This window comes from Anopheles cruzii, chromosome 2, assembly GCF_943734635.1.
Source record: "Anopheles cruzii chromosome 2, idAnoCruzAS_RS32_06, whole genome shotgun sequence".
Classification (NCBI taxonomy): Eukaryota; Metazoa; Arthropoda; class Insecta; order Diptera; family Culicidae; genus Anopheles; species Anopheles cruzii.
Genome location: NC_069144.1, coordinates 57,313,911 through 57,384,300, shown reverse-complemented (window position 1 = coordinate 57,384,300; position 70,390 = coordinate 57,313,911). Strand labels below are relative to the sequence as shown.

Here is a 70,390-nt window from a genome sequence, read left to right as displayed (position 1 = left end):
CTCTCGCTGAGGCTCTCACTTTCGAAACCATCGAAGGGCCAAGGGGACCACAACGAGGTGAGGTCCACCCCCGTCCGAGTGATGCGCCCGCGGTGATTGAAGTTCCCCGATCGGCCCCCGATATCGATTGCGGTCCGACGTCGCGGGTCATATTTGGACTCCTCTTAAAGACTCGACTTGACTCGCGTTGGTGAAAGGGGACGCATCTCGACCCGCGGCCACCGTCGGGTCAGCAAGAATTAACTTCGGGGTCAGCGTAATGAGACGCTGCCGAAGGGGGTTACCCGTGGCTGATCGGTGGCCGATCTGGCACGTACCGACCCGGACCGGGATCGAGACCGAGACCGAGGCTACGGGCAGTAGGAAGCTGCTGCTGGTCGCTGGCCCGGTCCCGGTGTTCTTAAAAATGTTTAATTACATCATTAAAGGATCGCCGGGGCTCGGGCCCGGGGTTCCCTCGGAGAGAAAGTCCGAGCTCATCTTCCGCCGCTGGGGCCGGTGTGAACGAATTTCCGATTCAATTTCAGATAACAACCCTCGGCGGCGGGACACGGCGGCGGGACACGGTGGTGGTATGCAAAAAGTACCGGTACAGAGGCGGAGTCGGTGGCCAATCGGTGGTCATGATCGGCAATGATTTATGATCCGCGGGCATCCTGGGCGCACGGGCGCGCGAAAGCATAGCCGATGGTGTTATTTGTCTTCATTAGCCCGGACGAGCCCGGACGTCGGTTCGGTTCGGTTCGACGTTAGGGGAAAGGTTCACATCGGGTTCACCGGCTTATGGCTTCTTTCGCGTTGGGCATGGCCGCGAATTGGCAAGCGCTAGTACCGTCACGGGCTTAAACACGAGAAAAGGCGATAGATTTGCCGATGATGCCGATTGTTCTCAAGTCTTTGCCCTTAATCCTTAATGTTGGTGTCTTACGTTGGTCCTGTCTTTCAAACGTGTTTCTTCCCCGAACCAGAATTGGAGATGCATTTTTTTCGCACAGTAATCAGTGCGGTCTGGGTTTGGGAATAAGATTAATTGCTTCGCGTTCGTGCGCGGAACATAATAAATCACTCGTGTCACAGGCCCACACTAGCGAACGGAAAGGATACGCGATCGTGATCAGCTGACACATGTCGAGTGTCACGGTCGGCGCGGCTCACTGCACCGGACCTGGTGGCGACGGTCAACAGTTTCTGGACCTAAGGTGCATTCCGCGCCAGGCGCTGCGGTTGTGTAATGGATCGCGTGCAGTAGCCGTCCTGTGCGTGCGTGACACAAATCCGGTGCCCGACACCGGTGCACCTTGCTGGCACTTTATGGGCCACGATAAGATCATGAGTGATCTATCCTCAACCGGGTGCCGCAACCGGGTTTTTTTCGACGTGGCGGAGGCCGTCGTGACCTGGTGGACACTCGAACTCCAATTTGGGCACAAGACCTAAACGGTGTCCGTTATCTCGCCAAATGGGACTCAAATCTGACGCCATATTTGAAGCAAGATAACAAACTCCCCAATTCGGGCACCGGGGACGGGGCCACTTTTTCGAAAGTTGTCACTCGGTTAGGAGATTAAGCCCGGCCCGGAGAGTTCGAACCGGATGACATTCGTTCTGATTTCGGTCCGCTTCGAATGCAAAACATCGGCACCACCGCCAGGGTTGGAAACATTGATCCACTGACACTGTAACCCAATTTCGCCGGGTTGGCTTTCTTGGGGTCCGCGTCGGCAAGGAAGTCAAAGACCGGGCGGTGGCTGTGCGTAACGTGTATGCGACCCGCAGCAGGAAACGCGTTTATGTGCGATAAAGCACCCCGACGAATCCCGGATTGAGTCTTCCGGCGCCCCGGCGAATCATCTTGACTTCCGTCGACCAAGCCGAGTCGATGCCGAGGCGGAAGTGTCGCTTTGTGTCGTGCGCTCACACGCCCCGAACTGCAGGCATGTGCACGGCGGGCAATGCAAATACCACGTGGCCATGGACGGCCCTCTCGTCACCGCCACGGGTCTGTCTGTCAGACCGGGTGACACACTGGGGGAGTCTTGGGCCACTTGTTGGGTTGTGTGGGCACTTGTTTTACGAGCGGCGCTCATCAGTATGCTAATGTGTGGCCCGGGCCCCGAGCATGCCATTTTTGCGCATGGGAAACATTTTTCAAACCGTTTAATATTAATCTTTGTTTGGCATAAGTGAGTTACGGTACGGTTGTGAATGGTACGATGTTGATGCTGCACCGTTCGCTGCTTGGCAGGCGTAACCTTCGAGCGGACAATCTTTTCGAAAGTGCACGAAACACGTTCCCGGTGCCGGTAGGAAACAGAGACAAGACATTCGCTTCCCAGCCCAAACATGATGCAGTATGATGCTTTGCCAACGATACGAAGCACTTTGCAGTAGCTACAAGAAGGAGTTGGATTTATCAGAAATAGGTCCCTAATTTTATTCAAAACCGACGAGCGTTGCTGAAGATGTGGTTTGGTCCTTCGATTTTTCGTTTTGACATAGCTCGCGCTGGCAACAGATTGGATTTTTTTATGAAGAGAGAGAGAGGAGTAAACCAACCTTCAAGTGTCGATCGATCGAGTGATCGAAAAGGTCAGACCGAAAGCGATCGTTTACCTCAATCAAGATTGCGATCCCGAGCGGCTATTGCGCCGTTGATCGCTGGTTTCTTTTAATAATTTGACCAGTCTCATCTCTTGTATGCCGTCACATTTGCCTCATTTTCATCTGGGTCACTGCGAACCAGGCGCCGTTTCTTTGTAACGTGTTACGTGCCATAACACGTAAACGATACTCGGGTGCCGTGTTTTTATTCTGCAAACTTTTCGGCTGACTTTGTAGCGTCCACCCTTTGTGTGTCGCTAATCCGACACTCCGACATTCGTTGCATTCGACGCATTCGATACGAACCTGATGCCGCGATTGCGTTCGACTTCCGGAGTCGCAATAAGACTGTCTCGCCCGCCATCTTCGACTTCTTCGCCTACTGTGTTGGCAAATCGGTGTCGGTGACGGCACATGTCGTCATCATTCTCCGATGCCCCGGAGAAGATCGGTTTCCAAGCGGAATGACTGGAGGCTAAAAAATGGGTATTTTTTCTGCGGTACGCGTCGTCTGCACGGTGAAGGGCCGAGCGCCGAGTGAATCATCGTCCTGGAGCGATGCAACCGGAAGTGCATGTGTTTCCAAACATTCTAAACAATCCCCTTCCGAACGCCACCGCGAGTGGAACGATATTTTTAGAACCTTTGGTGACATTTTTCCCGTTGGTATTTTCAAACGCTTTGTAATCTCCATTAATATGCCCGACGATGTTCGGATAGCCTGCGCCCCTTGGGGTGGTGTTCCGAAAATAAGTCCGACATCTGTTCAACTTCTGCTTCGCGGCAGGCGTGGTATTTGGGGTGTGCGTTCAAGCCGTTAAAGTTCAAGATCAGTTAGGGACGGAAATTTAAGACACACCACACTGGACGGGGCCTGGGGCCACCGAAACCACAAAAACATAATCCGGAGACGGAGGTGCGCGGATTATAGAACCCAACGCGCGACTTAAAGACGTCAATCGGTCGAAGGCGTTACGTAACCGAGTCTCCCCGTGCGTCGTTTATCATCCACTTGTCAATGGGGAGCGATAGCGGCCCATCGAAACCCGAATCCCGGGGCAGCCAGTTGTCACCTGGGACCGGGCTATTCGATTAATAAAACTGGCCGTGGGACACTCGAATTTGCACTCCACGCGAACGCGGAAGAAACATGAACCCGCGGAACCCGCGCCGGCACGTATAAAACAATCGTCCCCGATAGGAGGCACCAGGACTGTGTCCAAGTGTCCAACGGGCTGCCTGTTAATCCGGGCGCTGTATTTTTTTCCCAAAGCCGTGTTTTAGCCTCAAGCGGCCACTGGGAGGACTTCTGGGCGGGGGGCGGTGATGAATGAAGCACACGTTGCCGGCCGTAACATGCGCGCGTCGAGCAGGTTTCGTGTGGCCAGATTGATGGTCATAAATTATACGACTTTATGTTGTGTGTGTTAGGCGACACCAGGTGGCGCTCGGATCGGTCACCAATTTTCACCACCCGCTCTCTGGGCGCAAAAAGTGAGAGTTCTTCCCCGGGCCGGGTGTTTATTTTCGGTCCCGCGGAGGGCTCTCGGGTCGGGCAGCATAATTAAGCATACACGAGCGTCCAGAGCGGCTCGGTGATGATGATGATGCTGCCCGGGGTTATGTTTTGGGCCCCCTTTTGGGGGGTTTTTATGGTCGAACGGAACCAAAAATCGAAAGTCAACCGATGGCCACATTTCCCCTTCCTTTCGGTCCGGCACACCCGGCGGCTCCCTAATGAAGGCGTGTATTGATTCCCTTCGGCGCGGCCACGGAGCGAACCGCGGCGGCGCTTCCCAATTGCGCTGACGGTGAAGCGTCAAAACAGAGCGTCAAAATGGCGGGTGGCCCTGCCCTCCCGGCACGGGGCACCAGGGCGATAGGATCTTCGTTCGTTGCTAGCGTAACGGCACGCAGCGCCGCGCCGCGCGTCAATCAGTGCTTAGCGCATCATCTTCCGCGCGGGCTCATCATCGTGAGCATAAAGAGCCTGCGAGCCGTGGCCACGCGGCGGAAGGAAGCAGAAAATCAAACGCCCCGCCGTCCGCCCCGGCGTGATCTTTCAAACACTTCCCACTTTCGCACACCACACGCCACGCGTATTGTGTAATTTCGGTGCCCGCCGGCGGCACCGAACGGGGCCTAACGATTCTCATCAAACTTTATCGATTCTGATTAATGTTTTCGGCGTCGGCGACGCAAACAATCATCGTCTGCGGACGGAAAGGTCTGCCCCCCGCCGAAAAAAACGGGACATGAAGGGCCGTCGGTTGCATAATCAAGCGATCGCGATCGAATGTGGCAGCCGTTTGATCGGCAGGCTGATGATTGATCGTGCGATCCGGTGCGTTGGGTCGTTTACGGGCCGGGGAGAACAATGGAGGCAGGATTTCGGCCGTTCGCAAATCGTCCGAGAGAGCCAGATCGATCGCCGATCGAGCCCCACAAAGATGGCCCCTGGGGTCCTCCCCTTGGGGGTTTCGGATCCGTTGCGCTCCGTGGCTTCCGGTGCCGGTTCCGGACCGAACCGAACCGAACCGAAACCGTAGTGTCGCCCGGGCACGCTTCCGGTTTTGCGGCGTTCCGATTTTCCGTCAATTAGACCGAATGTGTGTTACTTTTCGCCGCCGTCGCCGATCGCGGCCTCGATCGCGGGCCGGCCGGGATTAATAGATTGCATGACAAATTACTTCCCGCCGGGACGGGTCAAGCGCAGATCGTCGGGCAGATCGTCCCGCGGCGCTGGGTCGGGCGCCGCCGCCTTTTCTGGCGGGTTTGGAAGATGGAGATATTTGGTTACATCCGCCGTGCCGTGCCGGTGATTCCGTGGCATTCGCGTGCACCCCGGGAAAGGGCTCCCGGGTCGGGTTACGGTTGCTTTGCAATTGGAGCCCCCCCGGAGGGGCCGTGGAGTGAAATCCAATGCGTGGCCGCGATGGCGTCACCCGTTCGCGGGGTGCACCGGTTGCGCTCGTGCGAACGATCACGTGGCACCGCACCGCGTGTGTGTGTGCTCTGGTTCAACCCGACTCCTTCGAACCGGTTGTGAAGCATAATTGAAGCGAAACATAAATTCCCGTTTACGCTTACCTGGTGGCAGTTGGTGGCTGGAGCTCAAACAGATCTTCGTCTAATGTTGGTCGTCGGGGTGGGTGGGTACCATGCGAAAGGTGGGTTCCTCCTGTAACGAAACAATGACCACAGTAAGAAAAATGAGCACCCAAATTAATAGGAGAGCCGTGCCAACCGATCGAGCCGTTAACGAGCCACGCGACTTAAACCGAACGTCGCCCCGGAGTCCAATTCTGCGCGATTCTGCGCACAGCCTCCCCCCCTCGGAAGCCGGAAAATGGTAGTGAGGTAAGCCTACCACCCAACGGGCGGGGGTAGTGAAATGGAAACCCACGCACGCACGGCGAGCCAAACGCGGGGAACGGTGAGAAAATTGTGACACGGCGAAAACGCTGCCTCGCATTAGCCGGCGTGCAGTGTGGTGGGCGAAGTGGAACAATAGGAAACAATCACCCGCCGTTTTTCCGCCCGCAGGGATGCTGGTGGCCGGCGGGTGGTGATGTAAACACTTCCCTCGAAATCACATTTTCTGATTACTTCATTTGCTGGTATCTCGGCGGGACGGGGCTGGTAAATTGCCCGCCGGAAAACCCAGCGGGGGGGTAAGTGGGGGCCGGTCAGTTGCGGGTGGTTTTACCGTGTACGAGCGGAAAGGAAGTGGAGCGGGGGCTGGACCAGCCAAACCGAACCGAACCGAACCTTCACTTTCATCTTTCTTCGCCCAATTTCGATCGCACGGCGAGCGAGTGAGCGAGAAACCGGTGGGAAAGAGATGGGGAGAGAGAGAGAGGGCGGAAAAGCGGAGCAGAAGCCCGAGGACGGTGGCCAAATTATAGTGATACACTTGAAACCCCTAGGTTTTTTCCCACCGACTAATCTACACGGAGGCTGCGGCCAGCCCAAAATCGCGCTTTGTGGCGTGGTGCTACGTTACATGCCGTTGCAGGTTACAAACAATCGCTCGGTGGGTCGACGACGCTGATAAGCTGCAATTTGCTTTCGTAAACGTAAAAGCGACGGCGAACATCGCGGCGTATCCCGGCGATGAATTAACCCATTGAATGGGGAGCGTTGCGCGACTCCAGAGCGCCCCAGACCGGGAACCGGGAAGTCCTGGAAGTCGATCGATCTTGGGGCACACTTTGGTCGACGCTAAAGAGCTACTGACAGCTCGCCAGGTCCAAGGGGGCCGACGGGCGATAAGTACGGATCATCAGAGCCCACCACCCATAAACCCCCGCTGAAAACACCGAAAGCGATCGTCACTCCGGCCGGGGTTGGGTGGGCCGATTTAGAAAGGTCTTTCACAAACCCCCACCCCGTGTGGCCCGGCATAACCTGGTTCGGAGCGCTTGCCGGGCGGTCCCGGGAGGGTTTTGTTGCTCCATTTCGGTGCCTAAATGATTGTTTAGCCTTCCATTTAAATGTGGTGTGTCAGCTGAGGACGATGGCCGAACTCCCGCACTGGCGGCGGCTAGTGCTGGTCACCGCAATTACTTACCGGCTCCCGATGGGCCGTTTATACGCCAACTAGCAACCTAATTTCGGTCGTTTCGGGAAGGAGGCAACGGTAACTTATAGGCAATTCCATGATTTATTCTTTTGGTTTGTTAGGGAACCTTCATTTTCGTAATGCCAATCAAAGCAACCACCCGATATTGTTTATCCGTGGAGACTTTTTTGGAGACTTTCGGGGAGAAAACGCCATGAGAAGCGGAACGGTCCAGTATCATGACTACAGTACATTTCGTTAGAAAGGCATGGCAAATGATAGTCTGTGCCCTATTTTGCTACCATCTTTCGAAATTAATGTCATTGGCCGGTAATTAATCAACATCTAAATTGATATAGGAGGCCTTGAGACTATTGTCACGTTGAATTGTTTGAGAAATGCTGGCAACGTTTGTGCAATCTCTCTGACAATTTGTGGAGCCCACGTCAAAGGAATTGATCCTCTGGTGAAGAACCCAAGCAGATGAAGAAAACAGTTACTGAAATGATGAACATCAACGGTGGTGAACTGTGTCCGTTTATCCTTCCTTCCAAAGGGTCACTCGCTTTTGATTGTGTTGCCTTCTGACCAAGTGTGAGTAGGTCATAGTAGATCAAACCCTTCCGATTCCATCAAATACAAAGCATTGATTTCTGTTTGGAAGCGACAAGCCAGCGTTTGCAATGAAAAAAATTGACTAAATTGATAGCAAGAGTCATCGGTTAGCAAATTCCTCTGTCATACTTGCAAACTTGTATCGAGTATAAGGTCTCTACCTTAGTTTATCGTCGACCTGCCAGTATGCTTTATTATTCTACTTCCAAACGATGGGCTAGTTCTTAAATGCTCGTAAAAAAGCTATCAATTATTGAGCATGTTTTGTTTCCAAAATTTGATGGACCAATCGAATTAAGTCTGTTGTGTTAGAAGCTACGAGTATTTGTCGTTCTGATGAGAATGAGTCGCGCGGCTTCATAAGGTTTACAGATTTAATTGACAGCCCGGCACAGATGTTGCTGTTGTCCGACGTCGTCATTGTTGGGCTTAAAAACAATCAACCCGCGGCCGGTTCAGGAAGCCGGCGACCGAGGATCGAGGGATTTCGATCGGACTGGCTTCCGCCTTTTTTGGTGGCTCGCGAACTTTGCCCACATCCGGGAGCGACTCATCAGCCGAGCCAGGATTTTTTTTATCTCCCATGTTGGACCAGGTCCGACCGCGAACCAGGTAGCAGTAAATTCGCGCTTAATGCCATCAGCGAAGCGTGCCCCGTGTCGAAATGCTGATCTGGTTGAAATTAATTCCCCAATCGGCCCAAAAAATCACGAGCCCGAGGTGTCCGCTAGGTCCGAGAGCTCGGCTCAGAATTCGCCACGCACCGCACCGGAGCCCTCAAGAAAACGCACGGCGCAACAGCAGCCGGCGGCGGACGAAACGCAGAAAGAAAGATTCGCCGCGAAAGAAATTAGATTTCCAGAAACATGAAAAACCCCGAACCTCACTGGCGGGCGATCCGGGTGGCGCACGGGATGCTTATGGCCGTGCCAAAAAGGAGGCCCACGCCGTGGGGTGAAACGCTCGATCGGATCGCACGATAAACAAAGTTGTCACGACTTTGCGCCACTCGTGGCCGCGGGCCGCACCACTCCCGGAAATGGGTTCCCTCCGTTGTGAGGCTTCCCCACGGGACAGAAAGCGTGTGTGTGTGTGTGTCGCCAACCGCATCCGTTCCAGTCGCGGTCTCGGGCGCCGTGACATGCTCGCGGGGCCCCCCAGTTCCGGCGCGGGAATCGTGAATCAGAGCGCGCGAGCGGGAGGTTTACTATGTGCCGAGCCTGCCTAATGGTTGTCGTGGTGGTGATACCGGAAAACAGTTTGGTGGTCAGTGGCTCTCGCGCTTATTTTCGCGAAAATGTGTGCCGGAAGGTGGCATTTCCTTGGCCCACGCGAGGCCCGGACCTGGGCGGGCGGGCTGCTAGAATTCATTACCTCAACTCCGGGTGAGAGCGAAGAAAGTCTCCCCTTGCGCGGTCGAATCCATAAGTTCGGTTCGATTAATATTCGAACATGATTTAATTATGCACCCCCGTTTAGCGTCGTGACTGGTGGAAACGGAAAGTGGGACCTCCCGACACGCCTAGGATTGCTCCCCGCCATCGCTGCACAAGGATTGTCACACGATCCGTAGCGTCGTTCGAGTTGAAACGTTGCCGATGGCTGTGCTGTGGACCCTTTAATGGCCGTTCCGGACAATAAACATTGTACCGAGAGAGAGAGAACCGTTGGCCTCAGGAATTTGAATAGCGGCGCAGTGCAGCGCAGCGAGCGGACGGAGGTTAGGCTTAGGACCTCGGCATCTCCTAACTTCGAACGGTGCGATGCGTGGGGCACTGGGACGATGGTCTGGAGGTTCCCGGGTTGACCACCGGGGTCCGATGGGTCCGGAGATAATGGAGCCCGGCGATGGGCTCGTTTTAGATGTCGTTTTGGACCCGACCCCAGAGACGACGGTCTCCGGGGAGGGTGCGCTATTAAACGGGAGGTTTCGCTTGCGACTTCCGAACGGGAGTGCCGCCGCGTGCCGTTCGGAACTCTGCCTAACATTGGAAAGTCCGCCAGTTTCACACCGACCGTCGCCCGCGTCTCGTCGTGGCGGAGGCTGACTGGAACGTGCCACTGGCGCTGGCGCTGGATCTAATAAGGCCGGGGAATCAAGTACCATTAAGGCGAAGGCACTCCACCTTCGCGCGCGGGTCGCAATTTACGCCGCCGGGCTGCCATCGCCGGGGTCGTTATGGGACCGAGTCTGTCCGAAGGGGTCCAGTCTCGGGCCCGTCTTGGCCCGAGGGCGAGCGCGTATGGAGATGATGAGTCGACCACCTTCGATGCGTTACTTTCTACGCTTCAATTTACGGTCGTCTCGGCGCAAAACACGCCCGACCGTCTGGCGACCGGTCGCACTTTCTTCGCAAGGGATGCGCAAAACCCGGCCCAGGAAGATTGCGGTGCGCTTGGCCGGCAAAATCGTTTACGTTGAAATGGCCACGGCGCAAGGTTGGGCACGTCGGCATGATGATTGTTATTACGCGGCTACCGAAGTTCGCCGAAGTCATCTGACATTTGGTGATCGTCGAAGCGTGGTCATCCCCGGTAATGACCGCGAATGATCGACTGCGTGGCGCATGTGCCGCTCACCAAATAATGTCCAATTTTAATGTCATGTTGCAAGTCTTCAAGGGACCCCAGGTCAAGCGACACGCTGCAGCAGCGTGTCCCGTGGATAGGACGATCGCAGTGCGTGGTAACATGAGCTTGAGCCTTGCTGGGCATAAAGATCACCGCACAAACGCTTCGACAACTGGAGCTGGCCAGTCTGGGTGATTTAACGGCAAGCGTATCAGTTTCCGGTGCCGTGTTGTGCTGCACAAAAACATGGCATCGGTTTCGACATGGCACTCGGGCGCCTAGAAAGTTCGCGGATCGGAGCCGAGCGGCCTGGAAGAAAATCAGGGCCCGTTGGCGGTCGTTCCCTTGGGAGCTTTCGATGGCTGCGGTGAGATAGGTCGCTCGGCGATCGTTGCCGCGGCCTATCGAAATATGACACCCACTGCGCGTCCCCCGACACTCCAACGCGACGGTTCCTTATTTTCCCTTTTGCTCCATTCGCGGTGCCACACTCAAGGATCCGGAAACTTTTACTCCGGAAACTGGCGCTGGCGAGCGGGCTGGCGGTCAACAGTGACCGCGGGCGGTGAAGATCACTTGAAGCCGGCGGCGGGAAGATGCTCACGCGGTGCTTCGGTTCAAGCGGTTTTCGGTCAACCCGGGCCACGGCCCCGGGGTCGTGATATCAATTTCTGCACGCGCAACGCGATGGAAAGCGCTTCGAATTTATATTCAATCAACCGCTTTTGGGCCGCCATCTCCCGGGCCGGGCTGTGGGAAAATGGAGGTTTTGTTCCCACAATCCGATGGCCGATGGGGACATTGTACCGACGACGTTGCCGATGATGATGATACTGCTCGGTACACTCCGTTGGACTATTTTGGCGTGAAAGTGACGATTATTTTTGACATTCGTCAACTGACATTTGGGCGTAGCGAAAAGGGTATCATCTTCCGGCCGATCCGGGGGGCTTGTGGACACAAAAATGGCAGGAATTCACGATCGCGATTAGGCGGTGGGTGCAGCGGAGAATCGAAAATTGGCGGCCCCCAAATGACCTACTGAACCGCTTTCGGTCACGGAACCGGCACCTTGCGGAAAGTAAAATGTCACGTTGGCCGCCATCGGCGTCCATCTTCGGATTAAGCTGATCTGAGGCCGATGAGGCCGAACCATCGTTGGGCGGAAGCGGCCGGTTCAAGGCTTCGGCAAGTTAATCCGTGCTTCAATCCGTGGTTCCACCCAAACGGAGTTGTCAAGGCTTGGCCCGACTGCCACATTGGCAGCAAGGTTTGCATTTTCGACGTTATTGGTTATTGCCCAATCCGTTTATAGATTCGCACGGCCATCTGCGCGGTCCCGTGGGTGTTGCCCGATCGCCGCGGATCACCGCGGTTTGGAGCGATCATATTTGGAAAGCCGCACCTTGAAGTGGGTCTCGAATTGGGATTAAGCACAACGTGCGAATTATGGCAAATTGATCGGATTAGTTGCGATCGTCGAGGCGATGATCTCATGTACTTGAAAAGGATAAGCTGCCCAACGCGTGGACCTCAACCTGACGAGCGTTCACCACGAAATCTCAGCGATGTCTGAATTAGCAGCACCCGGAAAGAGAAGCAGAAACAAAAACCCACCCGAATCCGTTTTCGGTGAAGGTAATAAGGTTGTTACTGTCACATCCGCTACCCCATTCGGCGTCATGATGGCTTCAAGCCGCCACGCGCTTCACTCGCTTCCTGGCTTTACTTTCTTCACACACTCGAGTTTGCTCACGGGAAAAAATGGGTTTAATTTATCTATTCACAGCGCAATTCACGATCCGCCGACTAAACGCGCCGTAATCGCGTTCCGTGGACCAGTGCAACCAGTGCGGGCCCACAACAATGTTTCCTTCCCCGGGCATAGTTTATGGCCGCTCTTTTATAGGAATTATTGGATAATTAATATTGATCACTATCATCGGTTTGCTAACACCGAGCCGCTCCGATCCGATCCGTACCTCGATCTCGCGGCTCGGCTTGTGGCTCGCGGCACGGCACGGCTGGCGCGCGTTAAGCCGTTAATGGCCCCCGCCCGGCAGAAACAAACAGCCAGGCCATAAAGGAGAAGCAAACCCCGCGAAGCAAACGGCGGCCCGATCGAACGGCGGCCACTCTTGATTAGGCCTTGTTTTTGTGTCCTTGGGCCGCGTATTAGGTAACGGAAGGACTCCTACTTCTTTTTCGCGTGTGTTGGATTGATTAACCCCAAATTTCTTGCCGGTCGAATATCTAATTTCCAAACGTTTGAGGTTTTTTCCCGATGCCCGGCCACACTAATGAAATTAAGCTCTCCAGGGCCTCGGAAATTTTCTCAGTCCTGCTTTTTGTCCTTCCGCTCATTAGGATCCCGGTGTGAGCCCGGATTGGGAGCATCGCATTGGGTGCACCGTATATTCATAGCGCACCCGCAAAGCCAGCGCTGTGTGCGCCGCATAACCTTTTCACCGTCCGGTCGATTGTTCTCGACCAACAACCGTTTTGAGGTTGAGCCATGTGAGCCGCGCCATGTGGCGCTCGGTTCGCACGCACGCACGCACGCACGGCGCTGTGCGCGCTTTCGTAATGATGATTATGAGGAAGATTATGATCGATTTACGGCTTTCTTCCCAACTTTCGTACCACTCGCTGCCACCGCCACGCGCTTCTTCCGTCCCCGGGGTCCGCGACGACGATGATGATGGTGCGCTACAATTGGTTGGTGGCGAATAGGAAACGAAACAACAAACTTGCAACGGGGGGGGCCACCGTTGTTGGCTTTTTGTGTTTGTGCTCCCTCCAAAGGGGTCACCGTGGCTTAATTCACCGGCTCGGAAAGGTCGGGAGGCTCTCCGCTGCACCGGTCACTTCGGGGGGGTTGGGTAAGTGCACTTTAGCGCACTAGTGAGTGCTCTAGATGGAGGGTGCGCGGATGCGTGGAAATGCAACCTCCAACCCAGCTCGTTAGTCGCATCACGTCGCGTCTCCAATGGCGTGGACGTGGGCGGACATTCTGCGGTGGGATAAACATGAAACCCTCCGTTTTACTGCGCGCGCTTAGTGCGCACCGCGTTGCGCAAGCACGGCCACTCGAAGGAAGTCCACCCCGTGGGCCCGTGTGGGGTGCCCATTCGAAACCGATTAAACGCTGCGGCGCGCCTGCAATTTCGCGCCGTTGATTTGGTCCGCGCTAATCGAGAGCTTACGCGAGACACATTTCGTCCGTGTGCGTGCGTGTGTCGCCCGAAGAGAGAAATTGGCAAAGAAAATGGGCGTTTGGCGGAAAAGCGGATGGTTGGCCGAAAACATTTCGTCTCCGTTTGGCGGTCCGGGCCCGGGCTCGGTTGTGTAACGTTGCGTGCCATCATGCCGCAGGTTTGCGTGGCGCAGCCTTTACTTTGGGGCTTATTAAACACACCGCTCGCTATCACCGGATGCAATCGGGAAAGGATGTTCGGCGATCGATATCTTCAAAAGTGATGAGGTGAGGTGGATCCTGAGAAACTGCGGAACATTCTCACGCTCGCAACGTCGCAATGCAATCGATGGATATCCTCTGTCCTCTGGCGAGCAACTTGCGGATTCGGATTGCAGTTGGTAGCGGGTTCGGGACACGAAACGCAGCATAAGTTGACCCCGGATATTGTGCCAGCTCAACGGACACGCTACCTTTCTTTTATGTTACTCATTTCTGGACTGGTTATTTTTGGATTTGGTGAGAATTTTAATCCATCTTCTACCCTACTTTGCTTTAAAGCAAAATAAAATCCACAAATAATTTAAAAAAATCCTTGAACGAGGTATGATTGGAAACGATAATAATGAAGATTATCTTAAACGACAGTTATGACCATGTGACCGGCGTAGATAGCGATCGTCCCGTAAAGGTCTTTTTGCGCATACTTTTCAGCAGGATTTCGGCAGCAACGCATTGAATGTTGGCTTTACATTTTCGCAACTGAAAAAAATCCCAAAATCTCGCGAAACATCACCGAGCGCTCGCGAAACGAGCGTACATTAATGACGGCCTATTGAGCCACTAATAAGGTCTTTATGCGGGTCAACATTGGGCCGTTTATTGGGCCATTGGATCATGGCGTGTAAAGGTCCAGGAAAATGGAGCCCCATTCAACGGGCATTATGTTACGGTGTTACGGCAAATTCATTTTGGGATAAATAGAAGCGAGCGAAGACACGCAAAATCGCAAGACTGTCCGCGTGTCAAATTGTGATACCCTTTGCGGCCGCGCGACGGAATGCGGTAAAGCACTCACCACCACCACAACCACCGCTTCATATGCTTCTTTATGCTGACCTATGCTGGCTGCCAAAATTTCATAACCATGTCAAGGAACTGCTCGGCCGTTTCGGCGGCGAAAGACGTGAGCGTCGTGAGTGAGAGGCCGACACGCACTTGGCCACTTGTGCGAGCCTCAGCTCAGAAGCCCGCTGCCCTGGACGGATCGAAAGGCGCATTGTTTAACAGCTTTCAATCAGCCGGGCTCGACGTCGACGACAAAAGCCGAAGAGTGATCAGGCGGCTACCGAGGCTGCTACGAGACACACTTCACTCCACGCCACAGATTATAGGCTGTCTGCGAGCCTTGGCCGCGAACCGGCACCTCCCAGGGGCAGCTCGAGTTGAGGCTGTTAATTTTGCACGATCTGCACGGTACTGTCGTGTAGCGAGGTGGCTCGAAATGAAGCGTGAACTATAGGATTAGAAACTCATTTTGAAAACCCCTTACGAAAACAAAGGCCGACCGAGGCCGTGCCCTGATCGCCAGATCCCATATTCGGCCGTGTGATAGGCCGTGCGTCCCGTATTATGCAAACGGGAGGCCAAATGGTAAAGTCGATGGCCTAAAGTGGCGCACTTCCGGCCCAGTTTGGTGCGCCCACCTCGTGGCCGGGGGTGGGCGATAAATCTCTCCACAAGTGGAGTTTTCCAACGACCCACCGAAACCCGCGGCCTAATTTGTTTGCCCACCAGAGTCGACGAAGATTTACGGTGCGTTCTGCGGTCCCCCAAAGGGAGCCTCGAAGGGTCCCGAGCTTTCACCGTTTCGGGTGGCTCCAACCCTAATCGCCCTCCTAATCGTCAGCTTCTGCCGGCTGCGAAACAATTTTAATGACCCCACTGGACATCGCACCGCACATGATGGACCTTCTGCGGAGGATGCTGCGCAAGTGCTAATAAGGTCCAATAAACAATACCGACGGCGGTGGAGCGCATGGGCGCGTGCGACTTTCATCCGGTCCGATGTTAAGTGATGTGTTCCATTAGCCAACAGAAAGCGGCGCACACAATCTCCGAAAAACCCAATAACTCACCACCTTCCCGGGGGGTCTCTGGGTGAACGCACCAACTCGAACTCTTGATGGCGGGGACAACGTGATTAATTGGGCGTTTGTTTCTGAATTTCAAATTTATTTGGAGTGGTGCCGGTGATTGGTGTCACCACGAGGCCAGGAGCAGCGTTTTGGACCGCACGGCACATTAATGGCAAGCTATCGCTCAGATTACGGTGCTGTTTTCATCATTATCGCATTACATTGACGAAACTGCTCGAAACTGCTCGAAACTGCTCGAAACTGCTCAAATGACTGATTTCAACCGATTCCAGCGGGTGAGAAGGCGAGTAATTAAGCTGGCCCGTGTGCCTGCCGGGGTTCGGGGCCCCGTTGCGAACCATGTTCTACTCTGGACGCCGTTAAATCGCGCAGAACGGTTAAGGCGTACCTTGCCCACCGGCGAAACAATGTCAATGACACATGTTCGGTGCCGGACTTTTCGCCACGGCACGCTGTTTCTTATGCCGTGGTAGTTGCCAGCTCGTTACTTGGGTCCAATTTTGAATTGATTTATCGCACTTTGCGATGTTTTATGCGCACCGGCCGGCCGCAGGGCTGGTTTCTTGTTGTGCACCGCAGGGAGCCGATGAGCCACCGGCGATAAGAGAGCGCGCAGTGCAACAAGCCAGTGCACCACCGCCGTGAGGTCCCTGGAGAGGGCGTCGTGGAGAGTGGGAAAGAGAAAGAGAGAGAGAGGGAGAGAAGAAAGCAAAGAGGTGCAAAACCGAGTGAAAACCATCGGGCTCACCAAGGGGCCGATAAGACCGATGACAGTTTCTCATGCTGCGCCGCAGGTTGAGACATAAAACTCGGGGAATGTGAGTGAGCATCGCCCGTCGGTCGGCCAACCAATTATGCGGGGCGGTGGGAGCCCGCCAATTGTGGTGCCTTGGCTTTACCATAATCATCCGCGGGGGGCTTTCGGTGCCAAAGTGACGTCTAAACCCGACGCCGATGGGTGTCCTCGGTGATAGTGTCCCCCACGGGTTTTTTTCACTACCATTTGTTTTCTACACACGTGTGTGTGTGCGTGTGCAATTAAACATCCTTCAATGGATGGACGTCGGCGGGGACGTCTGCGTACTCTCACTATCGTTTGAACTATTGCCGCCGACCATGTTTCGGGGTGCGTGCGGGGCAAACAAGAAATATCCGGCAAGATGGCACGGTGCGCGGTAAGGTCACGTTTGCGCCATTTCGTGCCGTTGCCGTGCCGCAGTTGTACGCAGTTTTCCGCGCCGGTTCCTACTTGCGAACGAGTGAAAGAAAATCATCATCATAAACTTGTCGGAGCGGCTCTTGAGCGGTACATCGTTAGGCGCTTGAGCACCGCGTGTCGTGAGCATTGCAGGGGCGGGCAAGGATACTGTCAGCGCCCCCCCCGAGACGTAGACCATTCAACCAGTGATAGTGTTACAATTTTGTAACCTAAAACCCCGTTTGAATACATGCAGCCAGAAATTTAGAAGTAATCACCGTTTGGCTCTCTGGCAAATTGTGGATGCCTTTCCAATAAAACTTGTTCATATTCGGCAAAGTGCATGTCCAATTGAAGCAAAAAGCCAATAATCTGACGTGGTCAGGTTTGGAGAATACAGCTGGGGTGATAAAGTTTCGCAATTAAGGGGTTTTAGTGCGTCTTTTACGGTTTTAAGCGTGTGCGTCGATGCGATGCTGTAATGTGGCTACATCGTGTCTTCTTGGCCATTCTGGTCCTTTTTCCATCAATACAAAGTTTATATCAATGAAAGTTGTATTTTTCTGCGCTTAAGGTGTTTGAAATAAATACCTTTTTCATCGCCAGTGACAATCCGATATAAAACCGACTTCCGTTGTGTTTCGAGTTGAGTCTACATCCTACAACTTCTGCTGGTCATTACTCTTCAGATCACAAACAGAACTTTTAAAGTGACAAAATTATCTGGCATACGTTTTTTGCACTGTTGGAGCGTATTCACCATAAGCTTTCAAAAGCAAATGATGAGCTTTGACCGCTTTGTCTTCAAATAAAACAGCAAAAGTAGTGAATGACATTTATTCGGAACGAAACTCGACATTTTGAAAAGTCTGAATAACAAAGTGACTTCATTTTTCGAAGAATGATACTAGCATATTTTAAAGGAATCAAATCGGAGGAGTGCAACATCCGAAGCATCAACCGGACAATTTCACCTTGAACACCTCCTATAGACGAATCATTGCGCCTCGAAAGCGCAACCGCTCTTCGGGAACTGTTTCGTTCCACAATTACCTTCTTTGCATTGTGTTACACTTTCTTTCTTTAGAAGCGGGCTTTTCTTCCTATAAAAAGGTCAATTGCAATACAATTCGGGAGCGTTTTTTGTGTGTCTAGGGCTCATTCCTGCAACCCGATTCGGAGCGTACTGCTCTCGGGCTGTATTTCATTGATCCACTTTCTCACTTTCAGCCTTCAGCCGACTGGCTGTCACACTTCCTTGGCAGTGTGTTGGCCGCGGAGGTGACGATGCATTTGGCCTGTGCTCCACACGGCCCACCCTGGCCTTCCGCACGGGTAAGAAAAGCCGAGGAGGACGATACTTTCCGCTCTACATAGCGTGGCGCATCTGCAAGGCATCTGCATATATTGAAGGGTGGACCCCATTGTTGGTGCCCGATCTCCCGGTCGGTCGGTCTCCCCAAGGGTTATGCTTTGCTCATTAGCATGTCAGCTCTCACTCTCACTTGGCACACTTGCCGCTCGATGTGCCGCTGCCCCGCTGCTGGCGAATGGAGATGCCCCTCGGTTTCCGGGCACAGCACGAACTATCACATTCCGGGGCCCAGGCAATCAACCATCAATCACACACTACGAACGCGGCACACAATTGTTTCCAACCCCGCTAATGGTATGAGAATCGTTTGCCCGGCCCCGAAAATATGATCCCCCCCGGTGCCGGTGCCCGAGCCACGCCAGAGTTACTCAATCCGTAACTCATCCGAAGAATGGTAACAATTGCTAACGAAACGAAAGGCCGCTGCGTCGGCGAGAGACGGCGCAACTGGAGGCTGCATAACGGGTGAACAGGAAGAGGATAATGCAATTATGATTTCGGAACGATACATAATCTCTTCTCGTCCGTACTTCTGCTAACCGACGGGCCAGTCAACCAGTGCGTTTGATTGATGGCACTGGCGCTCGGAAAGCGAAACGACCATAATATTGACACAAATTATGGCCAGGCAGTAATTAAAACCCTGGTCGGCGCCTGGGATGCTTCGACTAGCATATAGTCTCAGTGTCCATCCGATTCCTGCCTGCCTTATTTGAGCATCCCGAATAAATTTGGACTTCGCTTCATTCGTTCAAACATTCATTTGAATATTTAGAAATTCTGCCCCACCGATTCGACTACCCAAAATTGGCCTGTCGTCGGCGAGTCGTTGCAGAATCGTCAACTAGGTGATGGTTATCGTAAGGAAGATGTTTAAAATGCGCCACCACCTGTGTCTAGACATCCCGCGGTACATTTAGGGTGTATCAAGCCGGTACAGAGACTTTATAAATTTAAAGCAAATCTTGATCGGAGCCGAAAAGACGTTGCCCAACGCGACTTGGAAGTGAGATTTCTTTTTCCTGCGGAGGCTTTTTATTGTTGGTCCCGTTCCAGCCCGGCATTCCCCTATCGAACCAGATGGTCTGTGACGGGCAAAAATATGAGTCACACGCCCTCTGCATGCCTAATTCGGTATGACGAGTGTAGGATGGCACGTGGCCCTCAGCGCGCGTAAAGAACCACCGATCCGAGCAGGGGAGAAAAATCGCTCGCCCTTTAATTCTTGCCTTGCGGCCGAATACAGATTACGGTACGAGAAGTCCGCCGATTCTGTGCTGTTGGTTCGCGCTCCAGGAAGTTCATAAAAAAGAAATGTTTTTATCGATTGAGCTATAAGAAGCCGCACGTGGAAATATTCAAATTAAGGCACCATTTTCTAGTTGGCAAACCGAACTCGCCAGATTACTGCCAATCGCGGCCTACAGTTGATTGACCCTTCCATACAAATCACTTCACCAATTGCAGCCCATGCAACATAAAATTTCCCCCGTGCAGGGATACAGGACCCGGCCAGCCGGCCAGCCAGCCAGCGGGCAATTTGTGGCGCCTGATCAGGCTCGGTGAAGTGATCGATTGGCTGTTTGGAAAGGCGCATTTGCATACCGACTCCGGGCGGCGATCGTCGGGCCTCTCGGATCATTGGCGCAGTGAAGTGAAGTATCATTGATAATTTATTGCCCCTAATCATGGTCCTGGCCGAGCCTGGCGGTCCGGCCCCGGGTAATGAGTATGTTAATATAACGCTTCGACACGATAAGCAGCCAGCTCAGATAATCAGGGTGGCTTTAAAACAGTGAGCAAACTCGAACTCGTAATTGTCGTCCGAAGAGGGTGGCCGAGGTGCGGTCAGTTGTCCCGAACGCCCACGGCGAGCTAGGGGAAACAATTGGTGGCCGTGCGTTACAAAGAGGCGCTATCGGTGCGTTATGCAAACGACAACACCATTCCTGACCGTTCCGTGACATTTAGTCGCAACCCCTCCCCCCCACCCCCCCCGGTAGGTGCTGATGCTGGGTGGCATTAGCACCTTCTCGCCGTTCGGTGGCCGGTGCTGACAGCGCTGACGTATTTATATGCTAATCTTCTGCCGGGTCCATTGTAGCTGCCTTGTGTTTTCGGCTTTTGCGCACTTTGATTAATTGTCACCTCGACCCCGGCTCACAGTGACGGCGGCGGCGGCCGGCCATTAATTAAAAGGCGGCGCGGAATCAAAAGCGGATTCTCGTTCGCTCACCTGCTGGCGATCCGTGGCCGTGGCGGTACTTGTAACTAAGTCTCCGTTTGGACCGCGCCGACTTTAGCGACGATTTTAAAAAGAGGTTCTTTTTCTGCCCCGAAATGGCATTGAAAGATAATCGATTTAATCGCAGGTAAATGTGCACGTGACGCACTTTCCAAAGCCCGTGCACGCCCGCGTGTGTCTGTGTGTGTGTGGTGAGAAAATTGTTCGTCCCGCTCACGGGTGGCGGTCTCCTGCTGCCAACTTTTCTGATTTATCGGACGAGGTCAACCGTCGCCGCGGTGAAGTTAATTGTTGCGCTGGCTGGCTGGCCGAGAGTGGTTAACCTTCCCGTCAGCATCGGCGAAAGAAATGCCGAAGAATCGTTGTCACCACCACCACCACTGGCAGCAGTAGCGGCAGCAGAACGTTAACCATTAACCCACTTTCTGGCCAGCCAGCGACTGGGACCTCAGAAATTGGCCAGCTTGGGAGCGAACCTTATTCGAAAGGGTGCCGATTGTGGTGCAGCGACACAAAAGGGCAATCAGTTTCCGCGCCCGATGGCATGCGATGAGTTCGCCCGGCCGAGTTTTCGCGTCCCGGAAAAGCCGGCCCCGCCGCTGTCAAAACCTGTGGGCCTGTGGAAAGAAAGGGGGAAAAGCCCGCCCGAAAGGCCCCCGTTTCACATTTATCACACTCGCTCGCTCGAGGTGACGCTTGTTTAGTATCGTCGTCGGAAAATCTCGATCCGTCGGCTCCCATCACACACGCGTGTTCCGGGGACCGAAAAACAAAAACGGCCACCATCTAATTGGATTTTCCACACTTTCACTGCTCATTTGCAAGGTGCCCGCGCGCGCGTGTGAAACGCAAGTGAGAAATTTCGGAAGAACCTGTGCGCTCGTGGGCTTCGATCGCGTGACAATCGCGATCACGCTGAGGGTTCGTCGCTTGCGGCGCCGAATCTTTCGTCTGCGAGAGATGCGACCCGTGCGCGCTCGCTGCTTTGTCAAGCCCCTGGGCTTGGGAGAATTTTCTTCGAATGAAATGGTAATTAAAAGCAGGTTTCGCACATTTCGGGTCGCCGCTCCGGGTGGTGTGTCTTACGGTACGGTTGCTCGAACCATTACGGCTACGCCGACGTGACGAATGCGCGAAAGTGAGGCGCCCGCAAAAAAGGGCCAATTGTTAGGGGGCGAACGCTGATTTGGGAGGCCTGATGAGTGTCGTGGTGGTAAACACACACACACACACACACACACAGAGATGATCATCTGTGGAACGGAACTGTGGATGATATTGTTTCGTCACCACGCACCGGTCGCGGTTTCGAGCTGGCTTTCGAAAGTGGAAATGGGAGTCTGCAAAAACCGAAAAAGAAACTGATTAAAGCACCGGGCACCGGACGGGAAGCTGCGGGCGGTTATGACTCGACTAGGAAACACGACGACGACGATGGCCGATGAATAAGCGATGCGCATTCATTATGGTTGAGCGAGCATATCAACCAATTAGCGACGTCTAACGACGTCAACTATTTCTATCGCGATCGCGACACGTTTCCTTTCGCAGCCAACCAACCGGCACTAGAGTTCTCTTTTATTGGCCTAACTTAAGCACCGGGATATGAAAAAATGAGCAGCCATGGGAAAGGTCGAACGGGGGGCTAGAATCGCCGCACTTTACTGCTCCATTCTCATCCTCATTTCTTGCGCCCGAGAACGGGATTCCGGTGGCATCCCAAAGCGCGACACACGGCCATTAACATGTGGCACGTATGCAAATGAGTGTGCGCGAAAAAGACGCGACAAAAAGCGACTTTGGCATTGGCCGCTTCCTTTCGGCGACAGGTTTCTGTGGCCGAAGACCGCAGCAACCCGCGTGCGTACGTGTGTGCGGCCAGCTAATGCCTGGCAGGAAGCAACGGCCTTCCTTTGCCGCCGACGAGTAGCGGCCATTTCTTTCTCGAGCTCGCGCTTTAAATTTGGAACTTTAGTGTGCACGTGAGTTTGGGAGGTCCACACACACACGCTGGCATTGGCATCCATTATGCGAGGCCCCCGGGAAGCCTCATTCGAACCATAAAGTTTGCTCGTTAGCCGCCGGCTCTTGTGTTTCGGGCTCTCTGGCCCCATCTTCCGGGAAGTCGTCTAAGAGTCGTCATAAATCTCGGCCTCCCATCTAACGAGAAAAAGCCTCTCATCCACCATTTCGGCTGACCTTCTGACCGGAAGTGCCGGGTCGGATTGGGATGCTAGAGAAGACCCTGGATTGGTTTGCGAAATATTTTTCCCACTTTCCGCCCGGTCTCGGAAACCGGTCCGTGGCGCATCACCGCGCCGGAATGTTGCCGTGCGGTTCTTGACCAGTGGCCCCCCACACCGAACGGACCTCGCGTTCTAGGACCTCGCGCGGTGAGAAAGCATTCCACACGACGCGGCGCTTGATGGTGACAAGCGTCCGCGGGGCGCGCGATGCTAATTTAAGCGCACAACATATTTCGCGATACCGCGGCCCAGATAAGCACGGCCTCGGCGGTAGTGGTGGTGTTGGTGGCTTCCAGCGCGACGCGAAAACGTCTTCAATTCAATAGCGTGCCGCAGTGCAGGAAGGAACCCGCGGCGAACCCGCGATTGCAAATGCGGAGTGAATGTTATCGCCGCATGCATCGTTGCATCGTTGCGGTGGCTTCGCCGGGACCAAACTGGAAATCGGGATGCTGGTTCGGTGCGAGTGCACCGAACGCGCACAAAAAACTGGATCCGTTGGCAAAATCTTACGTTTTCTTTAATGCGAAGCGCCCCTTTAAGCGCCCGGCCGATGGCTTTGCCCTTTTGCCTCACGGTCTGTCAATGTGTGTGCGAACTTATGAGCGAGTGTGTGTGTGTGTGTGCGCGATGGTCCGTTTTCTTTTCCGCCGCACCGTTTTCTGGGAGACCCACTATACTGCTGGGGCATCTTTCGGGAGTTTCGATCGCGAGAAGTCCGCAGCTCCCTGGCCGGTGCTGGACTTCTCGCCGGTCGTTGCTTCATTTTATTCATCGCCATCTCTCTCTCTCACGCGCTCTATCTCTCTCGTTCAGTTTCAGTTCTAGTTTATGCTGGTTCGTCTTCCGCGTCGTTTGGTTTCAGGTTTTTGGCCGCACAATTTTAGCGATTTATTCCCAACGAGCGCGCAGCAGCAGCGGTGGCCCCATCAGCATACACACACACACACACGCGGGAGCACAGGCTGCGACTCCGGTTTGGCAAGTTTTTCCCCATTCCCTTTCGGAACCCACCCCGCCGGCCCGGGATCGGGTTCGGATGCAGCGGAATCGAAGCCCGTCGAGGTATTTCCAGCCGATTCAATGCAGCGCACCAACCGAGAAGCCGATGAGGGGCTCTCCGGGTTTCGTGTGTGTGTGGGTTCGTTTGTTTGTTTGTTTTTTTTGGGTCCACGCCAGGCTAGTTGGGGCCCAGTGGAGAAAATTGCATCCTGCCGCCGCAGGAGCTCGTTGGCACCGCATTCGCGTCGGCTTCGCTGTTTGATGCGTTTTTAATGTCTTGCGTTTGTTTTTTTTGGGCATTGAAAAGTTGAGCGATCTGAATCTGTCCAGGACATTAATTCGCGAGACGACTTTTTGCGTCATCGACTAGGCGTGCAGCGATTGCGACCACAGTCCCTCGAAGGATGCTGCCCACTTGTTGGAAGTTACGGAACTTTTTTGGGGGGCCGAACCCCGTGACATAAATAGGTTTCGATTCACCGTTTCGGAGCCGTGAGACGCTTTGGCCACCGATAATTTGAGCTAATTACCGGGCGGGCCGGGAAACCTGTCCGAATAGCGCAAAACGCGGTGTCGTTCCCAGGCCTCCCAGGCTACACGTGACAATGGAACTTACGTTCTGGGGTGCAGGAATTCGGGCCGGTTCGAGGTGAAAAATGTTCTTCAGTTTTCCGCGCAGTCCGCACGACTCTCTTCTGGGGGGTGGCGCTTTACGTCACCGGCTGGCGATTGCGGGGCAGCAGTTCCACCAGGGTTTGTGTTTCGTTTTTATCACCACCGTTCACAGGGTCGGACGCGGCGCTCCGGACCGGGTACTTTCCGGACCCCACCGCGGCTTTCGACACAAAACACAATTTACAAACAATCCGTCATTATAGCGTCATAAAATCCACCTACCGCGCGGTGCTACGACGACGGGATGCGCTACAACTATACGGATCGGTATCACTGAAATGGTAACTCCTCCCGCGCGCGGCAGGGAGGCACTTGGCGGCACTGTGTAACTGTGTGGCTGGGAGAGGGAAAGAAAATTAGAAATAATAACAGGCGACCATCAGCCAGCCTCGGTGGGCATTGGTCCGGTCGGTTTGAGGCTGCATTTGCTTTGGAATCCCACTATTAGGGCCGCGACCGAATCGCGACCGATTGTTTCGTGAGTCGTCGACGGGGTGGATTCCGAAAGGCGGCCATCACAAACACACATACACACGCACACAATTGGTACATTCTACCCACTTCTGGGCGCTTTTACACTCCACCGAAGAAAGGAGACCCGGAGCCGGACTCCCAGCGCTGGGACGCGTCGTGAAACGAAAGACTTCAACCGAGGCGACGAACGCGAGGCTCCGGTGGGCTCCACCACCGATGTGTTGATTTAGTTAGGAATCTTGCACTTGCCGCTCCCTCGGGAGTTTCACACACTCTGGCTACGCACGACTGGCCAACGCAACAGAGAGAGAGACAGAGAGTTCACCCGTCGCAATGTGTGGCCCCCGGGGGGGGATTTTCAGAACTTGCTGAGAATTGCGCGAGTTGCCGCCAGCACCGGGCGAGGTTGAACCGCGAGGCCTTCCCGGCCACCGATTCGGTGAACTGCCTTCGCTGTCGCGACCGCGCTGGGTCAGCGTTTTCAGCGGCAGTCCGCGGCGCAACCGGACACTCTCACTCCACGCGCGCGCACCGCGATTTATGCCATTTCGGGCTCTCAGGTTCAGGCCGCACGCAAACGCTGTTGGGGGCTTCACTTTCGTTCACTTGTAAGTTATCATCGAGCCCACGCCGTGCGCGATGCGATGTGGTGTGCGTGCCCGAGCCCGAACAGCCCGATAACCGGTTACCGGGGAGGAGTGAGTCCCTCGCTTTCCTTCGCCGTCGCCGCGTCAAAACACCGACCAGCCAGGGATGAAGATAAAAAAACAGCAACCTTCGAACGGCGCACGGCGCTGCGTACCGATTTCTCGGACCTCACGAAACGAACTGTCGGAAACTGTGGGCCGCAAACGCGCGAAGCGCTGTTGCTGCGGCGCGAGCATTGGAAAATGGGAGAATAATGGCGAACGGCAGAGAGCGCGTGTGAAGCTGGTGAGTCTGCGCGGCCGGAGGGAGATGCTGAGCATCTTGGAAACCCGCGAAACGCATCAAAACAGAGCATAGCACAGAGAGAGAGATAGATAGCATAAAAAGCATAAAAGTATAAAAAGAGAGAGAGCGAAAGGCTCGCTCGCGAGAGAGCGAAATGTAGGAGAAGAGAAAAACCAGAAATGAGAGAAATACAGAGAGAAAAGAGAAAACATCGACTATCTCGCTCTAGCGTCATGCTGTCCCGTTCGGCACTTGGTCAGTTTCGGTAAAGATAGGTCAGGTTCAAAAGTCAGGTTTTTTTTTAGCGGGAGGCCGGGAACGCTTGCTTCCGTTTTGAATCTTGCGTACCGTATTTTAATTACGCCACGAGAATCACGTGTTTTCAGCCGAGTTTAACCGTTTCCTGATTCAGTTACCTTTTTTCATTTAAATTTTTTTCTTTCGTTTGGGCGTTAAATTTGAATAAAAACGAACGAATTTCAATATGAATATTTGAACACAATATTAGCAGCATATCAGTTGTTCTGAAAATAAAGTAACTGGATTGTTCGGCCTTTTCGAAATGTCGAGATTCGTTCCGCATAATGGGCATTTGAGGGATTCGCTACTCTTGGTGTTTAATTTGAAGAAAAAGTGGTCGAAACTCATCGTCAACGATAGTGGAAGCTTCTGCTGAACATGCTCCAGCAGCGACGATATTTGAGAGATGGTTTCGTCAATTCAAAACTAGTGTTTTAGATTTCTATCCAACCCATATACAGGGTGGTCAAATAAGCGTTCTCTTTTTGAACTACCCATTATTTGACGTTTAAAACGTCAAACTTGATTCTGGAAGTAGTAGACATTTAGTAAACACTTAAAAATTTACGAAATGGGTCGATAAACGCTTGAAGAATGCTGGGAAATATTAAAAACTTACTTCCAAAGTGGTAGGTCTTATCTCAAACGGTACGATATTTGAAAAGCTCATTTCGTTGAAGCTCATATCCACCTCGGTGGCTATGTTATTAAGCAGAATTGTCGTTCTTGGGGATCGGAAAACCCATACGTCGTGCAAGAGAAGCCAATGCATGAAAAACAAGTGACTGTTCGGTGAGGATTTCGGTCCGGCGGCATTATCGGCCGCCGTATGAATGAATGAAGAAGGAGCCGCCGTAACCGTCGAAGGCGTACGCTACAGAGCCATGTTGGCTGATTGGTTCGTTGGCAAAATTGAAGCTGAGAACTTGGATGACATTTTGTTAAAACAGAACGGGGCTATCTGCCATACAGCGACAGCCACGATCGATTGGTTGCACCGCGTCTTCGGACAGCGAATAATCAGTACAAATGGTGTTGTGAATTGACCTCCAAAGAGTTGCGATTTTACACGATTGGACTGTTATCTGTTGGGGATCGGTGAAAGACAACAAACCAGCAACTATTGACAACATCAAGACTGAAATTTAAATTGCCATTGCCAAGAAAGGACCACAGACAGTCGGAAAAGTGCCCAAAAATTGGGTCGACCAATTGGGCTACTGCGAAGCCAGCCGAGAGGGACATTTGAGCTAAATTGTTTTTCACACATAAATTTGATGATCCACCTTTCAAATAAATGTCCAAGCATCGAAAAATATTAAGCCGTTTTTGTTTTATAACCAAATGAAAAAGAGAACGCTTATTTGACCACCCTGTACAACAATAATGGGCAGAAACAATGAATGTGTCCCAAGCACCAATTTTCCTTGTGTTTCAAAGACATGGGAACGGTCTTGAAGCTTTGGCTATGGGTGACACTGTAATTGAGCCAAATGCAAACGGAGCATCGCCAAAACCATTTATGGAATGTTTCTTCAACGGCACCAAAGGAAGTCGGTTTTGCATCGGATTGTCACTGGCAAAAAATGGATTTATTTCGAAACACCACTGTAATTTAAACCTATACACCTGATACTGCTGCTTGCTATTTAACGCGCTTTCGGCTAATATTTTAGATGCTCAACGACATCGCAACGGTCACCCCACAATGGACTAAGCGTGTTGCGGTTGAAAGTGAATAATGGCGGCGTTGCCGTAAAAGCGCGTGCCCGGCTCGTGGCTAATCGTAGCCTCCGGTCAAAGTGTGCCCTTTGGAGATATGAATGACCACGTCCAAAGAGACCGCTACTTACGGGTGACAAAGAAGTTAAGGGCTAAGATTAGGGCCGGATGCTGCGATGAGTTGGGTCCCGAAAAATTACGCAAAGCTTTTAATGGCCACAGCCATATGTTACCGGAGCCATAGTCCCCAAAAGAAGCGCTCGCGGCCAATCTCGAGCGCGAGTTTATGGGTGGCCAGTAATTACCTGCCCGCACAGTCGTAGCCTTTCCGGGTCACCGGCTTTGTGTCGCCCGCAGTAGACCCGCACCGTGGACTGGAGGGCCTCGTTTTGGTGCCTCAGAATGGCACGTTCCTCCCGGAGCACTATGTTGATTGCTTCGATTCGGTTGATCTTGCGGAACAGGGTCCCGTACAGGCCACCGTCGTCGTCGTCCGGATCGTGGAACCAACGGGCGGCGAACCGGGCATCCTGGTCCGTTTCGTACTGGGCGCAGAGTCGGGCCAGTTTCGCTACCCGTTCACCCCACAGAAGATGGTCCGCGAGTAGCGTCTTCAGGTGGTGCGTTATGGAACAAACCTCGCGCAGCTTCAACCGGTAGTCCTCGGTGAGCCGCTGTTGCTGCTGCTTCAGCAGATGCACCTTCAGCTCGAGCAGTAGCCGACAGTTGCGCTGCGTGTTGAGCTTCCGCCGGCCACCGATCCGGGCCAGCGTGAGTGTGTGGTCGAGCTGGGTTTGCTTCAGCGTCAGAACGGCGATCTGACAGCGGCGCTGCTCGATGCCTTCCTGCTGGTGGCGAGTGCTGGCCACGAGCCGATCGTAGGACGCGTGGCGCTCGGGGAAGAGCACCGTTCGAAAGTACTCACCGAGCGTTGCCTGGAGCCGCCGGTAGAGGGACACCATTTCGGTGTACTTTCGGTCGCGCAAAATTTCGCACTTTTCCACTTGCTGCGAAGGGCACTTGTTACAGAGCTGCGGCAGTCGGCCCAAGGAGCATCTCTTACCAGGCTAATGTTGGCATCGGCACACTCGAGCCGCCAGTTGTGATCGTCCGTTGCTTCCCGAGCCATTTTCTCCCGCAGGCGTGCTAGCGACGCCTCAAGTTGGTCCATTTGGCAAGTGCCATAGTCCTTCGGGTGAAAACAAAAGCAGACCTGAGAGAGCGGAAAAGTGTGTATCGTTCATCCGACTCGCGTACCTCGTTCATCGCGGCCTCTTCGCTGAACTCATTCAGAAGCTTCTGACGGTCTTCCTGGTATTGCGCCATCATGGTCGCGGTGAGAAAGTCTTTCAGACCTACGGTTGTTGAAGAATCCCGCAACATTAATGGCTCATCATCATCAGAGAGGACCTTAGCTCGACGTACGAATGTAGTACTCGATGATGTTCCGCAGTCGCCGCAGACATTGGTCGTGGATACCGCCGATCTCCTCCCGGAAGGTGACCAACCGTCTGATGCAACCATTTTTACGATCGACCACCGTGCCCAGGCCCTGCTGCAGTTGCTTCAGGTCTTCGAGCAGTTGCTCCGATTTCACCTGGTCAACCATTCGCTCCCATTGGCCGAAGAATTTACTTTCCGTTTCGTCCGAAAATCCCCGTTCCCGGGTGAGGTGGTTCTGGTGGTTGGCAACAATGTAGCGTGAAGGACTCGAACGGCGATCGGCACGAACTCACCTTGAACTGTAGATTTTGAGCTTCCTGCGTGGCCGCCTTCCTGGCGAGAAGTTGCTCAGCCTTTCGGCGCCGTTTCAGTTCCTGGGGATCGGTTTCTTGGCCCCCGTTTTCCATTGTTTATGGAGTACAACTTCTGGTTCTCAGGTTCAGCTCTCGACTCTCAGTACATTACGTTCTTTGAAAACCACTCTTCGGTCCAGAGCCTACTTTGGGGATGTTTTCTTACCAGCCAACGCTGTTCACAGACTCTTCAACCGCCACCAAAGGGCAAGCTTATCACGTAATCCCTTTCACCGTGGGGCCCTTAGTAAAAGGGCTCCACTTAGCAATGGCCATCTTTCAACGCTAAAGTGTAGTAAGATAAGAAAATTAATTTACGCCTCCCTCCGATGGTCCGTCGGGAAGATCCTTCGACGGGGCGAATATGGGGCCTAATGAAGGCCATCGGCCGGTTATTAATACCATCATCGCCGGCGATTAGCTGATAAACACTGGACACCGGAGCTCGCGACTGCCTCTGCCTGCCCCGGCGGGGGGAGCTGGGGGCCCTTAATGCCCGGTGGCGGGGTTGTGTCATCCATCAAGCTGACCGCGGTTGGGGTTGGGAAAATGATCAACTCAACTAAACCAGTCGCACCGGACCGGAAACGGGAAATGTGCCTCGCTTTATCGTCCGCATGCCGAGAGCCCGGCGCGGCGCTGCCAGTGTATGATTTGAGTTTTAAATATTTTGAATAATAATTAAGTGGCAGCGAGCGCGGTGTGCCTTGTTAACAGGCCCCGGTGGTTCCGGAAGCAACCCTCTGAGGAGCTGCTGCACTTGGGACCGATCGATCGTTAGGCATCGTTTCTCTTTAATTGCGTTCAGGTATTAAACTTATTTTGTAAAAGCCATCGCTTGCTTTATTGCTCGCGTTTGGTGGGGAACTCACGGGCAGACAATAACCGGCACCGCAGAATGGCAGGTGAAGCTTCTGATCGGTGCAGCACGCCTTGGGGACCCACTGTCGGATGATGCTTGCCGTCACGTCTGGCTAATTTCGTTTGACATTTCAAACCGTTTCAGTGTAAACAGTGTTATCGACGACATTCCTAAGGGTTCGCCGCGGGACCGCCCCGGGACCGGGATTTTGGAGGAGTTCGGCGAAACGGAGAGAAAACAATTTCTGTGTCGGCGGCCACGGTACGGTTACGGTTTATGTGACTTCGGTTCCAGCGCCATCCCGGCGGAGGCGGCGGCGACGGATGGCGTATGGCTCGGTCGGGGCGCTGGCTTGCTGGTTTGTTCTTTCGCCCGCGCCTCGACCGACCACGGCTGCAGTTCGCCGGAGGCCCCGAACCAGTACGTGACGCAACCGACCAGATAGATGCCGGCCGCGATGTAGAAAACCGTGCGCCACTCGTTCTCGGTGCCGCCGGCGGTGAGCTGGCCGGAGACGATGGGCGTGAGAATACCGGCGACGGTCGAAAACGTGTTGGAAATTCCCATCAGCACGCCGGCGCTGGCGGGCGAAAGGTCCAGGTGGTTGACGGCGAAACCGCACCAGGCGAAAGCGCCCCCGCCGACGGCGATCGTGATGCAGGCGATGGTGGGCCCGACCCGCAGGACCAGCGCCCCGATCAGCATGAAGACGGTCTGGGCGAGGAACGCGCCGCAGTTGAAGTACCGCCGGACCTGGGTCGTCGTGAGCCAGCCCCGGATCTGGCACAGATCGGCCAGATATCCTGCGAAGCTGAGCAGGAGCCCCAGCACCAGGTAGGGCAGCGCCGACAGGAAGCCGGCCGCTTGCAGCTCAAAGTGCATCGTATCTGCGGGAAGGGGCGATTGATTAGTCTGTCCTGAAACGGAAGGTGGCCGCTAACCTTTCAGAAACGTCGGCAGCTGGGTGAGGAGCGTGTAGAAGCCCCAGTTCTCCGCGAAGCTTGCCACTACCAGCGACCAGACGGCCACCGACGTGAGGATACCACGCCAGGGATGGACGATCCGCTCGCTGGTTGAGCTTCCCGAACGCTGCATCGTCGCCAGGATGAATTCTTTCTCCTTCGGCGTGATGTACGGGTCCGTTTCGGGTGACTTCTTGACGATCAGCATCCAGGCGACGAACCACACGCACCCGAAGCCACCGAGAATGTAGAAGACACTTTCCCAGCCGACCGTGTCGGCGAGGACTCCGCTCAGCAGCATCGACGCGACGGTTCCGGTGAACACGCCGGAAAAGGTGATCGATGCCATCCGCGATCGCTCGCTCGGTGGGGCCCACTTGGACCAGATCGCGTGGATGCAGGGGAAGGTGACGCCCTCGAAGAAACCCTCCATCGCACGCACCGCAATCAACCAGCCGAAACCGCCGTGGGCTGCCAGCGGGGTCAGCCGGTGAGTGCCCGTTTACCTTAGCCTGCTGCTCTCCGTTGCGTCCATCGATAAGCGGACCGTCGGAGTCGGGATGTGCTCTCACCGCATCTGCCAGCACCGTACTGAACCGATCCCACGGGCGCGCTCGCTTGCAAATGGACATTATCGTCGACAAATCGGCTACTTAACCTGCGAACAAACCCTGACATTGAAGTGGTGACACAGCGCAATCAACGTAGCTGTCGGGGAAGAAGCTGCCTCCCGGGCTCCCATTGATGACCAGCCCATTCCGTGGGGGTGGTCCGGCCGAATCGCGAGGCTCACAATCTTGTCAGTAGCACCGATTTGAGGTTTGAATTTTGCAAACCAAGGTTCCTTTTGAATAGACTGATAACTGGCCGGAATGTCGTGAAGTTGAGACGTAAGTGGGTAACAATCGATTAGATTGCCGTTGATTGTCGCAATTTGATAATCGATTTTCTAATGGCCGTTACGTCACCGGGGAAAACGTACGACTCTACGCGCTTGGAACGGACGCACGGCCAGGGAAAACCGGAATTGAAAATTGATTCATTATCTCCGAGAGAGACGTTGACGTATCGCGGGGCGTACAATTGAAATATGCCAAATGTCAACCGAGAGAAGATGACTAGTGGAACTTCGTCTATTCCATAGTAGTCATGGAGATTCCGTTAGCTGTCTACTTTAAGCGAATTTCAGGTGAAGCAGCAATCTTATTCAAATGCGGCAAGAACTCATAACGAAGGGAAGTAAATAAGCGGCAATAATTGTAGCATTACTTCAACATACCAATTAAATCAGCCGTGCAGCAAACTATGATTACACTCGGCCAGACTTATTTGCCCAGACTTGCTAGTTCACAAACAAAACGACTATAACGGGGCGGCACCAAACGTTTTCTGGGCGCTAGCCGAATTGAACTATCGAAGAAGGAAAGGAACACACCAAACGTAGCGTAAGGTGTTGGGCGTGAGAAATGTTTCGGTAAACAGGCGGCAGCGCAAACAGAATAACTTCGTAACGACAGTCGTACTGCTGGGTAACATGCCCGTGAACCGGAAAACGCCATCGCCGTCCATTACAACTGACAGCATAAACTTGGGGTGACGTTTTCCAAACTCCGCTCCAGGCTGCAGTTCATTATCCCGATGCTCCTTGTACGGGCATTGATTAGTTAATCTGAGCTGCGTCGAAACGGACGAACCCTTACGCACGACAACCTTCGCCGGTGAAGGAGCGTCCGACAGTTGATTGGATACATTAAGCGTCGGCAACATTAGGAACTAATCCACTGCGCCACACCGCCCCGGTAATAGGACGCAAGTGCGCTTACCTTTCAACCATGCGGGTCCTGCGCAGCGAGTGATGAATCTGTCATCATCACGTGCAACATGCTGAGACCACAGCGCGCAGTGACGGGAGCATAAAAAAGGGACACTTACCCCCGAGACGAACTGCACAACATCGCCGCAGCATGTGCAGCAGCACGTGGTTAGGCGCGGAAACAGGTTCGCGTCGTCGTCGATCGCGCTTGCGCATGTTTGTTTTTCTACTTACGTTTTGTGGCCACTTCACAGCGAACCGCCTCCGGCCGGAGTCTAGGAAGGAAAGTAAAAGTGTCCGTCGTCGACAGGACGCGAACGAGAGCCCCACGCGCTGAGTGATAACGCTGAGTGGTGAAAAGCTGAACTTGAAGTGGCCGGAGCCGGAGTTGTCCGGGGAAAAGTATTGCAATCGCTGAGCTTGACGCTTGGCGCAATAGTTTCATTGAGACCATTCTATGCTCACTATCTGCGATGATGCTATCGGGGGTCCCTGATCTTGCCCATTCGATGCCTGCAACTGCCAATTACCGTAATCAGCTCCGTCGCATAAACCAGTTTGGTGGAAACCCGTTTTCCTTTATCTAATCACGGCACGGCGGAGGTCACAATCTGTGCACAAACTGTGCATTTCCCGCCCATTCAACACTTATCACCACCGGGGGATCGTACGAGCCACATGATGGTGTAAAGAATGCTTCCATTTTGTCACCCACAGCCAGCCAGCCAGCCAGCCAGCCGTTGGGAGAACGCGGACACGAGACACTTCCCTCCCAGGGGGCTGGCCTTCCCGCAGATAAGTGACGACTTTTACGACAATCAACCTGCGACGAATTCCGGCGAAGCTATCAACAGACTGTCAATTCGCAACCGCACGGCCTGATGATGGACATGGCCAACAATGGGATCGTAAAGATAAGTGAGCGAGAGGATGCCCTTAATGCCCACTACCGGTCGATAGCGGTTAGCGTCGTCGACGTACGTGTTACGGGCGTGCGTTGTTGTGGCGGCGTTTGTTTTGTTAACTTTAACTCGTCTTCGCTCCACGAGAACCGTGCACAGGTAATTTACGATGTAAACAAGAATATGGCGGACAATATGGCGGCGGCTAGAGGTCACTGTCGGCTGTTAGGTAATGATGGGGGCTTTCCTTCGCGACGCCAACACTATCTGAGCTTTACCGGGAATTGCTCGCCGATCTCGGCCACTGCGGTCTGCATCTGTCAATTGTTTCGAGCGAGATGATTTCCGGTCCCGATCAGCTGATTTCGAATTGACGTGCGCTTCATGGTTTCGGGAGGTTGGTCTTATGTAAAGTGCTGCAACATGCGTCAGCGAACGTCCGGACAGAATCGTAAGATGCTTTTCTGGTCGACATCTATCCGAGAAGGTGTCTGGCGTGGTTCTTGAAACGAATTACGGATTCCTGCATAAATTATGTCGCTCATTGAGCAGTTTGTGAACAGGATTTTGTTGTTATTCGATGCTTCAAATAATGTGTGAATCCCACAAACAATAAATAAATTTTTGAAGTTTAGTTACTGTTCCTTTTACTCGAGTTCGTAGCTACCTATTCGGCCGTAGCCGAACAGAGGGCGCTGCTACGAGTCTTTTTTTTGCCACAGTATTTTTTACAACGGAAAAAATCAAGTATCGTGCAGTGATTGAATTTTTCTTAAGGTTTAAAAGCAAAGGAAGTTTATAAACGAATGTTGAAAGTGTATAAGGACTCGTCGTCTTCAATCAGTATCATAGTATCAGTATCACTTCAATCAGTAACATATTAAAAGGGGGTTTCTGAACATAAACGTGGTTGTATAAGTGATGAAGACGAATCACGTTAAAGACGCCCAAAAACAGACACAACGCCTGAAATCGTAGAAAAAATACAAGATATCGTATTCAAAAATCGTCGAATGACTGAAAGAGATTTAGTACAAGGCTGAATAATAAATTGTACTGAATAATAAAGTGCATTTCAAACCATAAAATTGTGTTTCTCTTATCGAGGCTACGAACTTATTGCCTAGTATATCTCTCATATCTGTCCGTCCATCACACATCTATTGTGGGTTCTTGATGCTTTGGACCCGCTGGTCCAACACTTGCGACCGTCAGTGTAGCCACCCCCTAGATCCATCATCTTCGGCTCATCTTCGCCAATCTTGGCCCGCCTCGCCGAGACAATCACCTTCGATGGGGGGCCCCGATACATCTTACCGTACCCTCTGGATGGAGAACTCGATAAGGGGCGGGAAGGGGGCTCGCAGGGGCCAACATTTGACGATAATGACACCTACAATGCGCAGCGCCAGTGGGCCCATGTAACTTGCCGACCGGCGGCCGGCGGCTTCGAGCTAGGCGAACCACCCGTCAGTCCGTCAGTCGCAGGAAGGTGGTCAACTGGAACGGGCGCGTCGATTGTTGCTGCTGTTGCTGCTGCTGCGTTTGAGTGTTGAGGTGCCGGGGTGCCGTACCGTCCGCCGGGTCGGCCAAATAGAGAAACTTTCGCAAACGCTGCCCGTTCGCTGCACGAAACCAGTTCCTTCGGCGGCTCGCTTGGCGTTGCATTTGGCGTCCGACTCGCGGTCGGTCTATTGTGTGTGTCTGCCGCTGTGCGCTGTGGTCCTGTGAGTGGTCACAATCTGTGACGTCAAAGCAGTCTCTTCCGCAAATATCGAAGGACCCGTCCGTTGGGAAGGAGCCGTCAGATAAGCATCTGCAGAGCTGAAACAGCGTCACGTGTTGCTTTACAAGCGCCGTGGCTTATCAACCACTTTCATTCGGGCGCCGCAATGGAAGCTAAGCCGGACAATAAAGTGAGGTAAGTCCCGTTGGACGGTGCAGCGTTGCTGGGGATTTTCTCTCGAGAGGGGCAATAGAATGGCCTGCTGGAAGCCTGGAGCTGGTGAGCTTGACAACTGAAAGTGAAAGGAATTTCGCGGGCCCGGCCGCGGTCGGCATAAATAATGGGCTTGGCAACACGGCCCGGCACTTCCGCATCGAGGGATCGGGCATCGCGGGGAGCGTGTGTATCAAGGTCAGTGTAAGGCGTATCGTTAAGGCCAGTCGGCGTGCTTCCATCGGAATTGTTGGCCAGTTACGCACATTCGTTCCCCGCACGCCCTCGTGTGGCCTTTCGTGTACCGTGAGTCGGTCAAGTTTATGCAACGGCGAGAGGTTTACCTTGCGCTGGGAAGATGCACAGCTGCCATCCTGCTCGTTGTGAGCCACGTGATCGCGAGCCTTAAAGGAGGCGGAATTTAATGGACCTTGCCGGGACCTGGAAGACGTCGGAACGATTTAAATTGAATCAGCCACGAGGCGCCATTCGATGGGCACAAAGCTACATTGTAGCACGGATTAATTGGATTTGATTTCCAGTTTATTGCCGTCATATTTATTTCGACCCCACACAGATGACAGTAGCCCGGAGGCGGCACATTTCGCGATGAATGGGTGCGCTCTGTGCAGCATACACGTCGGCAGTCTGGATTGGCGGTCTTTGCGAATCGCAATCGGCAATCCCGGTCCCGGGGCTTAGCTTTGGGAGCCAGATGGGTGGCCCCCCCGGTATATCAGTAGCGCCATCCGCGACCGATACGGGCGCATGTTGCGATAAGCGAATGGCGAGTTAATATTTATTGCCTTCAATCCATTAACTTGGGCCAGATTAGATGACAAACGATGTCAATTGGCCGCGGGTGCGGGTTTTAATTAAACGATCGAATCCGCCGAGTGTGTTTGAAGTGCCCGTGGATTATCCGAATACCCCGGTATTGCCGTCGGTTTCTGGAGTATCAACTAGACGGACGGACAGCAGCAGCAGCAACAGGTCGGTTCAATCACAGCAATTGTTGTCGCTCGCGACATGTGTCCGCCCGATACGATACTTCGTAACGATGATGCACCTTCATGCTGGGTAATGAGTTGCAAATAGAGAATGCAGAACTGTTGGTGATTACGTCGGTAGCGAGGGTGGTGTGCGTCACGCACACTCGGCATAATGTTGATGACATCGGGACGCCATCGGTTTTTTTATTGAAATAGGAACTTCTGTTACGGAAGCAGGCGGTTTGCGTGCCCTCCATCAGAACCGACAGCGTTATGGAAACAAGTTTATCATTCTACAATTTACGAGCTTATGTTTATTTATGTTTCGTAAGAGGATGGCCCTGGAAAATGGTGACCTTCTCAGAGGCAATTTATGCATTGGCGTACAGAGCATGTCGTTTAGTAGCGCAAACCACCAGCGAGTGACAAACAAAGTGCTTGGTAAAAGTTTTCCCTTCGAGCGTCCACGCAATATCGGGACCCATTTTCCGACTCATCCTTTTTCTATTTTTCTCTCCGCCGGCAGCGATGGAATCGACGCGCCATTGTGGATGTTTTGGAAGCGACGCCGGTACGTGGTGGTGTTTATGGCGTTCTTCGGGTTCTTCAATGTCTACTCGCTGCGCGTAAACCTGAGCGTGGCCATCGTGGCGATGACGGAAAATCGGACCGTTCACTACGACGACGGCACCGTAGGATACGTAAGTTTTCCAAGCTTCCGGCCCACACGGTGCCCTGGTAATAACGACGACGACGACTTTGTTTGTTTCTTCGCATTGCCCGGCACCAGGAGCAATACTTTGATTGGAGTTCCAGCCTGCAAGGCTATGTGCTGAGCTCGTTCTTCTACGGCTACATCTGTACCCCGTTCCTGGGTGGCTTCATTTCGAACCGTTTCGGAGGCAATTACGTAAGTGGTGACAGAAGCCGATAGTCGCCGCCGGTGGTCATTAGCAACTTTGTCTGGCGCTCAACAGGTTTTCGGTGTCGGAATCGGAATGACGGCCGTCCTGACCCTGCTGACGCCGGTGGCAGCGAAAGCCGGCGTGGCCGTACTGTTCGTCGTCCGCATCATCGAGGGTATCTTTGAGGGTGTGACCTTTCCGTGCATCCACGCCGTCTGGTCCCGCTGGGCACCCCCGAACGAGCGCTCCCGGATGGCGTCGATCGCGTTCGCCGGCAACTACGCCGGCACGGTCGTGGCCATGCCGCTGAGCGGTGTCCTGGCGAACGGCTGGGGCTGGGAGAGCGTGTTCTACGTGTTCGGTGCGATCGGGTGCGTGTGGTTCGTGGCGTGGATGTTCATCGTAAAGTCGTCGCCCGAGACGGACAAGTGGATTACGCCGCGCGAGAAGGAGTTCATCCTGGAGTCACTGGGACGCACCGAGGGCGAACAGGAGAAGGTGCGCCACCCTTGGAGAGGCATCCTCACGTCGGTGGCCGTCTGGGCGCTGGTTGTGTCGCACTTCTCGGAGAACTGGGGCTTCTACACGCTCCTTACGCAGCTGCCAACGTTTTTGAAAGGTACACCGACGGGTTGAGTTGGTGAGAATTGGTTTCGTTAACTAATGCGTTATCATTGGCCGTTGCAGAGGCGATGCACTTTGAGCTGGAGAAGACTGGCTTCATTTCGGCGGTGCCGTACCTCGTGATGGGAATCCTGCTGTTCGTGTCCGGCATTCTGGCCGACTGGTGCCAGGAGAAGCGATACCTGACCACGACGCAAGTCCGGCGGTACTTCAACTGCGGCGCTTTCCTCGCCCAGACTGTCTTCATGATTATCGGGGCGTTTATCCTCGAGCCGGGACCGACCATCACCTGCATTACGATCGCCGTCGGGTTCGGGGCGTTCGCTTGGTCCGGATTCGCCGTCAACCATCTCGATCTGTCGCCCAAGAGCGCTGGGGTGCTGATGGGTATCTCGAACACATTCGCCACCATCCCTGGCATCGTGAGCCCCATCATTACAGGGTACATTACGTCGAACAAGAGTGATGATGAGTGGAAGACTGTGTTCTACATCGCCGCCGGCATCTATCTGGTCGGCTGTGTGGTCTACTGGTTCTTCGCTTCCGGCGAGCTGCAACCGTGGTCGATTGAGGCCCAGGAACGGCTCGCGCTGGAGCAGCAGACGACGGAGAAGCAAGCGCCACCGATCGAGAAGCTGGCGTACTCGAACAAAGTGAACGTGGAGGATGAAATGTAAGGCACGATCCGTGCCGAGGGTTGAAAGAGGGTCTTTAAGACCGTTAGATGTTGTGATTGGATTTGCTAACTGTTAGGTAAGGAAATAAAAGATGTTTTAAAAATGTTTCATACGTCCGCGAAAGAAAACCGTTTATTAACTGAGATATTTTGTGATTTCTTCGGGCATTGCACACAACATGGAGAAAACGTCACTAGAGGTTGTATGAAAATGGTCCGTAACGTGCTGTGCGGGTTGCATACACACAGGCGCCATGGGTAAAGGCAATGGTTTGAGTTTGCTCAAATTCAACAACTGTTGAATAGATTGTAACTAGCGTAACTAAAACTGTATAATTTTATTTATTATACGTTATTTTGATAATTCGCTGATGAAAAATAAAACTGTATGACATCTCTAGAAGAGGATGCCGCTCGTCTTTGTTCGGCAGCTGCTGTAGCATTGTCAACGAACCAGCAAACGCAACGCACAGGAAGCTCATTCAACACTGTTAATTGCGCCGAAAATTCCCATCGCCCATCCGACCTACACTAATCGAAGAAGGAGAAAGTGGCAACAATCTGGCCGCCCAGCCGACAATGACAACACCTCGGACGCACGCACGCACGGACGAGTGTAAACACAAACAATGGCTCACCGTTGGCTGTGCGGGTGCCACCGTCCACCCGGCCATCGCACCTCGCCCTATGACGACAAACAGCCGCGCCGGCTCACCGTAAACATCTGTTTCCCGTGCTCAGTGCTACACGCCACAAACATTCCATCGGTCAGAAGACGGTGAATTTGGCGCACGTCATGTCCGCCGACAATGATCGCGGTGTGTGCGTGCGTGGTGGTCAGTTTTATGTGATCAACGGCGGCTCAGACTACACAGACAGACACTAAGGGAGAAAGGCTGAGTCACCGGACGCGAATGTCGATCGACCCACGGGCCGGAATGGCGATGACGGCACAACACCGACAGCCGAACGAGGGGCACGGATCCGGTGCCTAATATAGTTATCTGCTCGTCGATTGTCGACGGACATCCGCCCGTCGGGTAAAATCGAACTAGCAAATGAATGGAAACCGCTTACGTAGCCACTGACCAGAATAGCACAGTCCGGGTTGGCCCTAATTCACGCGAGGTGCTTTAAACTGATACGCGTAAAGGAGTAAACAGCAGCGTTCTATTATTTTTCAAAACACACGGAAGCGTTACGCTTCTTGGGAAATGTTGCCGCGCCACATGAATGTTGCTCTCATTCTCACGGGAGACGAGGGAGACAAAATGACAAAAACGCCATCGAGGACCCCGTGATCAAAACATCGGACGGGCCGGTGAAAGTATTTAGCTGACCGTTTCGCGGGAACGATGTCAAGGTTGAATGAAAGTGCGCAAAAACATGGCTTGCTAAGCCCCACCTTTGAGCCGACGAAAAACCGACGGAAATTTATTGGCGCTTAATTCTTAAGAAGTCGTTGGCTGGCGTACCGCATAAATAAACAAGACGAGGGACTGGGACGCACGCTTCCTTGTTATGTTTCATAAATGTCTTCTCGTTAGCGCTGTGTGCGTGTGGCCTTTCTGTTTCAATAACGGGGTTAATTGGGTGCCAGAAACATGTATGTCGACTGTCTGTTTTGTCCACCGTCCAACTACGACCACGTTCAAGTGGAGCATAACTACCGTGGAGCAATCCATCACACAACGGCGAAACGATCCATCACGTTCCGAAAACGTAACGAAATTCCATCAAAGTGACACAACCGCGGGCGAAACGGCTAACGTCGGTCAAGTTCCAAGGCCAGGCCTTGGAGGCCTTCCGTCGCGCTTTTATTACCGAATAATCATAAAATAATTTCATAACCGCGCGTCCGCTGATGGGCGGTTTTATGTTGCGCGAAAAGGAAGCAGCGCTCGCTCTGCCATCGCCGCCGCGGGCACTTCCGAATGGTGTCCTAAGCGTTGCCACACATCGCACAAAATGTGTTACGCCACACGTCGTCGCCCGGCCCGGGAAGGTGCGCGCGCGAGAAAATGGACGGCGAAACGTCGCCCACGGCCACACCGAATAACATCATCCATCTTTCACGTTAGCTAGATTAATTGACACTCCAGTGTCCGGGGCCGGCGCCTGTCGGCAAGTTCCGTGTCGGCCGCCGGCAGGAGTTGTATTTTGATGGTGGCCAGGTTTTGTTTTTCCTCCCGCAAAACGTCAGCCGAAGGTGCCAACATTCCACCGGGACAGTAATTTATAAGTAAGCAAGCGCCACCACGCAGCACCCTTGAGTGGGTGGCTTGGCCGCGGAAGTGCAAAGGAGGTGCTTCGCTTCGCTAATTTATCGGTCTCACATGATGCGAACCGGGTTTTTGGAGGGCGCCGTTCGAATCAACCAGAAAGTGGAGACAATTTCGTTGCCGTTTCGCCGTTTGAACCCGTGCAGACCATGGCCACACTCTGGGGCGAGTGCGATTTGTGATGCGGTTTTTGAAAACACAAAATTTCATTCATAAAACCCTGCATCGGCGGTGCAAATGGAGACGCCTGGTGACTCACGTCCGGGTGGACTTTTGACAGACGGCGTCGCGCAACGGGACGTGATGCGGCAGAGTGCTGTTCCTGTCGCTACGATCGGCGATGATCTCCATGTGCCGCGCCGTGACCGCATTCCACAGCGCCGCACCGCGGGCACCTCCATCGTCAGCCACCAGGCACCTCCATCGGAGTTGGGGTTGAGCCTGTCCGCGGACCGAACGGCGCAATAGGCGTCCGCGTCCATCGCGCCGACTCGTCCAATATTTATGATCATCTTACCCACGTCTCGCAACATTCCTGGGCAGGACGGGCGAGCTAATAAAAATATTTTCAAAAAGGTGAACGTCTCTACTATCGCGATTCCAAGGGCCAAAATGCCAACCGTCCCGGGCGTCCCGGGATGGCGTGCTGCAGATTTCCTCGTTGGGGTGACGTTGGTTATGCAGCGATCGTGGCAACCTCCGTAGGAAGCTATGCTGGCGCGCGCGCGCCGCCGCGTATTACAATCTATTTCTGGTCCTCGTGTGCCCTGCATTAACATTCCATCGCGTGGTGAGCATAAAACGCGGAAAAATGCGTCTTTATTGAGTGTGATTGAGAGACCGTAGAGCGATCTTCGCCAAATGAGTAGCTCATTCGCTTTCTCACTTACCGAACGCGTGCCGCTTGGCTTGTCTGTAGGCAACAATCTTGACATTACGATCATGTCACACGCCGACCCCTCGTATTATTAGAAGCCGTTTGGCAGTTGGAAAGATTCGGCCACTTCTCAACTGTCACTCAGCGAGCGGTGGCCCGGCCCGGGAGGGTTGGTTCAATCGGCTTTGTTACGGTCACATTACGGGACCGGTCCATTATGTAAAACACCCGATAAGAAACCATTCATTTGTGACAGTCACTAAATTTAGCTAAAAAAGATTATTTTGAACCCGCGAACCAACTGGCGAACGGGGCCGCGTAACGCGCCTCATTGGCCGAAGAGCCGGTTCACACGGCGGGGGAGAGAGTGTTATTTTCGTCCGGCCGGATGTCACTTTTTTGCGCGAGACGATCTTTTTTTAAACAAACAACCCGGTACGCGTACGCGAAATAATAGAGGCGAAACTAGGAATGTGGGGGGAAAACACGACAACACAACAACGATCAAACCGCATCACAGCCGATTTCGATCTGGTTAAGGATCAAGGTTAGCCAATAAATAAAAAGAAGTACCGATGGGCATTCGAGAGTGAGAGAGGGAGAGCGAGGCAATGGGACAAGAATTATAAAAAGACGCCGGACGAGACATCGAGCATTGACGCGCAGCATGGCGATCATGTTCGTCGGCCGTCGGGTTTCTTAGAATTGTGGGTTGCGGATTAAAATATGAATCGAAAAAGATGTTGTTTGGTTGTGCGCCACGAACCACGTGGTGACACAACACGAAACATTGGCGTCGCAATACGTTTCCCAGGAATTGTTTACTTCGATATATCCGATCGGATGCACCGTCACTAAGTGATTGGCACGGCTGGCCAATGCTGCAGGTTAGTTTAAAAACCCAAACAACCCATTTTCGTGCTCGATCCTGCTGACGTCTGCCATACCGACGCGTTCATTGACTCGCCCGCGAAGCGTCTGCGGTTGTTGTTATCTGTTGGGCAAAATAAACCAAAAGAAATCTGCATCGCAATCTGCCACAACATCCCTCGGCGCGGTGTTTATGAACAGCAGCGACAGCAACCAGCAACAGCTGCGGCAGCAGCCGCGGAATTCGACGCCCGCCACGAATGCGTTTGGCGAATTGCATTCCACCCGAGGCCGGACAGTTCGTCACTCGAAGCCTCGCCCCGTTATAGATTTACGGTTGTGGCCGTTCGAAATAAAACAATCTCCGAACTCGAATTTCGCATTCTTTTCGATCAAATTACGCGCCCGACGGTGGTCACGGTGGTTGTAAAAACGCAGCCGCGGACATTCAGGGTCCGCCATTGGCCATTTTGTGTTGGGTAATTAAAAGCGGCCAGAAAGGACACAAAGAATGGGGCCGTGCGTGACTGGATGGGAGCGTGAAATGAAAAATCCTGACAGGTCGACAGCAATGATCGCTTTTCGCTTTCACATACCGCGCTGGGTCATGGCTCACTTTCGTTGCCTTTCAATGTAGAAACTACGAGTCCTGCATGTTGGCTGTTTGAGCGCCAAGAACGTGCCTCAACAAACGCTCATAAGCGTCGTCGGTTTTGTTGCGATTACCAGAAAACAGACGATGCCCGTTCGGAGTGTTTATTCACGCTCCGGAGATGCACGCTGTTTTCATCACCAGGGTTTGCTTGCCATTCGCTTCGCTCGGGAAAGTGCAACCACCACCAAGTGTGCATTTTTAACCTCAATCACGCTGACTCATGCCGTCGCAAGCTGCCCGATCTGGCGTCCCAGTTTGCGCACCCGCACAAACATCAGGGACGCCCAGCGCGGCGCATTCCGATCCGCATCGGTCCTCGGCCCTTCGCCGGTCGTTCGTTGGTTAAAAATAGTGAACCTCGCGAAATGTGGCCAACCACCGTCGGCACGGAGGGAAAACTAGTCACCCGTCGTCGTCGTCGGCGTCGTTGTCGTCGTCGGCGTGCCTTTAGAAGTGTGGTTTGTTTAGTAACGAAGGGGAAGAAAAATGGCGCAGGTTGCCTGGTTCCGCCTCGGTGGAACGATTCGTAGAATGGCGTGAAAAGCGTGAAGCAATTTAAAGAATGCTCCTCACACTTTCCGCGGCGGCTATTTAATTGCACCGACGGCGTGGCCACCAAGCCGGTGGTTTGTTATTTTGATTGATTTCGTCCCCGGTTCCGTTACTTTTAAATGGTTTAAAATTTGGGTACAATAAATCGGCTTGTGGTTCGTGTTTTCCCAACGGCCACCGTATCCTTTTCGATGACTGTTGCTTTGCAAAACACACGGAGCGAGAGAAAGAGAGAGAGCGCGAGAAAAGAGAGAGAAGACACAAGACGCGCTCTGCTGCATTCCATCGGTCACTGACAACAATCTGTGGGCGAGAGCGAGACCACACTTGTCACGCGGAAAAACGCCAGCCGAGCACTCCTTCCTTTCATTGCCCCGTTTCGCTCGATCCTGCGCCGCAAGGCAGCGGTGTCTCTTTCTAGGGAAGAATGTTCCTCGAACCCACGCACTCGCCCGGCGGCCCCCTGCGGGCCCCAGCTGTTTGGCGTGGTGAAAACTCGCGAATGGCGCGCCACCGAGCACTGCGGCATCGTGCGGCCCGAGAGACGGCTCAGTGCTTGCTTACCTTTGCATCGGGAACGGTGTGTTTGATCTGCGCCTACTACTGACGAGGAGTGAAGGATACGTGAAGTGACTGAACCTACGGTTGAAACGTTTTCGTTTTTCGGTGAAGTGCGCGAACAAGCGAAGCGAGAGACTCTGATTATTCTTTGACAACTGGGACCGGACGTGTGAGATTGTTTATTTACGCAATAAATCCTGCAACCAATTCGGGAAACGCGATGAAGGAAACGAACGGCGTGAGCGGTGTTAACCACGCAGACGAGCTGCAAATGGCGCTGCTGAACGGTCAGCATCCGCAGCCGGCCATCGAAGGCGTTACCAAGGCGATGCTGCTCGGCGGCGAGTCCTCGCCCGGTGACCCGCAGCCACCCGGCAAGGCGGATGGCAACCAAATCCAGGCTCTGCTGGAGCGTCACGAGGGGGCACCGCAGGGTGTGCCGAGCGGCGTGGGCCGCTCGATGCGATCGTAAGTTCGGTTATTTATTTATTAGAGTATCCGTATTCCGTTCCGTTTGCCGTTCAAAATTTGGTGTCTGTGTCGAGCGGATGCGGTGCCTCATTGCGCATGCCACAAACCGTGAGTCACTGGGTGGCCAAGACCGTGACGGTCAACCGAGGCCAGCCGGGGCCATTGTCCTTGCTGATGCCACCGACGGGGTGCTCTCGGTGTTGGCGGCGGGCCGACCGAATTCTTGACCTTCGCACCGCACCGCGCGGCGCTTGACGGACGCATAAATCATCACGCGATGATGATGTGTCTACGCCGAAGATGAAGTTTTGTGGTCGGTGTCACAAAATATGTTGCCCCCCTCCTCGGCTGCGGGATGTTGTGGGAGAGCGACAAGAATGATGGGCCCGTGGGGTGTTGCCACGTTACGCGGCGTTACGACGGGAGCGTTACGAAGCGCCAGTGCAGCGCGGAAAAGGTTTACGATGTCGATCCCTGCCTTTTTCCGCTTTGTTTCGCAACGGCGTCACCGTGCAGGAAACGTCCTGGTGGCGTCTCGGCGTGCGAAATGCTTCGCCCGAAAGAAAGAGCAGCGCGAGCGTCGGGAGCTCGGGTTGATAGGGCCAACGGAGAGTCGGCAAGCAAACCGTTCAAGGTAAAAGTCAAATTGTCGGCGGGTGGTAAAAATAAATTCGCTGCGCTACGCATTCCGATTTTCGCGTGAGGGAGCCCACCCCCGGAGGCGGGGGGGCACTGGTGCAGCACATGGCGCAGCCCCCGACGAGGAACAGCGAGCAGTGATTTTATGTAACCAGCGTTCATGGCGCAACGGCTTAGAGCACCAATTGAAAGCATTTAATTTTGATGGTAGAATTTATAAATTTAGGATATGTTCATGTAAATTATCAATCAATTTGATTGTTGCAACTCTTGTTCTGCTATTGGAAGTTGAAGTGCCCGTGTCGGTCCCGTCACACGTCCATCATCCACGGTGACAAATCTTTGATTTATTGAGCCACGTTTGGCAACTGCAAAAAGGTGTGCACTTGCGACCGAATTTTGATGGCCTGTCCGACACCGTCCGACGTTTGATGTCGATCGAGCTGCAAAACAGCTGACCAACAACGAACTCGGCTGCTGACTCAGATGGTCTCAGTGCGTTGTTGTTTTGCGCCGTCCCAAGGCGTGTTGGCAGCTGGTCTTGCAGTACCTCTGCGCGCCGCCTACATTATTGCACCGATCGCCGATGAGCCGGGCAGTGAGCCAAACGCCCGCCCGGTGCCAAGAGCGATCGCTTGGCCACGGTTGCCATCACGAGTCATGTGAGCGATTTTTCACGCCCGATTCACGACCCCGGGGGGCGGTGTTCGCGTGCGCTGACGGGTCGCACGCTTTGCACCGTCTTCGGGCAGCGGTCCGTTTGTTACTCATCGACCTAAAAATTCCATTCCTCGACGCTAAACGAGCATCACCACCGCCGCCTGCGCGCCATCACTCGCGGAGATGTGATTTATTTTTAAGTCCATAAACAAAGAGTAAACAACTTGCTTGGTGTGCGTGTGTCGGTGTGTCGGTGTGTATGGGTGGCAGAGTCTCACAGCAAGGGCCCAGATAGAGTGAAAGAGACGTAGAGAGAACAGAGGATCGTCCGTTGATCGTCGTCCAGATGGCCTGAAGGCCTGTTGATGTTGGTCAGGGGAAGACACACAATTCGGGGCATAATCGGGTCATTTCGGGGGTTTTAATTGCCTCAAGTGACCCCCAGCCGGAGGATGATTTACGACCCCACCGGATCTCCTCTCTCAATATTTACCGACCATCGTTTTCCTTTCACCCTCAGCTTTTCACCGATTAGCGGAGTTTCGAAGCTGCTGAAGAACCTGTATCTGTGCGGTGGAAGTGCCGCTTCGGTCGCCATGATGAAGCAGCTGGGTGTAACGTTCGTGATCAACGTAACGATGCCCACCGAACTGACCGATACGCCGCTGCCAGCGGCCGACACCCGCTACCTTCGGCTTCCGGTGAAGGATAACCGCGAGGCGAACCTGGAGCGCTACTTCCACGAGGTGGCCGACATGATCGAAGAGGTAAACGGTGATCTGAACGCACGATCGAAGGAACGATCCTAAACCGCAAACTCTCCCTTTTGTTCCACAGGAATCGAACGCGAATGGCGTTACGTTGGTGCACTGCGTGGCCGGCATTAGCCGGTCGGCCACACTCTGCCTGGCATACCTGATGAAGCACCACCGGATGTCGCTGAAGGACGCGTACAACCACATCAAAGCCAAGCGACCGCAGATTCGACCGAACGTGTCGTTCGCCAAGCAGCTGATGGAGTTCGAGCAGCAGCTCGTCCCTGAAGGCAACCAGTCCGTCGCTCTGGTGTATTGCCACGCACTAGGCGAGGAGTTGCCCGACATCTACGAGCCCGAGTTCCGCACGATGGAGCTGCTGTACCAGAAGTTTCGGCGAAACATTGCCCGGCGCTAGGAGCCCCCCCATAGGGGTCCGAAATCAAGTCGCGCTCCGCGACGATTCCACTTATTCCCGATCGTAAGGTGATCGCATTGGTTTTACAATAACGCGCGGCGGGGAGGCCCCTTTACCAGTGGGACCTGCTCGTCCGGCGCAACTCTACTGATTTATGATAGTATTCTCTAATCCTACTTACCCCTAAGACGGTATGCTACTCCAAATTACTCACTCGCGGGTTGCGGCCCACCAGTTTAGCCAGTTAAGCGCAACGCAACAAGAGACAGGAGGACAGGCAGGAGTGTGTGTGAGTGTGTGTTGGTGTGGAGTAACACGAATCTAACAGACAGTTTTTAGTGGGAAGGGGATCACGGCACCCCCTTCGATCGCACGGTAGTTTTGCACCAGCGAGTGTAGCACCAGGGAAGCGTCCAAAGGCCAAAGAAACAGTCCCACTGATCCGGACCCAGTGTAAACATTGCTGTGATTGGAAGGTTTAAATGATAAGGAGGGACTTTTCCCACCCCTGCACCCCGACAGGGAAGGACACTTTCTGGAGCTGGTGGAGAGCTGGCGACGAAGGACGAAGGAGCTTTAGGTTTAAGTCTTACCGTAGCATAAGCTTAGCGCGGATACCCGCAGGACGATTTGTCACAAAACCAAAGTATAAATATAATATTCAACATTCAACACTAACGGATCGCGTGGACTCTTTCGGTGGCTTGTTTTACGTGCTCTGAGTGTATCCTTTTCGACTTATTTGGTTGTTTAAAAAGTAATTCCCTCACGTTGTAGCGTTTCGTGGAAGCGTTTTCAGTTGCGTTTTGGGATGCGTTTCACTGTTCAGTATTTGCGTGCAGGTTTTGTGTTGTCCGCAATGCGTTGCATGCAATCGTAAACAATGTTGCACGCAATTTATTTAAAAAATACGCTCGGGGGAAATTTGAACTGATTTGAATTTGGTTAAAAAGAAGAAACCATTCGTCGTTATAATTGGTGGCATTTTGTGGCCATGACCAGTGTGGGATTTTACATTCTAATGCTAATAGAAATGAGTCCGAAGAAAGGATTTCCAAACGAACAAACGATGTCCGGGAGAGTTTAAAATTAAAATGAAGCATTAAAAGTGAGATTAAACGCCAACGTCTTCTTGTTGCTTCTCATTAAGATCACCGATAGCATAGTCACACTTACGGTCTCGAACGCACAAAGCAAAAGGAACGTGAACAGAACGTGGCGTAAGAAACGGAAAAGCTCCCCCCGAACCGGCGGCCAAACAACCTCAGCAGCCATCTCAGTACAACAGAGACAGAGCACAGTTCAGACGTGGCTGGCCGAAAGCTCGCCGGGGCAGGTTCAGCGGGCGCGATGCTTTATGTTCGACGCACGCGGCTCAGTCAATCACCTTTTCACCTACTTTTGACGACTCGGGGGCCACGAAGACGCGAGCGAGGTGCGGAGGAGAGTGCGGGCGCTGGCCAGTGTTGGTATCTCTCATAATAAATGTGATCCGGACTGCGGCTGACCAGTCTGGGTCCCTCCGCCCGCGAAGACATTAACGTAGAGAACGGGATTTTGAAAATGAAAATGTTCAACAACAGTCGCGGCCCAACAGCCCGACCCGGCCCGGTAGATGGTTCTTTTTGGGTTGGACACGTTTGCGTTGTTTTCGATAAGCGCCTGGCAAGACGTTAGCTGCGACGTCAGCCGTGAGCGGCCTGTTCTGCGAAAGACGCGAAGGCTTATCGGGTAAAAAACGTGCGGTGATTCACGCGTGATTCACGTTGCGTGTCCAATATTTTACATTGTACGACTCCCTCTCGTTTGAGTTAGTTGCGATTGAGTAGGGACTTTGTTTGGGGCTTACTTTAACAAACCTTTTGGGCATTTTTGGTGGAGGCTTTTGAGGCATTGAACGTCCTAAACGCTCAGGTGTTACATTTGTGTCCAAAAGGGCTCATAAAAATATAGATAGATTCATTCAGTTTGTGAGTTAAATATAAATAGCAACGTTAAAACTTATATATAAATCACCATCAACAAGTTTCGGGGGCTTTCATCAGTCTTTAGACTTGTTGCCATTAAGCCATTAGTCGATGAGTACTGTGATTTAAATTTTGATTTGCTGATGACCAACGTAACGCTTATTCGTCACCCGAACCAGAACCGGACCAAGGAGCTTAGCCACCTTCGGAATGTATTAACAAATGTTACTATGAATGACACAGTATTGAACAATCTTCAGAGGACACCCGTTTCTCATCGAGGTCATCAAACGTCTAATATTCCGCCATTAGTTTGGCCAGTATTGGAAAGTAACTTCAAACATATCCCCACCGAGCCGAACGACCTTTAGCGCTTAACCTCTGGACCTGCGCCGGTGGCCTTTCCTCCGTCAAAATCGTCCGAACCGAAGAATCCGAAGCCCTGCATATGGATGAGCTTCAGTTTGGGGGGCTGCAGCATCGCCTCCGGGTGGCGCTCTTGATGAGATGTGCTCCCGGGATGCAAAACGAATTCACTTAGCCGATCATCGAACCCTCCCTGGATCGAGGATCACTGAAGGTGTTTGGTCCTTTTCAAATCCGGACTTCCCCGAGAAGGCGATCATGAAAGATCGATCGATCGATTTCTTATCACCCGAAAGGCACCCGTGTGTGTGTGTGCGCTAGGTGGTGTTGGTGGCCACCTTGTCTGCTCGCGAAAGTTGTCGGTGCCGTTGAACCCACCCCAGAGTGCGCTCTCTCTCTCTTCCTCTCTGGGGCCCCGACTCGCACTGGGGCGAGATGTTGAGTTCAAGTTCGTACATTGACACCATTTTTTCGGGCGAGATCGGTGACGGTCGGTCGGTCGGTTGAGGTTGAGGCTGGCCGCTGTTTGGTTGGGTGGTGGAAATTTATGCAACATATTATGCTGGCCGCTGTCCCGTAGTGAATGATGATCGGTCAATGGCTTTTGCTGCTGCCAGGCGACAGTTTCAGTTGACGAGGACCGTAAATCTATTCTCCCAGGGGGCCGATTGAATGAAGCAAACAAAGCGTAACAATATACATAATTCATTGAAAGTAGTTGTGTTTAGATTTACGATTGCGCGACACACACGCCGCGATTGTGTGTTTGTCCAAAGAAACAGCTTAAAGCCTTTATATCCAGTTCTTAGCAACCTGTAAGGGCTGAAGTTCAATTCTCTAGAATGGTGTCGCTCAGGCAGGCTTTAATCAAACGCTTGATTGATCCTTGCCCTTGGCCAGGCAAACGGCTCAGGTTCAACGCGTAATGGAAGTTGACGTGTCGACTATTACGTGTCCCGTGTCCAATTATCCAACACACGACGGCATACGGACGGGGATTTGGTCGATCCTGTATTGCGCCTGTGTATGCGCCGTCTCTATTACGGCACCGCAAGACCCGGTCCTATCGCATCGGGCTGTCAAAGATGGCCGATGGCCAACCGGATCGAAACCGGTCTTTTGCAAAATCTTCTGCCGTCACCGGTCCGAATCCTAGACCACTGCGCCGGAGAAAGGCACTCCGGTTGCCTAGGCAGCAGCCAACGAAGAAAAGGATAGTGGCCCTAGTGATGTGTGCGAGAAAAGGAAAACAATAGGGAAATGGAACTCCTAACGCGCCCCCTCGGGGAAGCTGGCTACAAAGTCAAAGCGAAACGAACGTCTACTAGTGCCCGGCCTGCCTATTCCGTTCATTGGGTCAACTGTGAGCGCGAGGTGAATGAACCCAGGCTGCCTTGCACGGGCTGCTGGTTGTCCCCCCCCAGCCCGGGGGGCCTCCAGCATCTCTGAAGATCGTGTGCCCGCAATGTCAGGGAGAGAGAAGATGCCGATGCCAGTAGCCGAAGTCGTTGCTCAACTCGCGTCTATCTCCATCGGCACAGTGCGGGCCCGTTTTCGGTAACACGTGGCACACTCACTCATTTTTGGAAAACAAAAGGACATCTCATAATGTTTTTTCCGAATGAAAAATAATGTTTAATCTTTCATCTGCATAAGGATAGGTTCTAGTTGTTGGTGCTGGAAACAATAGAAGCTTACTGTAGCTGCTGGGAGCGAAGGCATCGAATGTTTCCGCGCTGCTCATCGATAGACACGTTGGATAAGACTTATCTGGTGTGAGTGTGCGGGCCAAGATCAGCCGTGAACGCGAAAAGCTCTCTCCCTGTCTGTCTTTCTCTCTTTATCTCTCTCTCCATGTTGGTTTAAATCACCTCAGCCGAAGGTGTTTGCAAAGGCACGAACGAGACGGACGGCCGATGGTGGGGCCGCAAAAAGTGCCAGGAAGTGCTTCAGACACGACGCAGAGCTTACGCAGTCGCGCGACGCCACAGAGCAACGCAGTGGTAGTGGTGCGGCAATGAAAATAGAGCGCCCGGACCCGCTGGTCAATGAACTTCAGTGCGGTCAGTCGGCGATGACGTTGCGATCGGCGTTCACAGCTGATGGGCTCTCGCGAGCTCCACGGGAGTTGACCCACTTCCGGCCCCGGGAGTTTCACCCGGGCCCGGAGTGTGACTTTTAGAACCATTAACTCTCCGGCGAATGACTCGCGATCGGCTGCAAAGAACCCGAGGATCGTTCCCGACCAACGGTTCCCGCCTGGGCAGATCCAGTCCGATGCGCCGAAGGATCCAAGTGCGCCACCCCCCAGGGGAACCAGTTCCAAGGCGGGGGCTATTTCGGGTTTTACGTCACTTTGGCACGGCGCGCACATTATCTAACGCGAGCTCGAGCAAAGGGAGATCGTGATCTGCCCGCGGAAATGGACTGTTGACCCGGTGCCAGGGCAGTCGAAAAGGACACGATTCTGAGGCGTGTAGCACAGCGCAGTGGACGGTCCCGAGAACTGGGACAAAGTCGTTTCGGTCTCGGAGTGGGATTTATGTGCGGCACCGATGGACGGATCCCGACCGACGGGTGTCATAAAACTCGGACAGCATAAGAAGCATCATCACGCAACAGCACATTCCGCGGACTATGCAGTGCCGCAGCAGGCTGGGCAATAAAATCGATACCGAACTATTTAGAGTTCGAAACGGTTTACCTACATCCCCATTATCATAATGAGGTTGAACTGGTCGGTTGAGGCTTCATTCAGTGGCAGCTTTCAGCTCTACTCAGATGCTCATTAACATGCGTTCATCGATCTCATTTCTGCTTCGAAGTGAAATGTTTTATCATGTGCAACTAATAGAATTGTCCTTTATTTCTATTACCATCATAAGAAATTTATGTGAAATATAAGGAATTACTACTTTCTCCCATGTTGCAGGTAATGACAGTAGCTGTCAGACACATATTTAAAAACAAAATGCGACATTCAGTGAATCGTCTATTGTAAAACCGCATGAGTTAATTGAAAGCCCTAATTCAAAAAATGAACCCAGCGGCATTAATAATTTTTGCACGTCCGAAGTGGTATAGTTTCATTCAATATCTGAAAACATTTCCTTCAAACATTTCCTTCCCAAAACTGACACCTTTATCGAGCTTGACGAGTACCACCGAAATGGAACATAACATAAGCAAACCCAACATAATCACGGCACATTTAGTTGCCCCTGTTTTGCGTTCACCTACATTTGGTTCACGCGCGTCACTAGTGCTCACGTAGCGCACGGACATCATGCCGACGTGGACACACAAGGTCACAGCCGGGTGCAGCTGCTGCATAAACATTGCATTCCTCGAGATGAACTTGTCACCAGACGCGCGATCACACGCGCACTTATGCGCAAATGAGCGCGTCTTCCGCAACTATCAGTCTGTCTGTGGGTTTTGTTGTGTCTGTACGATCGACCCCACCGTGTCGGCCGTGCACTTGCACTTCTCGCGCGGGGCGTGCATCGAGGATTATAGATAGTGCGCCCGGTGGATTAGCTCGTGGTGGCCGGTTGGTTGGGCACAAACATGAACTTGTAGTTACTGATAATGGGTGTTGGTGCTAGAGACGCGATCGGTAACGAGTTGTTAGAAGCGTTCGTGTTCTATTGCGCGGTGTTAATAAACTCGCCAGTACCCAGCACAAGCGAACAGGGGGGGCGGTGTAGAGCTGTTCGGACCCAGCACAGAACGTTTCATGGTTCAAGGTACTTAGGATGCAATAGCGTAGAACGAACCAGCCGTAGGAGCATCGGGAGCTACGTTTTATTTCCGTAGCCGCAGTCACTGCGCACGAGTTAGCAAAGTTGCTGTTAACACGTCATTACAATTATGGGCTGAACACGCGGCCAGGGGGTTTAAGGCGCACGCGGCCCCGGTCGTTGATCTCGGAGTAGTCGCGGCGTAAGGCGGCCTGCCGGAAGGGCAAGAATCTGGTTTTACAAATATCTAAGTAAATTATAACATAGAACAGAGTACCAGGTCTAAAACTTGAAAACAAGATTCGACTAAAACTGAAAATGTCGACTTTTGCGCCTGAAAATATCGTTTTGCGGAGATCATTGCTTTACTGCTACCTGCTGAAGAAATCTGCTACAGAATCGCATCAAATACTTGTCGAGGCTTACCAGTGATCATGCTTTTGGAAGATCGCAGTGCTATAAGCGGGTAAAAAAATAAGACAAGACACATAAGCATAGACAAGTGAAACAAGGATTTGCTATAGAATCGCAAGCGTGAAGCTTCCTAAACCCAATCTAAATGGTTCCATAAATACTTCACAACTTCAACAGTACCTCATCCCTAGACGGGCTCCCAAAACAATCTCCCATTTCGCCGTGTGCTGTGCTGAGGCGCCAACATTAACCGTCCTATCCATCCACCGGATTGCCAGTGCCACTAATTACTTCGGTGGTTCCTTCTGCGTGCCATTTACTACCTTCCTCAGTCACCGCCGTGTCGGACCAAGAAAACCCCTTTAATGCGAGTGACCTTAATAGCGCCACTAACGCGCATTTATCAATGATGATCCACGACGACACGGCAGCGTGCATCGCGAGTCTTGCAATTCCGGAAGCGTTTCGTGTTTGCCACCGCGCAGTTATGTGCCACATGTCGGCGGCCCATAGGTTACGGCGAAAGGCGAAGCAGAAGGCTTCCCAGAGCCCAGAATCGCGGGACGGGTATGATCGGCCCTCCGGCTCGGCTCGGTGCTCCGTTATGCTACCGTCCAGGGGCACAAGGGGCTGCCCTTCTCACGACTCGACTGGGCCCGGGCACCGGCATTCTAACACCCGAGGAGGAGCTCCCGAACCCCTCGCAAAACACTTTTCCCTCGGCCCGATCGTTGCATTCGTTGCGCTGCGCGGTGAGTGTTACGAAACAACGGAAAAGTATGTTAATGACCTTCTCGCGACACGCGCGCGCAGTCGCGGTCGGTGGCTTTATCTAATTCCGGGTCCCTCTCTCTCTCTCTCTCTCGCTGGCCAAGAAGCCACGCCAAGATCGGAATGGGGCGGAAGAAACGCCAAACCCCAAAGACAGCTCGGGGGGCTTAGAACAGTTAGTGGTGCCCCCCCAGAGAGAGAGGGAGCCCGAGCGAGTCCAAAGAACCCGGTGTGTCCCCAGAGCTGGTGGGTGGGATGTTTAGTGCCGCCTCCGCCCTGCAGGGAGTCTCTTCGCCCAATTCGAATCCAATTTCCTAACCACGGGCCACACGGGCCGCCTCACGATTTTTCAGGCTTTCTTCCCGGTTTCCAAGCTTCCCGTTTTTCGTTTTTGTGTTGGTCTTCCAAGTTGCCGATTCTAGTCCCGCGGGGAGACTAGAAATGGTTGGTCATTGCCGCTGGCCAGCAAACAGGTTCTCGGAGCCCTTTCGCTACGGTTATGGGCGGGCGGGAATGGGATCCACAAACTACCGTTAGGCAGCTCGCCCCCGATGGGGACAGTTCTACGTCTATCTGGGGTGACTGTAGGAGTTTGGGCAGCTGGGGACCAAACGACCCGAATCTGTTCCTGGTTCAACCAATCTGACGGACACCGATGGAAGCAATTTAAATGGGTAGCAAAACAGTTGGTCAGAATATAAAGAGGTCGTGATCGAGCCACGCATGTGCCGTTCGAAACCGAAAGCTCGCACCCTAGCGGGGGGCGCGTTAAGTGGAAGCATAAACATCGCGCCATCAAAAGCCACGTCAACTCCGTGTGTTTTGGCCGCCATGTTTGTTTGTACCGAAAAACAGTTCGTTCGGGCTTCGAATCCGGCGGAAACCCGAAACTGGACAAAGTCGCCGCTCGCAGTTCGATTTCCCCGTCACGGTCCGTGCGGCGCTGGCCAATCACGAGCCTGACCACGGTATTACCGATTAATCGTAACCGATTTTGGTCGTGATTTCCGAAAAAGGTGAACCTAGAACGCCTTGATTGCCCTTTTTCACCCGGGAGGGCTCTCCCAGGGCACTAGGTTCTATCGGACCCGTCACTTCCCGGAAGGTGGTCGCTATGTGGCGGCAGCATCTCAACCGACCACCGGGAGGGGCGATGGGGGGTTGATTTGATCCGTAAGTCAACGACCTGTGCTGGCAGAAAGTCGGCTCAGAACCTCTCGGTGGTGCTCGTACGCGGTGCGACGCGGCCATAGGATGGAAAGCTGGTTTCTCCCTCTCTCTCTCGCTCTCCCTCTCTCTGTGTGCTGGCCGGTAAAGTGGTAAAACCCGCTCCGGTCCGGGCCAACTGGGCCAAGAGGCGGCCACGTCCCGGCCGGAGCCGGCCGCGGATCTTCATCCGATCTTCCCCAGCACGGCACGGGCCCGGTTTTTGTATCTGTTACAAAATTCACTGTTACATTACAGTTACTTTTTCGATTCCTTTCGCCCCGTGCTTCGCGCCACACCGTCGTTCGCGGGAGCTTTCTTTCGTCTTCGATGTGCTCCTTCGCTCTCTCTCGCGCGCGCCCTGTCTTGAAGATGATCATGAAGCATTCGCCCCTCGGGCGGTTTTCGCGGCCCACAGTGATAGTGTTTTCGATCGGCCTCGGTTGTGGGGGTATTTTGTGGTGGTTGTCGTCGCAGTCGCGGTCGCGATCGCGGCCCCCGGGGTGGAGTAGCTCCTGCGCGCGGGCATGTGGCGTAACTCGTGCGGGGCCCGCACATCGCGCGAAAGGTGAACGGGAGAAACGCACACACACACACACCGAGACACAGATACCGAGACACAGTCGTCGCGCAGAAACTGGAACAATGAACTTCGGTGCCCGCTGCTTCGGTGGCACTGCGGTACGTCGCCACGGCAGCAGCACGCCTCTGACATTGAGTGCCCACCGCGTCTTCCGCCTGCAATGAGGCGGGGTGTCGGTTGGGTGGTAGAGCAGGCCATGCCACGCTAATGGTCCGACGGAAGGGGTCCGCCTGAAGCGCCCTGCAGTGAGGGCCCCAGAAGTAGGTAACGGCGACCAGATCGATAGAGTCGATCGGTCGACGACGATCAGCAGTTCCCAGCGGTTCGCGGAGGCGCGAGAAAAAATCCGGGGCCACGGGATGACGGGTCTGATGAGGTCTAATGTCGGTTTTGAAGATTAAGCTCTTGGATCTTCGATCAATTTCATGCTCCCGAATGGCGCTTAGTCAGGGGTAAAATTCAGGGGGCCGGTAGGGCCAAAGGTTCGGTCAGCTGAGCTGAGGGATAGAAAAGTCGGGCACCACCCGGTTCGGGTAATGGGGCACTATTAGAGGCGCATGACACAGGGGTGGGTAAATTGTGTAATGTCGTCGTTGTCGTGACATAACGGTGCGGGTTATTATTTTAATGTTCCGCGTGAAGATGAGTCGTTCCGGGCCCGACCCGACCGCGAGGCTACGGGAAGTTGACAGCGGAACGATTATTTTGTCACATTTCTACGTACTCCCAGTGCTGTGGGACTGTCCAATGCAGGCGATAGGGACTGTACTGTGGGCGACAGTTCAATAATATTGCCTAACTTTGTATCGACGCCCCAATTTTAGAAGCTCGAAAGTGAATCTTCCAATTACGGCCGCTGTGTTCTGTGTTCTTTCTCGAGATCCCAAAGAAATACAGGTTCTACGAGTTGCTCCAGTCATCCTTTCTAGAATGTGGCCACATAAAAACTTGTCCGATGCCGCTTATCTTATCCTTGCCCCGGGTCCCGATGAACACACAACCCTTCCGCTTGAAGTCTCTCGGGCGGGGCGAGGAACCGGTTTTGGAATTATCCTCCAATTCGTTTCGAATGCCTACGAATCGACATCGCTTACGGAATGTCCTAGACGAATCCTACGGCCACTTGTGCCCCCGGGGCCACAGAAGAAGGAAATCGCTTCTCATCGAACCCGAGCGGTTCTGGTTCCGTTCTAGCTTCGCTTCGAGCATTCCTCCGTCGTCGTCGTCGTCGTAATAGAAACAGAACCTAGGGGTCCCCGCCTAGGGCCCGTCACGCAGGATGGAAATCGAAATCTCAACAAAAACCTGTTTTCGTGGTGCGCGCGCGCGCGTAGCAATTAGACAGCAATATCAAAGTGGGGAGAAGAAAAAAACGACCAAAAATCCTGGCCTAGCAGGATCCGATTGCCGACGGTGGTGCGTGGCGGCGATGGTGGTGGCGGACGCAACGCGCCGGGAAACAAGTTCTATAGGAGTCACCTATCAAACGCTATCAATGCGCGGTGTTGCGGTATCCGTGCGTGGTCCCGTCGTCGTAGCGCGGCTCCTGCCGCATTCGTTTAATTCGTTTTCATTTCGAAATGTTTCAAGCTCTTTCGTCCCGTGCGCGCCTTCAGGGCTCCGCGGCAATTAGAGAGCGGCTCCGGTGTGCGAAGGATGCCGAAGGACAGTAAAGCGACGGCCCAACCCCGAAGGGCCCCGAAACGAACGAAAGTAAACGAAATTTTGGTTTCGAGAGTCTTCGCTCGCTGTGTGTCCTTCAGTTGCCGGGTCTGATCCCGGAGATGTTTATTTTGGGAGGGTTTTGGTTCTTCGTCTGCCGCGGCGTTGAAGTTTCTCACCACTCGGAGAGCTCATCACGCGCGGCTAACAATTACGGGGTTTGAATCTGGCGTGTAAATCCCAAGGATGATCCTTCGCGTTCTCTCTCTTTCTCTCTCGCGCGCTCGCTCACTCGCAGCGGCATTAGGAAAATGAAGGAATCGAAAAGAATTCTTTTCAGTCGGACATTCTAGGATCGGTCTAGGATCGTAGTCCAAATGAAGAAGAAAAAAACAAGATATGTCTGCCGTCCGACGGAGCAATGCGGAACACTTGGGATTCAACTACCCGCATCCCGGTGAGAGTGAGTTGAGAATAGAAAAATAACGGTACTTGCTGGGCTCGCGGTGAATCCAGGAAATCCTACCCGAGAGTGATTTTAAAGTGGCCTAAGGTTTATTAAAAATATTCACTGAATAAAGAGAAGATGAATGTTATATTTGATCCTCTTTTTTATTGATTTACTATTATTAGAACTGAAAGAGTCATATTAAGCACCAGCTTTAAGTTGGTGCTGACCGCTGAACTGATAAAACGGGCGGGCGACCTACGGACTAACCTCTACGTTTAATCCTGATGGTTAGTTAACGTTAATCAATGAATCTTAAAATGAGTATGCAAATGACTTGAGAATGTTTCGAAAATATTAATTTATAGTTTAAATATTACATTGTCACGTAAATATCATTGGAAAAAATTGACACCTGTTCTTGAAGCAATTCATTGTTTGTTTAGTCTTCTTTCCATATTTTATTACGTACATATTCCATTCGTTTTATTCCCCTTATTTTAAGGGTAGCTTTCCCTAAAAAACAGTCTCCAAACGTCTGGCCAACAAATATTGACAGTGAAGTGTCTACCGAAAAAAAAAATCCAGTTTCACAGGATATTAGACCATCAAATCTTTCCTTACCGCACCTTTTCCAATGTCGATCAAATCTCACAGGTGATCGGACCGCTTTTTTTTGACTAACAAAACATACGGAAACAAAGAACAAGGGGTTCCCTACGCTTCCCAATCGCGCACCTTCGATCGAGCATCTCGATGAGGTAACGTTTCTTTTTTGTGCCATCCCGCGATCCCGCGTTCGGTAATGATGGGAAAACGGATGCGCCGCGGGCACAATTGGACGCATCGGTGGTGCATCTTGCATACCGTCCTGCGGCATCCCGGCATCAACCCAGAACACCCTCCAACATATGCGGCGACGAGTGACGCGCCTACAACGCGATCCTCATTTTAACACCCTCGTCACACCCGTGAAATCCTCGACGGACCCTCGGCGGACCCGGAGCAAACGGGAAAGTGGTTATCCTTTCCGCCGTGAAACCGAAGATCTCCGGTACCGCCGGGTACCGTTAGAAAGAATCCTTTTTCGGGCCGGCCGGGAACCTGGGCTACCGGGCGCATCAATATTTACAGTTGAAAGGGTAGTTAAAATACGGCCCGAAAAAGGGTAGCTTTCGATTTTTTCTGCTTCTGTCAACAGTGTGGGACGAGAGTGTGAGCGGTGTCGTGGGAAAGTCAAACGGAACCGGGCAGAGAAGCGCCGTTAATGGTGACGCTGATGACGATTGCTGCCGGTGGGAAGCGGAAGCACTTCTCTGACCAAAAGCCGGAAGCTTCACACGCATTCCTTCTGTTCCGGTCTTGGGAGATCAATTAAAACCAGATTACTGTTGTGATGAATGTGTGGCGTTTAGAGCTTTAGAACTCAAACCTCAGGCTGGCAAAAAACTCGTGACAGATGGTCCAACAATATTCTCGTAAATCTATTCGCAAAACCTAGAACGCCGACACCCCGACAAGATCCGGGAAGATCGCACAGAACAAAATACACCACATCGATCATACCTGCCGCAATTCAATTGCTTCAACACACCTTTGCGGCGCACAAAAGGCATACCCGTTACATAATACGATATCCTTCGGCAGGATGCAATCGAGTGGATAATAGTCCACCGTGCAGCATCGACATCGGGCCCCGAAAGGAAGCTCCCATCCCGAAAAGCAACGGTACTCTTTTTGCAGATGTTGGCGCAGACTGCCAAATGGCTCACACAGATTACTCGGCGACCGTAGGCGTTAGTACCGTAAGGTATCGGCTTCAGAACATGTTTTCCGGCCGATCGATGCTTCCGATCGGTGCCTCGGCGGTTGCATAAGCAACATAAGCCGGGACGGGACGGGACGATAAGGACGTTCGGCGGATATTCGATCGCTTCGCGGGACGCGGCAGGATGTGCTGCCAATTACATAACCCGCCGGCTGCGTGCAACGGAACTTTAGGGAAAGGTGGTGCACCCATCGGCAGCCAACAAGGTGCTCTCGGTTGCCCGATCGCGATACGTCGGATGGAAATGAAGGAGTGGTGCCGGATCGTTGTGAGTTGTTTATGGTGAATAAAGCAATGCATATTGCGCCACCGGCAGATGCCAGCACATCCGGTCGGGGCAGAAAATCAATCCTTTTTCATTCGAGTTGCTGGAGGGCGCAAAACGATCCATTACCGCATGTAAATGGGTCGCATTAGAATGAATGAAGCGTTCGATTCAGAATGGTTTCAAATTTCCCATAAGCAGATGAGAATCGCTTGCAACGCGCGAGTCGATTATCGGATGCGAAGCTCGTGTTGCTCTCGCAACTTTATCACCCGACGGCGATTAATCTCATGGCTTCCACTGGTTTCCCCACCAAAATTCACTGCTTTACCGTTGCACTTTCTTCGAAGCCGTTGAAGACACGTCCGAAACGATTCCTTAATGAGTGAGCCGAGTGAGCGCTGTGCCCGTTTCGAAGATGTTGAAGCGCCCAGGAAACCAACAAAACGGCCGATCAATTAAAGTCGCGCACCCCGAATGAGAGCGAGAAAAACGAAACGGAAACTGACGGGAGTTTTTCGCGGGGCGAGGGAGAATCGGTGGGCGACCGCCCGGCTTCGGCGGTCATTGACTCCCGCGCCCGGTTCGAATCGTGGAAAAGCCGAGCCGGGCGGCGAGAGTAAGTGAATGGAAAATGCGAAGGAAAAACTGATCCACCTTCGATGCTCCGGAGGCTGAGACCGCGGTGGGAAAAGCGGACGGATCGGGCCACGGACGAATGGGCGAGGCTGGAAAAGTAAATACGCCTGGCCGGCGGGCGAGATCGGAAGTGCAATTCGTGCACTGGGAAGTGGCGGAGTGAAATTGAGCGCCGCGCCACAGATCGGTCATTAACACTTTTGCTCGAAGGATGCGCAGGCGGGCGGAACAGTTCGATCTGTGTTCGCGGGCCAAGTCGCGCGCCAAGTCTCGCCGATGCGCTTCGGCGGGTTCTCGGCAGGTTCGAGGTCTCAGAAGCTTCGCAGCAGCGTTCCGGACAGCCGATGTCGACGATAGTAAGTAGACTGTGCGCTGCCACGATAAGGCGTCGTTTGAAATAGAGAGCGAAACGCTTGGCAGATCCCGACGAAAGTAATGCAGACTTGGGTTTTACTTCCGTTTCTCTTTCAATGCACCTCGCCTGACTCGAGGCTAACATATTTTCATCCATCCACAGGGCTGCACCATTTCTGGAACCTCTTTGAAAGATCTGACGAGCGAAGCGAATATGGTCCAAGTCGCCTTTGGCTATAGAGAAAACTTCCAATTGTTCTAAAACGTGTTCTAAACCTTTGGAACAGTCGATTCAAAATTCTTCCAAATTCCACAAAAAACGGGATATTTGCCAACGTTTTGCCAATAAAGCATTACCTTTTACTTCACTTTGTCATATAATGACACATGGCACACGAATTCGATAGCCAATTTTACTCTCTAATGAACCTGCAGGCCGAACCTGGTGCAGGCCATAAAGAAGCCAAAAAACGCAAAAAAGCCCCTTGAAGCCAAAAACAAACAAGTTCGCATAGAAATCCTTGACACTGGTTGACTATTTTATGTCCCGATCCCAGTGTCGCGCCCCGAAATGGCTCATTTCGGTTTGCTGTCGCTGCTTCGGAGCTGCTCCGGACTAATGATTCCGTTTCGAAGAAAGCATTTCCAGGATGCCAAGGACATGACGTTTTTTTACACCCCCGTGCAGTTTCGAGTCGAAATTATTATTTATGGCCAACTCCCATCGGCCATGGTAGGGCGGGCGTACGTTTTTTTAAAGGCACCCCGAAGGACACAAAAAACTGAGTAACCTTGAGCCCTTTTGAACCAGCCGCCAGCCACGTTACGTTATGCTAAATAGGTTACAAATGTGCGTAAAAAAGCTGGATAAAAAACGTCGAAACTCAGTCTGAGATGGGTTTAGAAAGTTTTACTGCTGCTAAGCAGGCAGCAAATATGTCCTAACCAGCCGGGTACCTCTGAAGGTCCTGCCGGAGGAAAAAAAATCGAAAAATCTGGGCAATAACGGAAGGTTGTGACTGAAAGTAGCATAAAGTAATCGGAGAAAGGACTCCCTTCGGGCACCCAGCAAAGACAGGAAGCATCTTCGTCCGGGGTACACCACCTACGGGTGTCGGTACGGGTGGCGTATTCAAAGTGTGCGTACAGACCTCGGGCGTCATAAACCATGTTATTGGGCGTTCGACAGGATCAAAAAGGCAAAAGGCCGTTAGGTCTCGCCTCGTTACTCTGAACCGTTCCTCGGATTGCGTCAAAAAGAAAGGTTGCACTAATTTTTCTAAGCAAATTGGGTGAACCCTTTGGCTGGTGTCGAGAAGCCGACCGGCCTCCGGTTATTGTTTCCCTGGGCCCTGGGGGGGGGCAATATTAACTCTTCTGCCATAAACCAGCCAGCCAGCCGTACAGAGTTTTAAGGGTCAATACGGCTTAAAGGGTTTTCGGGTGCTATAAATGGTGGAAGGATGAGTTTTGCTTTACATTTAATGGCGAACCGAACGGTGTACATTGTAAACCTGACTTACTTTAAATGGCTCTCATTCTGAGACCTAGCAGTTAACCCTTTCGGTGTGTTTGGCCCATTGTAAACCCCTTAACTCGGGCCGCACTTGTAAATGGTAACCCCTAAACCGATGAGCAATATTTCTGCTGTCCTTTAATAGAGCGAAAAGTAAAATCAATTAGTGCAGTAGTTCACGGAGACGAATACAAAACAATGAATATTTTTTAATTAGATTACATTAGTGATCTTCTGAATGAAATTGAATTGATTTGAATGACAGAGAGTGATTCGGGTGGTCGAGTGGAACGCGCAAAATGATGATTAATCGACGAAAGGTTGATAACAACTAACGAAAACGTATTGGCCACGGACCGTGGGTTCATTGTACGATCTCCAAGCGGGCCATCAACAAAAAAAGACACCCAAAAGCATAGCGCCACCCATCGCATCGCATCGCAGCGTCATCAATCAACCCGGGGCGGGTCATGCCGGGCTTTCAGGCCGGTGGCGGTGCGCCCGGCATTTCAAGGTCCACCCAAAAGCCCCACAAAAAGTTCATCGACCGCAGCGCAGCCGAGAGTGGGGCCGGGCACATAACGCGCATCGCGGCGGAAATGACACAATTTTCTCCTCGGCCCTCGCTGGCTTATTCAACCAGCGCAAGGCGTCTAGGCGCGCGGATGCGGGACACGCAACGCAACGCAACGCCGGCCACACGATGGTTTCTCTCGCCTCGACTGCTCCCGTTGACGGCGGCGTCGGCGCCGGCGATTTTCGCCATTTCTCTGGCGGTTCCTTTCGCTTTGTGGCCGCTTCGCGGTTCGCACTCGCGTTCACCCACTTTTACTGCGATTAATTTACTGTCGCGTCCAGCCTCTTAACCTAACGAGGTTGTGGTTGTTTTACAAGTCACCATGCGATGGTGGTTGGATGTGCAGGGGATCGCGAAGTCCTAACTGGATTATGTTGGGCCGCTTGCGAGTGAGAGATTTATTTCACAGCAATTTATGCTTTCGTCACACGCGAAGCCTGGAGTTGACCATTCTATTACTCTTTGATCCACCACGCGCCGATCGGGTCCGGGTTCATTACATCACCCCTCGCGACTTTCGCAAAATGCTCCTTAACGTGCTGCTGCTGCTTCCCTTTTTTAGAACTCTCGGTAGCTGGTCTTAATTGACGCGCAGCGGAACCCCAACGCTGGTTCTACAAGCGGCCACTTCGGTTTCAGATTTCCCCGTGCGTCACCGAAGAGCCAACGGAGCGCTGGCTGGGTAGCAGTAGCATATGCTTTCTCCTGACACGCTTTCCGATGGCCAGCTTGAAGCATTCAAACACAGCTCATCGCGCCGAAGCGCGAGAACGATCGAACCACCCCGTGCGGAGCATAAGTGCGACGGGCGAGCGATTGGATCCCAAAACGTAAACAAAGCCCCCAAGTGGCTCTCGGCACCAGCGGTCATTGGCCTAACACACATTCTCCGGTACCGAAGCCGAAGATACCACGAAGACGACGAAGCACCCCGAACCGAAAGCAGTAAAGCTCCGGCAGTGGCAGTGCAAAAACTCCACGATGGGGAGCTTTTTTCTCGTTGTCGTCGCAGGTCTCGAATCTCGCGGAAAGGAAACGGAAGCAACGGGGGGTGGCCACCAACACATAGGAGCCACCGGGCCGAAGCATCGCGGTGATTCCTCGCGTGCGTACGCGAGACGTGTGAGAAAGATCGTACCCAAAGCTAGGTCCGCAACAGGTTTCGGACAGAAACACCCTTTTTGGGACCTCCATTCCTTTATTATTAAATAGAAATAAAATAATAAATTACGAGCCGGTGCTAACTCAGGATTAGAGAAGGGCAAAACTCCCGGTTACCCGGATTTCGGAACGCCATGCTCAGAGTAGAGAGCTCCCTTAGGCGGGTCCAACCCCACGAGTGCGCGGATTCGCGAATCGTTGTTGTGTGCTTGTGTTGGTTTCCACACGCAGCCACTCCACAGCGGGTGGTGGAGGCCATGGCCGACCACATCACGGCCGCCGATGGCCACGAACTTGAAAACGGAGCCATCACCGCGCGGCTCTCCGAGGCGGTCGGTTGTATAATAGGAGAGCCGTGGACGGAACGACGGAACACGCAACACAAGTGGCCGACTCGCACACTGACTCGCGGCCGCGGCGACCCACTAACACAGCCAGCCCGCCAATTGGGGCCGCGTGATGAGTGCCGCGCGCGATCATTTCGCGATCGCGGCTCATCCGCGGGGCTGTAAATTGTTGATAAGTTGCAGCAGTGACAGGATGATTTTGTTTCTGTCTCTTTTTCTGTTGTTGTTGCTGATTCCGAAACCCGCCCTTTGTCGTCGCCGGGACGAGCATTGGACACTTGTGTCGGTCATTTAAATTAGTTTCAGAATAATAATACAGCTTATAGCGATTTGAAGGATGTACGCAAAACAAATCAATGCGTTTTGGGATTGATTTATGGCCATAAATGAGTGAAGGTTTATGTAAAAAATGATAAATCAATCACATTCATTTGGATAACTTTTTTACACGGTGGTAGGATTAAAGGATTTTGTTTTTCTTAAATTACTGATCTACTTATTTCCAATTTGCCTAAAATAACTTGTTCCTTAATACTCAGATTGATCCCAAAAACAAGGGATGTTTGTGAAGAGAAAGTGCTTCAACTCTTCGTACAGCGTTAATGAGAACGTTTCGCGAGAATCCGGTACCGAGGTCCGAGCTCCCACATCTTATGCGCCAACACAGCCACACAGAGGACGTTCTCGAGCTGGCTATAAAATCATTTACAAAAACACTTGCTTCAGCCTCGTCTTTGGCCCCATCACCATGATCATCATCTCGCCGAGCGATCGGACAGCATCTTGCAGGGTGTGCTGAAAATTATTTATCACTTGTTACTCTCCCGTTCGGAAGCTCGTATCCGTCTCGCAGCACCCAACACAGGTGACCACCACGGACGCACACACACAGGAGTGGCGTGCGTGTGTGTGCTGTTTTGAGGACGACATGCCAATTTGCAATGACGACGACGTACGCACTTCGCGGCCATCGTATCTCGCGCTCTCGTACTCGGCGGTCCGCGGTTTTTCGGCCCCAGGGGCCAATGAACTCCACGGCCGCAGCTCGCTCTTCCATTTCGTTCGTCCGTTCGATGGGATGCTTTTCACCTTCGATTACTGTTGATGTTTCGGGCATTTGTTTTACGTACGCTTCCGCTCGGGGTGAATCGCAATCGTACGCGTCGCGGGATCTTCGGGGCGAACGGTGGGGTGCGCCGTAAGAACGAAAGGCGCTTTTTGGCCGTTTGGGTTGAATGATCGGGCGCATCAACTCTTCCTTGGCAGGAATTCATCACTTTCACATTTTGGGGTGGTCCGGCACATTCTAGCGAGAGGCGGTGCTGTTCTTTTCCCATACTGCGCCGGATGCTGAGAGCGAGGATCGATTAGCATAAACGGATCGATCGGTTGATCTCGAATAATCGTGCGAACATTTGTGCTGTGAGTGATGGGAGCTAAATATAAACACTCTTTGCTCTTTCATGCTGCTGGAAAGATTTATCTTTTGAGTTTAATTCATTACAATTTCGTTTGAATAATCTAACAATTGTATGAATATCTTAAATGGTGTTTAAACGGTTTAAGACTTGAGAATAATCTATTCAAAAATGATTTGAATTTAACTGTTTAAACAAAATTGTTCGAAATTGTAATATTCATCTCAATTTTTTGTTGTTCGATGCCCAGCATAAATATTTTTAACATCAATTTATAATAATTTATTTAAACAGAGATCACCAGTGGTTTTCCCTTAACTAAAGTAAGTTTTAGTATACAATTTAGTAAACCGTTTCACCGTACTGCCGAGCTGCCCGCTAGCCTCTCGGCGCTCGGGCCAAAACTCTCCGAGACCGAGAGAAAGCATCGAAGAAAGCTGCTCAAAACGCAGCAGCAAAGAGAGTTGCGTCGGAGCATAGCCCGGCCGTGGCGTGGCACATAGAAGACGAGGTTACTCGGGGCTGTTGAACCAGTTACCTAGTGCTAAATCTATTGTACATATATGTGAAGGCTTTAACCGCGGGTCCCGCGCTCTCCGCGCGCATTCATGTTGCGCGATCGCGATCATCCCGCTCCGCACTGCTTTCTTTTCCTGCCCGACCATTCGCTACTACATCGGGGTGAGCGAAAGAGAGAGAGAGACGCCGAAGAAGACCGGTGGCTTTGATGGCCGGATCTTTGCCGGAGCCGTGGTCGTGAAGCCGGTTTCGTAGCCACTTGCGTGGCCGTCCGGATTGCGCCATCCGCCTTCCGTAATGGCCGACCGGGACACCGTGGGCCGGTCGCATAACGAGCCGCGCATAGCTCACGTAATCCTTGCGATTCTCGGTCGGATTCGGATTCGAAGGATTTTCAAGATCATTGACTGGTAGTGTTGCCCCTTGTCTGGAAGTTTCCAATGAGGCGGCTCAAGCCACGGATTCCTGCCGGCATCCCAGTTTCCCCAAATCTTCAACACTTCTCCCGCGGGATGCCCGAACGGCGGCCTCGTTTTCGGCCCCCAAAACTCGGCTCGGTGCTCCACTTCCGCGGAAAGCTTTTTCCGGGGTTTCGGCCGGGCGGCAATGTGGAACGGGTTGGCCGGCCGCCCGGAGTCAATGAACTTTTTCGACCAACATTTGGACGGACGGATGCTAGACTCTGCGCTCTGCCGCGGCCGCGGGAAACTCGGTTTCGTTGCTCGGTCCGATGCGGTGATCGCCTCCGCCACTGTCATTTGTCGGCTTATCGGTGGCGAACGGCGGGGCCCCATAGCGGGGCCATGTCCGGAGGGGGGGCGAGTGCACCGTCCGCGCGCCTCGAATGGCATGTGTTGGCGCGCACATAAAACAAACGGTAAATAGGGCATTACAGTGAAACTATTGGTTTTTCTTTCCATTGGCCGGTCGCCGCCGGTAGCAGTGGCCGCGCTCGGCTTGGCTCAGGCGTCGGGGTCCCTTCGGGTCCCTCGGTGCCGTGGCCCCAACCGTGGTGCTCCTAGGCTGTGCTGTGATTTTTCCCTCAACATTTTCTACATTTTATTGGCCACTCTCGCGTCTCTCTCTCGCTCTCGCGAGGGTCTACTCTCTTTTCGTTTGCTCACCGATTGTGAGTGTGTCATACTTTCGAAACGATTATTACGTTAGACGAGGCTCCAGCCCGGCCCTAGGCACACTAGCCTAGTGGCCGGGAGCCCAGCGAGCGAGCGCGGTCGTTGAACCCTTGGCCGGGTGGCTTGGTCGAGGAAATGTCGAGGGTTGTTGCCACCGTTTTCTTCCGGTTTCCAGCATCGGCGGCCGATGGCACCGAGAGATCGATAGCTCGCGTTCGATCGATCGAACCCAGGGCAGGGATGAGGCTTTTATGGATTTTTTTATTCGGATAACAACTCTTGTAGTTTCTTTTTCCAAATTTAAGGTAACGATCAGGCCACTCTTTGAGGTCGCTCAGTAAAGATTTGATGACAAAACAAAGCCGATTAACTCCCCAAACTTCTAGCGCAGCTACTTTCTATCCAATGGTTCCGCTAGGCGCCTTCTAGGCACACCAAAGCATAGCCCATGTTGACAGGGCCGCAAACCGATCGGTGGCCATTCTAGCCGCCAGCGGACCAACCGTGGTCCAATCGAAATCGGTCTCGGTCTTTCTATTCCCCGGTCTTCTAGACGATCCCGGGCGGGGCGCGGTGATCTAGGCAGAAAGAAAGCAGAAACGGACCCACCAACGGTACATTCGCCTTTCTCTCTCTCTCTCGCCCTCTCTCTGTGCATGCATTTTCACAGTTTCAGCATACCGCGGCAGAGGCAGCGCTACCAAATGGTGAAACCCGGACGGGAGTGAAAAATGTGACACAAATCAAAACAGAGCAGGATGGGAAAGGAAAGAGCGAGAAATCGGAGCACTGAGGGCCGAAGAAAACGCGTCCACACGCGTATGCGTACGTGTGCGTGGATGGGAAAAAACGGTGGAGAAAACGCGAAAAGCGCTGGCCGATCGGATGCCGCTTTTGGGGCGGTTTGGGACCGAGCAACCGAACCGAACCGAAGACGCAGCGAATGCTGCGAAGGAAGTCGTTTGTAGGAAATATAAATGGAACACCGAAAAAGAGAAGGTGAATCTAGCTAAAAAGTTCGTTGAACCTTTGAGTGGTCGAGGCGCGCGGACATGCCGTCCGGTGGCTGTTTCTAAGCCATCGGCTTTCTATGCAGTGATTTATGTTTCAATCTAACGTAACATTTTTGTTTTATTTAAAAACAGAGGCTAATTAGTAGGCCCCTGAGGGGACTCTTTTATGTTCACTTCAAAGGCTCCAAATCACACATAGATCTATAATTTGCACCCGGTGCACCAGCCCGACTCCGGGTGCCCTGTCACCGTAAGTAGGTCTCTCAGTCAACGGGGCCTGGCAGCAGCGATGCAACGATGATTAGTAATTTTGCATTCCGAGAACGTAGCGCCATTTACAAGCGCTCACTAGCGCGCTGCATAATGAGCCGTG

At 52.9% G+C, this 70,390-nt stretch overlaps 4 protein-coding genes across 4 annotated transcripts; 2 read left to right on the top strand and 2 right to left on the bottom strand.

Annotated features, from left to right (window-relative positions):
- Positions 1 to 28,160: 28,160 nt before the first annotated feature.
- On the bottom strand, positions 28,161 to 29,726 carry LOC128267069 (uncharacterized). The gene is made up of 5 exons (XM_053003860.1): positions 29,613 to 29,726; positions 29,302 to 29,554; positions 29,134 to 29,231; positions 28,940 to 29,065; positions 28,161 to 28,883 (listed from the first exon to the last, which is right to left on the bottom strand). The coding sequence occupies exons 1-5, from the start codon at positions 29,724 to 29,726 to the stop codon at positions 28,161 to 28,163; spliced, it is 1,314 nt and encodes a 437-aa protein (XP_052859820.1).
- A 1,075-nt stretch (positions 29,727 to 30,801) lies between these two features.
- Positions 30,802 to 31,986, bottom strand: LOC128267068 (sialin-like; the record flags this gene model as incomplete). Its single annotated transcript, XM_053003859.1, has 2 exons — positions 30,802 to 31,421; positions 31,476 to 31,986. Coding segments are annotated over 2 exons (1,131 nt in total), but the record flags the coding sequence as incomplete, so codon positions are not given.
- A 3,718-nt stretch (positions 31,987 to 35,704) lies between these two features.
- LOC128276829 (sialin) lies at positions 35,705 to 39,439 on the top strand. Its single transcript, XM_053015290.1, has 5 exons — positions 35,705 to 36,132; positions 37,669 to 37,843; positions 37,933 to 38,052; positions 38,120 to 38,666; positions 38,735 to 39,439. The coding sequence occupies exons 1-5, from the start codon at positions 36,104 to 36,106 to the stop codon at positions 39,346 to 39,348; spliced, it is 1,485 nt and encodes a 494-aa protein (XP_052871250.1). The 5' UTR covers positions 35,705 to 36,103; the 3' UTR covers positions 39,349 to 39,439.
- Positions 39,440 to 45,152: 5,713 nt separating this feature from the next.
- LOC128277910 (dual specificity protein phosphatase 18-like) lies at positions 45,153 to 48,754 on the top strand. The gene is made up of 3 exons (XM_053016514.1): positions 45,153 to 45,612; positions 47,435 to 47,681; positions 47,752 to 48,754. Exons 1-3 carry the CDS (start codon positions 45,365 to 45,367, stop codon positions 48,085 to 48,087), a joined length of 831 nt encoding a protein of 276 aa, XP_052872474.1. The 5' UTR covers positions 45,153 to 45,364; the 3' UTR covers positions 48,088 to 48,754.
- The last annotated feature ends 21,636 nt before the right edge of the window (positions 48,755 to 70,390 follow it).

Coding starts and splice junctions, on each gene's coding strand:
- LOC128276829 (XM_053015290.1), top strand. CDS start 36,104: ATGGAAGCTAAGCCGGACAATAAAGTGAG. Junction 36,133..37,668: donor AAGCCGGACAATAAAGTGAG/GTAAGTCCCGTT, acceptor CTCCGCCGGCAG/CGATGGAATCGACGCGCCAT. Junction 37,844..37,932: donor ACGACGGCACCGTAGGATAC/GTAAGTTTTCCA, acceptor GCCCGGCACCAG/GAGCAATACTTTGATTGGAG.
- LOC128267069 (XM_053003860.1), bottom strand. CDS start 29,726: ATGGAAAACGGGGGCCAAGAAACCGATCCCCAGGAACTGAAACGGCGC. Junction 29,555..29,612: donor CTCAAAATCTACAGTTCAAG/GTGAGTTCGTGC, acceptor GCCAACCACCAG/AACCACCTCACCCGGGAACG. Junction 29,232..29,301: donor CATCATCGAGTACTACATTC/GTACGTCGAGCT, acceptor CAACAACCGTAG/GTCTGAAAGACTTTCTCACC.
- LOC128277910 (XM_053016514.1), top strand. CDS start 45,365: ATGAAGGAAACGAACGGCGTGAGCGGTGTTAACCACGCAGACGAGCTG. Junction 45,613..47,434: donor GTGGGCCGCTCGATGCGATC/GTAAGTTCGGTT, acceptor TTTCACCCTCAG/CTTTTCACCGATTAGCGGAG. Junction 47,682..47,751: donor TGGCCGACATGATCGAAGAG/GTAAACGGTGAT, acceptor TTTGTTCCACAG/GAATCGAACGCGAATGGCGT.